Below are 72089 nucleotides of genomic sequence, written 5' to 3'. Positions count from 1 at the left end.
TAATTGGTGTCATTTAACACTAGTCCAACATAGTTCGACTCAGGACTATTAGAACGGTAGTGATTGGCTACCTCAAAAAGTGTATCAAGACTATGGTGGATTGACACTTGATTTATCACTTCCGTATACGGGAGAAATTATCTCACTTTGCAATTCGATAAATGGCAAAGATATTAAATCTGTGGCCACAGTAGGATTGAGTTGTTGTTCAATACAATTTATTATTCCAATCGTTGGTCCAATAATAGAATACAAAGAGATCAAGGATATCTAAGGTTGACACTTTTTATGTACCTCGGCCTTGATGAGACAATGAATGATGAAGGGATTTAATTGCAAGGTAACCATATCGTTGATAAATAGATATTTCGTTGAATCCGAATCTATCGGATGGTCATGATGTCTTGCTAGAGGTTAATCTTGGTTTGTGTTTAGTAAGACGATTGATTGAGTATCAATCGCATACTATTCACTATAAATATGATGAGGAGCCTTCGAGTTACATACATAGAAGACAGATTAAAGATAAATAAGTGAGAATGATATTTTCGTCTTTTAAGATGAAAAGATATTTCAGTAATCTCACAACGTAATTAAATTTGCTCAGGTCGTTGCCTATATTTAATTTCATATGAAAATTAAAATTAGTGAGATTGTGTGTGTATGTGTGTGTGTAAGTATATATTATTTAATGTTAATATTTAAAATAATGGATAATAATAATATTAATTAAATACTATAATTACCTTATTTGATTATAAGGTAATGCTATTTTAACAAAGGAATGATTTGATGGCTATTCATAATTAGATTAGGGTTATAATTAATTGCACTATTTAAGTGCAGTTAAAATTAAAAACATAAAATATAACTTTTAGTTGAAAAAGAAAGCCCTAGCAGCCCTCTCTCTCTCTCTCTCTCTCTCTCTCTCTCTCTCTCTAAGCCGTGTTCATCATTGTGGGGAGAAAAGAATTTTATGTAAAAATTGTGCACTTCTTATTCCTTAAAGCTAATTGATCTAACCAGCAAATAAATCAATTAGCAATTGTCATCCTATCTTCGTGTGGATACTGTTCGTGCATTCTTTCCCTAAAGTGAAAGCGAATCTGAAAAGCAATTGAAGGAGCTTCCAAATGCTGGTATGAAATTGTTATTGAAGTTTTAATATTTATTTCATGTTTAAACAATTGGTATAAGGATTTTGGGATTTTAGTTTGTGGCTTAAAAATAGTTTTAATTTCTGCTACGTTAAATCAATCCATAAACCTAAAAAACATTATTTTAGTATCCGCTTTGGATGAAATATGATATTGTTTTGAAATTTCTAATGAATTGTTATCATTTAGTTTGAATGGTATTCTATATGGAACTTCAAGATTACATGACTCCAAGATTACATGATGGCTAATATGTTCTTGATTTAAACAATAAGGAGATTCTCAACATGGAAACAAAGAAAGCTAACTATAGCGAACAAACCCAGACATACCTTTGGTATTGTAGGTTGGGTCATATCAATCAGGCTCGCATCACAAAACTCCACAATGATGCAGTCTTAGACCCTCTTGACTTCCAATTATTTGAGGTATGCGAGTCGTGCCTTTTAGGCAAAATGATCAAGTCGTCTTTCACATGACATGATGAAAAGGCTACATAACTGTTAGGCATCATCCATAGTGATGTATGTGATCCATTAACAGTTAAAACAAAAGATGGATATATATACTTTATCACATTTACTAATGATTTCAATAGATATGGTTATATCTATCTTATGAGACATAAATCTGAAACCTTTGATAAATTCAAAGAATTCAGAAATGAAGTACAAAATATGTTGAACAAGAGTATAAAAGTTCTTTGATCAGATCGAGAAGGTGAATACTTAAACTCTGGGTTCTATGAATACCTGAAAAAGTGCGGGATAGTATCACAACTTATACCTCCTTATACACCACAACATAATGGTGTGTCTGAAACATAAATAAGGTACATTACAAACTTAAATATTCAATACTAAGAGTTCTAAAAGCGGAAATACATAAATCCAAGTACAAAAACTGTATTAGAGTGCTCTAGAGTTTTACAAATCATGTACAAGCAACCAAATATCCAATCATTTAATGAGATATGCGAGCCGTCCTGCAAATATATACAATAATATCATATAATTCTCATTCAAACCAGCATGTAAATATGGATGCAATACTCATAACAATATAAAGTCGTTAAACATGTGAAAATATCCGTTTACAGCCCATAAAATACAAGTGCTGCATCCATGTTTCAATCTTTTCAGTTAACCTCCAAAATAACTCTCACAACTGACAGTTTCCCCCTTCTTACCCGAGAGCTCACTGTCGTGGCAGGAAAAAACTCTTGTCGCGACAGGAATGCCTCTGCCCAAAAAAGTACTTTCTTCTACCCTTCAACCCTTTACACCAAATACAAGCAATGTAGCGTATAAATTCAACATGCAAATAACCCAAAATTTAATTCTCGGCACAAACATTAAACATATACACAAAATCATACATGCGTGTCACCCATATACCAACACATAGCCAAAAACAATCAATAAACTTCATACCATCAACATGCATCTCGAATTTTATCCAAGAATCATGAAAATTTTCATTTCTAAAGCTGAATTGTAACCGGAAATTAAATACCCATGCATGCACATATAATCAATTTCATGGAAACAAAAATTTTAATGCAATTTATAGTACTATTCCACTGACAATTTCCTTTCCTTAGCTCAAATGCTCATTCCTTGCATTTTCTTCTCCTATTTGTTTCCAAATTTAGCAAAGGAATTAGAAAGCCCCAAGGAAAAGAAAAAGAAATGAATCGCAAGAGTTTAGAATACCATGTATGCATGAAAACTTACCTTTCTTCATCAAAAATCCCCAAATTTCTTCCTCTCCCTTCCTTACATTTCTCGGCCCTCTCCTCTCAATCTCTTTTAAATTTCGTTCTTCATCCAATTTTGCAACAAATGAGCTAAAGGTGCATATATATACTAGTCTGGAAAGTTTTACTTTAGTCCAAAGATCCATGGCACATTTTCATGCACACTCTAGGTCTCGGATTTTGCAATTCAGTCCGCCTGGCCTGACACAATACACATATAACAAAAGTTTGGAAAAGTTACAAATCACCCCCTGGAAAACTCTGCATGCACCCCTGGAAAAATTTGCATGCGTCCCTATTTGGCGAAATATTGGAAAAGTCCCTCATCTAATGATACTGTGCCTTGCCCCCTTAAAATATTCTCATCTTCTTGCATTCAAGTCCTGCCAAATTACTGTTGGCCTTTTCAGTTCTTATAAGCGCGCTTACCTAACACCCCCATCAAGTTTCATTGATTACAAATTACCCCCTAAAATCAAACAAATAATCAACTCCAAAATACATAGAAATACGGGGGTATTTCATAAGTCATATCCCCTCGCGCAAGGGTAAAAGGGATTTAACCGAGGTTAAAACAGGGTTCGTTGGCACCAATGGAAACAAGTTCTTTGGAAGAGCAAGTTTAGAAGGAGATAGAGGAGGAGGAGAGGGGATCTTAGGAGGGACTGAGCAGGTGGAGGGTGGAGAATTGGTAGTCAAAGGAGGGCCAGAGCTCACGGTGGCAACTATCTCATCAAAGAAGACAGCCGCCATGAGAGGGGAACAACAGCTTCGGAAACAAGATTTAAGGCTTCTGGCTGTCTAAATTTGACCTTATTATTATATATATCCATATCAGATTTTTGGCTTTGATAAAGATTTCCTATCTGTCGACAGGAGGGACCGAAAGCAATATAACATGCACGTTTCACGTAACCTCCCAGGCTCCCATTGCTAAAGATTTTTCTTTCGTAGACTAAGCATGCTGAAGAAATCAAACTATTTAGTAAGATTTTCTAGTTGATTATCTATTAGTTTTCTGATTCTGAAAAGAATTGTGTGCCCTGACTACGAATCTCTATATATGCTAATCTGAATTTTCAATTCGTGGATTAATTTGATTCATGCATGTCAGAAGATTTTCTGAATCAAAATCTTGTCTGTGCTAATCCATTATCCCATTATGTAGTTGTACCCTAAGAGAAAAAGCCAGCCAAATAAAATCAGTATACGAATTTTTATTATAATCTTTTGTGATCATATGTTAAGATCCATTATATTAGTTGTGGGTAGATTCTTGCATTAGGATTTAATGAACTCTTTTTATCAAATATTAGATATCAAATTTACCTTTCTCAAGATTAATAAAATTATTATACTAAACAATTACCTATAGTAAGCTATACACAGAGAGAGATGTGAATCTAAATTGGAAATTCAAATAATCATAGCAAAAAAAAAAAAAAAAATTCTCTTTAAATAAACAATTCTTTTATTTATTAAAGTAATATTCAACAAGGATAAGAACCAACAAATATTTAATTTTACAAGCATTAACCAAACATCTATAAAACATCACCACAATTAACAAATCAGCTTTCTATAAATTCTTATTTTACTTAGATTAATTAAATATTAACCTAGCTGGTGAGGAAGAACTGGAATGCTTTGTTCATTCCTGAAGAAATTATCAGGATCAACCTTAGTCTTGATCTTCACCAACCGCTCGAAATTTCCCTTAAAATACTTGATCCCATAAACCCTTCCTTCCAAGTAGCTCCTATTTCCATTGTGATTGACCCCCAAATCAATGTCTCTGTAATTCAGAAACGCCTGCCTCGGATTCTTGGACACAAATGGAGTCATGTGATTATAAAGCTCCCGAATCAAACCCAAATAAAAATTTGCTGCCTCACTCCCTGATTGATTCCAGTTCACTAAGTACTGCATCATCCATAAGTTTCCAGCTCTGTGCGGAAATGCCGTCGCCGATGCCGCAATCTCCGCCATTCGACCTCCGTAAGGATTGAATGTCAGCATTGTTGTCTCTAGTTCAATCATTTTCTTCCAGATTCCTTCCAGGCCATCTCTAGGAATCGGCTTTTTCACATAGTCCGACTTTCTCTTCAGGAAACTCAGCGCCGGCGTGCGGTTTAGTAAAATATTTGTTGAAGTTCCTGAATCAAAACCTCCCCAGAAAACTACGGATTCAATCCAGCTCGATTCAACACAGTCGGATTGAGTTAAACCCAGTTGAGGAAAGCTCTTGTTCATAATCGAGAGAAGTTTTTCAGAGCCACCGAGATAAAATCCCCAGAAGTTTCCCCTGACAGTCTTATTAACCACGTCTAATGTGAGTCGGACGAAGAGCTCTTCAGGAAGTATATACGCAACATGTTGCCAACGATCCACAATCTCGGTTAGATTTTGTTCGAGAGTTCTTCTCACCAGAAAAGAGTTAACTTTTTCCGGAACTTGAACAAGGTTGATTTTATAAGCAATAATGACTCCGAAACTGGCTCCTCCGCCTCCTCTGATAGCCCAAAACAAATCTTCCCCCATGGATTTTCTATCCAGAAGCCTCCCATTAGCATCAACAAGCCTTGCATCGATGATATTATCGACAGTGACCCCGTATTTTCTCATCATGTTCCCATATCCGCCACCGCTAATGTGCCCGCCAACACCAACTGTGGGACAAACCCCGGCTGGGAAGCCGTGAGTTTTACTTTTCTCTGCAATTTTATAATAAACTTCTCCAAGAATAGCCCCCGTCTGAACCCAGGCACTGTTGCTTTCGATGTCAACATCAACGGCGCGAAGATTAAACATGTCGAGGACGAAGAACGGGACTTCGGAGACATAAGATAAGCCCTCGTAGTCATGGCCGCCGCTTCTGATTTTCATCTGCAGGCCGTGTTCACGGGCACAATTGACGGCAACCTGGACGTGAGATTCATGCAATGCAGTGAGAATGAGGAAAGGTTTGGGAGTTGAAGTTGAGTTGAAGCGGAGATTCCGGATATAGGACTGCAATACAGACGAAAACGAGGCGTTTTGTGGAGTGAAAATGGCGGGGGAGATTGGATGAGAAGGCTGAGAATGGTTGAGAAGACAATGGAGGAAGTTTTCATGGACGGAATCTGAAGTTGCTCGCCATGAAAATAATGAAAAGAGAACGAGAATTATTGAAAGTAATGAAAGTTTTGAAGTATTTGTGAAATTTTCCATTTCTAGGTATTGTGTTTTGTGTTCATGGGTCGTTGTTGCTATTGTATATATAGAGTAATTTGATGGAGTAAGCCATCCATCTCCTCCCAATTTGACCAAGAAAATTCAAATATATGTGTGTGTGGAAAGAGACGTATTTTATTAGTCTTTGACATTTCTTCATTACAAAATGGTCAATATTATTATCGGTAAAAGGCATCGTTACCATTTAAAATTAATGAATAATGATATGATTATTGATTAGTACGGTTGACATAATACTCATGTGAGATTATAAATTTTCTCTAGTTTGATAACAAAATTCTTATATCAAAATGAATTCCTTACCTTGTTTTACTGGTATTATAAGACTGTTTAATACTATATTTTTAATGATATGTGCTATTATATATGTGTGTGTTAAATTTCTTTATTTTATGTAGTTCATTACCAAGATTCATGAATAATTGTTTACTATCCTTTGTTAATAACCTTTACTATGATAAATGAATTGAAAACTAACAACAATGTCTTTATTTTTTTGGACGTTTCACCAAGTTAACAAAATAAATCATGTTATTATATACTACCCTTCTAAATTTTAATACACATATTATTGTTTTATTTTTATATTTTAATGATATGAGGTGTACGAATCAGCTTACAGGTACCTCAACTAATCCTCCAGGACCTTGGTTTTAATAGTCGAATAAAAACTCTAGTAACTACCCCTATTAATAATCGAGGATAGACTCTAATTCAGTACTTCTTAAATAATACACCTAAGAGTCATTATCAAATCATTTGATCACCCAGAGGTAATTCATATTATTGATTTATTGTATGCCTCGTCACGTTGAGAAAGTGAGAAAAAAAAAAAAAAAATTGGTTAAGCAATTAATGATAAGAATAATTTGATAATAAATTAGTATAATGTCATGCTCACGTTTGCTTTGTCACGGCCACAAATAGGTTAAAATACTGCTGGAAGAAGATAAAGAAATAACGATTAATAATTAATTAATTAATTAAGTAGAGAATTATATATTAGTGCATGTGTAGCTTATTATTATTTTTATATTATTTCAATTATTTGAAGTCAATTCAATATTTTCATCTTTGAATCATACATTTTGATGGTTTAAAATAAAAACATATACTAATAGAAATATTTAATATGATAAAAAAAAATTATACTAATGAAATTATTTAAGTGGTAACGTACTTAAGTATCGTGTTTCTAATAAGAGTAAACGACTATTTCCCACCCAAGGTTTGCCTCAATGACACTTCCCTATCCAAAAAGTTTCAAAATAATATTTTTTCACCCAAAATTTCTATTCCAACTAATATCCGATGAATTTCGGCATCTTTGCAACCCTACAGCATCACCATTCTCTTTCCCGATCACTACTCACCAAAACGCTTCAAATATTGCTCTCTCCAACCTTGTCAATCACTGGTAATCGAGCGATTTGTGTAACGAGCAACTGCCCCTCCCAAATTAGATTCTGACCAATCTCAACCACCAAAATTCAACCTACCACCTCCAAAAGACTCATCAACATCCCCTTTTTAAAAGTCCCAATAGCCTAGACCAATTTTACTCTCTGTTGACTATCGAATCGAAAAGTGTAATCTAAATAGTAAACGAAATATAAACTTTAGGTGGAAAAATGATATTTTGCAATTTTTTAGGTGGGAAAATGTATTTAGTCAAACGTTGGGTGGGAAAGAGCCGTTTACTCTTCTAATAAACATATACATTACAAATTTATTCGTTGGCAATATATATGAAGTATCGTGTTTCTAACTTGTTCATATTATTATAACTATATGCTATTGAAAAATTAATTCGATTATTACACGTATCATCCATCCCCTATCATATATAGAAATTGATAGTTCCGTAGCCTATTTTAGAATTCCCAATCCATCAATCAAATTTGTAAGATTGAGTTTCGTGACAAACATATATCCACTGGAAATCATTGGCGTGGATTTTGTAAATTGAAGTACAAATATAACAAGCTATTAAATAGTTTAATTATTTTTAAAATATTACTGTATGCAAAAAGACTGAGCGAGCTGCTCATTGTCATACACATAGAAGGGGAAAAGAAATACAAATTGGAGTCTCATGTTCGAAATTTCAATTCATCTGCGATACGTTTTTGGAATTTTGGGAAATAACTGAAGACTTTAACTGATGTTGCAGATTGTGAAGCAAATACTGGCCTCATGTTTTCATGATTCAGCTTACACCCTTATAGATGGTCAATGTTTTATCCTTACCTAAATTCAAATATTAATTAGTTAGGTATCACCATCGGAAATTCAAGTTGTATTGATGCTATTTGTATCGACACAATACCATTTAGCTAGAATATCACCGATCTTACAAAGCTAAACAAAGTCGTAAGATTCAGAGAGTATTACTATGATGAGTATCGTCATCATACAAGTTTACAATACTTTTTTTTAGTTGTATATTTAACCCTTTTGAGTAAAAAGAAATATGGTGTTTGATCCTTCGTTTAAAATTTAAAATTAGTACATGTTACTCAAATCTTATTAATTTTTATACAAACTATAGATTATAATTTTGATATATATTAAAAAAAAAAAAAAATTAGGTGATGTAACCAAATGAAATGGTCAATGAATTGAAATTTAATTAGATAAGGTTTAAACAAATTTAATAAGACTGAAAATGTCATAGATTTTATCTATAAACTAAAGCTTTGACATTATTAATTATGTTAATTCAATCTCAGGTTGGTTTTTATTTGACCAACCCGGGTTTTGATTTGACTCTCATATTAATTAATTGATTAATAAAGCCACGTGCATGGTTAATTCAACTGTTCAACAAAGAAAAAGTAAACCATTTCGATCCACCGAAAATGAAAGGAAATCCTTATAAATAATTTAAACTCAACCCAATTACACACTTCAGTAAACCATAATATATATTAAAAATTAAGTTATTATTCTTAAATAATTAAATGTTTTCAACTTCTGTTGTGAATTTTTGACTAATTGCCAATAATACAATTCATAAATTACTGTGATTTCTGCTTCTTTATATATATCAGATTGCACCAACATGCACGTTATGTATCAAGCTTGCCGGACTCACCAAATCATATAATCATTGAAAAATTATTACAACAAAGCTGATATCCTCTTTTATATATCAAAGTCAGGCGGGATGGCTAATTGATTATAAATCGAGTCAATTCCAGAGCCTGGAGTGTGAGATCATGAATGACTACATAAACTAACCTTTGAAGTATTCGTATTTTATGCGTTCATAATACTTAATTTGTCTTCACCAATTTCCTAAGTTTTTCCAAGAATATTCTGGTCCTTCTGGATAACAAGTAACTAGGGGCGCAACCAGGATTCCAATATTGAAGGACGAAATATATTTTTATGTTCAACTAACAAAGCTNAATCTGAAATAATCTTAAATTGGAAGAGGGTTTTAATTTTTTTAAGGAAAAAAAAACATTGATTCTTTTTAAAAGAATCTTTGAACATAAACAAGAGTACAGAAATAAGGTTTTGATTAATAAAAAACTTATTCAAACATTTAATAATAATAATAATAATATGAGATGTAATTTCTTGGAAATTAATGAAATTAAAGGTGTTACATTTTAATTAATTAATTAATTATTATTACAATTTCAAATATGCTTTCAATTTTTTTTAAGAAAATATTTATATATTAAGGTTATCATTTAATTCACCAATTGAAAATATCTCATTTTTTAATTTTAATTTTTTTTGTCTTGTCATTCTATTATTTTCATAAATTGTCCCCACTTGTAAAGTTGTAATGTAAAAAATCCAAAAAGTAGATCTTTAATAAAACCCTTTAAAAATCTTGTCCCAAAAGGCTCCCCTAAAGAAGCTAAAATACAATGTATTTGATTAGAAACTTCCCATTGAAACTATTCCTTAAAACATAAACAACGACTTGAATCTTCCTTGAATTTTGGACTGATCATATTTGTTGATAAACGAGTTTAAAAAGAACCACGCCCAAAAATTAGCTCAGGAAAAAACCCAACTATATATATATATATATATTTCATAGGAGCTTATCCATGATAATGCGCGATAAATACAATTTGTAATATACTTTCTTATGCTTGACGGACATAACCAGAGTTTAAACCTATCCAAACAAACCAGATTTTGATACTATAATAAACGAGTTTGGGTATAACCCAGACTCACCCCCTAAAAACTAATTCAATAGAGGTGAGAGTCTAATCACATATATATATATATATATATATATATATATATACACAATTTGTAAATAATTTTTACTTCTATCTACAAGGTGCCTTTGATCTAGATAAAAGTAACCTTATCCTAATGCTACCCTATGTATGGACTTTGCTAATGATTTGAAGGTTGTTTGAACCACGATTTAATGATCTAAATGAAAAAGTAATGTTATATGATAAAATAACATATCCTCATAATCGAGAAAGTGTTACTTTATATAAACTTTAATCATAATATAATTTAAAGGTTATTCGAATAGGGCTTAAATGATTCAGATGAAAAGTAACATTATCTTGACAAAATAACATATTCTCATAATCAAGATAATATCATACTTTATACGCTCTGATCATAATTCAAAATCTGTTCGAATTATGATTCATACCTCAATAAATAACATACTCTCTAACTAAAATATCCTCCAAATTTGTGGAACCTACAGGTTCCCTACTATCTACACTAGAATATGAATATGAAATATTAAGGCTCAGTTTGGTTAGTTTTTGGGAATACTATTATTAGTATTCCCAAAAAAGTTAAACAGTAAAATGTCAAAAAACTCACAATATTATCAATATTATTCAACTTTTTTTAAACTCCTTAAATTTGTTAATTTAATTAAATACCCCTAAATATTTTTTTTTGAAATTATAAAAACACCCCTAAACCCACATTATACCAGATTTCGGTGGTAGGATGGCACACTACTGGCTGAATTTGGCCGGTAGTGCGCCGATCTAGCCTTTTTCGATAGATCCACGATGGATCTAACTGGAAAAGGTCAGATCTAAGGCCAAGGATATGGCCGTTGGCGTAACCAAACGTCAACGACGGTCAACATATGGTCCAGATCCACTGTGGATCTGGTCAGAAAAGGTCATATCGACCACGACCGATAAGATCCAGCCGGTCATGCGCCAATACGGTGACTCCGGCCACCCTCCAGCGGTGGTGGCCGGCTGTCCGTATTTGATGGGTGGGTTGAGGGTGTTTTTGTTAACTTTTAGTGTTTTATTATAGAGGTGTTTTGTAAAAAACCAAACATAAGGGATATTTTATTAATTTATAAATCCTACATCGTAATACCTATCAAATTCAACTTTTTTTAACTTTTTTCAATTTTTTTTTTTTTAAAAACGTAAAAATGTAAACCAAACGGAGCCTAAATATCAATGGGGTCTCAATTGCCTAGTATCCACTTATATGAAAGTTGCATAGGATTCAAATCTTTTAAGTTGAAATTGAGAATGACATATCCGACATCCAAATTTAATAGAATTTATGTACTTTGGAATATAATATATTTTGAATTTTGATTATTGTACTACGGTATTATGAACATTATACGCTATTTTGCATAGAAAATAAAGTTTATAAATGTAATATTATTCATTATAAAAGTATCAATAACACTACAACATGTCTTTTACAGGTCACATACAGTCGTGTAATAGAAAATAAAGATGACGTACAAGCTATTTAATGTGAGCCAAACACTTGACTTACATGCAAAAAAGAGATATTTTTAATGGGTTTGAGACCATAAGGCGCGACACAAACGGGGTCTCTAAGAATTAGAACTCGTAATAGGATTTGACTTCGAAATAAAGATCCTAATAGTATTAGGTTTCTCTTCATAACCTAGTATATAAAGACATTATTCTCTTGTATGAGTGATATATAAAATTATAGCAAATATATTTAGGATGTGTTTGATTTAGGGAATGTTGGATTACTTGAATCTTATATTATTTTAAAGATTACTAAGAATCTTTAGGAAAATGTGTTTGGTTAGTTAGAATAAATGGATGAGTATGTTATATTAATATATTTGGTTAGGAGGAATAAATTGGTAGATATGTTATTTAAATTACTAAATTACCCTCTTTTTTTAATATTAATATAATATTATTTTTATTATTAATTTTTGAATAATTTTTTTAAACCCCAATATCTCAGATTTAGCTAAAACACCCAGTTTATATAAAACTTTAATTTATAACAAAATCACCCCCATCACCCTGTCGCCTCTTGCTGCCACCGCAAACCACCACCAGAAGTCATCGAAAGTCGCCTGGAGTCACCGTGAGTAGCCCACCGTGACCGGGAGGCTCCGATATGGCCCTTTTTAACCATATTGATGGTGAAAACGGCCATATTAGGCTAGATTTGACTATTTTTTGCCATCAATATGACTAGAAACGGCCATATCGAAGCCTCCCAGTGAATCTCAATCATTTTTTGCGACTCCGGTGGCGGTTTGCGGTGGTTGGCTCGCTATCAACAGTGGTGGCTAGGTGGCGGTGGTGGTATGTAATTTGTTTTAAATATAAAGTCATTATTGTCCAAAAACTTAATTAAACAAGGGTAAAATTGTAATGGTAGTTTAATGTAAATTGATTCTAAAATAAGGGTATTATTGTCCAAAATTTTTATTAATAAGGGATAGAATTGTAATAAAAATAAGATTATCTTAGTAATTTTACAATACCTAAGAAAATGGAGATAATCAGATTACTTCTAATATTACCAACAGTAACTACTATTTGTATTAGAAGATTATCGGAATCTCATATTACTTGACAATCAAACGTGGTAATCAAAGTAATATAAAATGATATAACTCTACTAATCTGATATTATCTCTAACCAAACACCCCCTTATTGTAATGAGAGAGGTGATATAATATTGCAATAATATTAACTCTACTGGTTGTAGCTCAGATTTAGATAAACCAAAATAAATTGTGGGTGCTTATTTCTCTTTATTAGTTTTCTACTTGTGTGCGATTATTTGATTCAAATCGCTCTTTAGTTCTTTCAACTAATTGCTGCTATGTCGTTCAACTGTTGAACGTGCAAGAAGTTATTTAATGTGAACAAAGAAACCAGAATCACATACAGAAAAAAAATATGAGATCTTGCAATAAATGAGCATGCTTAATTTGGCAACTATATTGGCAAAAGTTATTTAATGCGAGGAAATGGAAAAGACGAAAACCAAGAATCTTGGGCCAAAAAGTTTTGGCTTTTTTGATCTAGTTGAGGAAGAGCTAGAAGAACATGAACCTTACAAATTCTTGCAAGTAACATCACACACTTGACCATGGGGGTATTTTCGTTAACATACATTAAGTTTAGCAAATACCCACTTGACTCACATGGTTTCTAAAAATGACACTTACATCCCTCAATTGTTGGAGGTTAGTGAGAAGTAACAATTTTGAGGATAAAATGGTAAAATCTCATATTTTATTAAAATTTATTACACTATTATATTTATTTTCAGAGTAATGCTAGCCTTATTTACTTCCCCTATTCACTTTTCTTATACATTTGTTAAAATGTTAGCCTTATCCACTTTTTCACTTTTTTTAACAAAGGTGAGTAAGAGAAGTGAGTAGGGGGAGTGAGTAAAGCTAGCATTATTCTTATTTTCATCACCTACTCCTATTAATGTATGGTAATTTTTAGTTAATAATTAATATAAAAAAATAATGGTTAAGAAAAAAAATACATTACACTTTAAACTCAAAGGGGGGCTTGGTACGAGCCGTGGCCCATACCAGATTCATGTTGTTTAAATTGGATGGGCCAGATGTCACTGAAATTTAATAATGAAAAAAAAAAAATATTTATTTGAATTATTAAGATTTATTGGAAAACTTCCTAATTATAAAGTTAGTATTTAAAATTCTGTATTCTCTATGATAAATTCATTAAAGTTTTAATTATTATTATATGATAAGGATAATCTTATTAACAAACAATTTGTTCATTTTAAAATTGGATTATATTTTAAAGATAATATTAAATTCAATTCATATTAGACTTTGGTGCATGTTCTTGCTGTCTTTCATGAAGTCAAATTTTGACATTGTAACCCAAATCAATAATCAATTCAAAAGTTATCATTGATCTAATAACATTTCATATCATATCAATACTACAATAAAATATAACAAATCTATGGCATCGTAATTATCAGGATGTAACATTGCCCTAATAACATAACATTTTCTGACGTTTATATTCTGTAATTTTTCAATTTCGTGTCTCGTCTAACAAACTATTTGTATTATATGTTATGTTACCAAAGATAACATTAACGAACATGAATTAGGTCCAAGGATGGATAATGAGACGTAATGATACCCCAACAACATAACATAACATATTTTTAAATGCATGCGTATCGAATAATTCTTTATCTGATGAATCACCCATCATTGAAGAATCTCAAAAATAAAAAACCATTCCACCATTGTTTCCGGGATCAAGGATGCCACTACTATTCATCATATTCTGCACAAATAAGTGGCGGGTATTTTCACCAAAATCTTGCCAAAGTCAGGATTTGAAATGCTGAAGAATTTGCTTGGAATGGGCACCAAATAGGTTTAAGGAGGAATGTTGAAGGTAGAGTTGAGCATTTGGGACTGGGTCCAAAACCCAGCCCAAAAACCTAGTCCTAGGATCGATTCTTGAGAGGATCGGTCCTAGCAAGCCTAGTCCCAAAACCGGACCAGGCCTAAGGAGGAGGGCCCAGTCCCTCCACTAGGCTCTCCTCCAAGGCTTGGGCCTAGGATCGATCCCAGGTCCACGCCCAAACCCTTTTGGTTTATTTTTTTTAGCCCTTGGATAATTAAATAAAACCCCCTATAAATTTTGAAATAAACATAAATTATAAGAGTTTTTTTTTTTCGTTTCCCCCACACAACTACACTATAAATATTCCCTAAATTTTTCATTTTTTCCACATCACTCAATCTCTCTACTCTCTACTTCAAATCTCCAATCAAATTCTTATTCAATTTATATTTATATTTATAATTTATTCACATTATAATTTATTTATTTATATTATTCAATTTTTTCTATTTTTCCATATTATCTCTTATTCATATTATTTTTTTTCATTTTAATTATTTATTATTTTATCATAAATTCATAACGGATTCCTGAAATGATGTATTCGGAGGATTATCTCCAAATGAGTTTTACGTTCCATCCACCGAAGAAATGGAAGGGTTCAATCCATTTCACTCTTTCCTCCAGAGGCAGCAACTGCAATTCAACAACCACATTCGGTCGAGACGAGGTGCAGCTAAACATAAGTGAGTTGTGACTCAATGGGCACAGGTATAGTCCAACCCCCCCGACCGTCAAAGAGAGTTGTGTCTGATGTATGGCGATACTTTACCAAATCAAAACGGCCAAAGACAAATGGAGATGGGGAAGAATTGTGTGGGATATGTAATTTATGTGGAACCATTATTGGCGCTAATAAGGGGACTTTGACGATGCGACGACACTTGGAGCAGAAGCACCCCCAAATAATACAGCTATTAGGTACATCTTCAACCAGATCAAGTAGACAAATTCAAACTCAACTTAATTTTAATCCACAATCCTCAAATATCTTAACATGGCAATACAATGCACATGTTGCACAAAAGGAAATAGCAAGATTCATAGTTGTTACGGACTCTCCCATTTGTTTATCTGAAAATCCTTATTTTATTCATATGATTAAAATTGCATTTTGTCCAGCATATACCCCGATTAGTAGAAGTACAAGTAGAAGAGATATACCAAAATTTTATAACAAAATAAATAATTAACTTAAAAACGAATTTCAAAATTTTAGGAATATATTTATTACACTTATATCAGACATATGGGCTTGTAGATCAAAAACAGATTTTTTAACTATCACAATACATTTCTTAGATCATAATTGAGGTTTATAACAAAAATTGATGGGTTTTAAACCATTATATGAAAAACATAGTGCTAACACTATTTATTTTACAATTCTTGAAGTTGTGCAAGAATATGTATTAGCTGATAGAGTTGTAGTGTTAACGCTTGATAATGCAGCTGCTAACACCGTGACAATCTCTTTATTTGAAAAGAGATTGGATCCGCGTGGTGAAGGAAATTTTTTTCACCAGAGATGTGCTTGCTACATCATCAATTTGATTGTTAAAGCAAGTTTAGATGCTATACATTCAAAAATGGAGAGGGTGCACTCGACTATTGGATTTATCATCAGTGGTAGCAATAAAAAATGGTATGAGTACATCAAATATTGTAGGAAAGAAGACCTACCGGTTCGACCTTTGAAGTTATGTACGGACATGTCTATCCGTTGGAACTCCACCAACTTGATGTTGGAAAAGACTTTGCCAATCGCAAGACAAATTATAGATTTCATCAATCGGAAGAACTATCTAGAGGAAGTTGTCAACTATGATGAATGGGCGGTTTGTGAACTTTTTTATTCATTTCTTAAAAATTTTTATGATTCCATTAATACATTAAGTGGTATTTATTATTCGACTACTAATTTAGCGTTAGATATTTTATTTCAAATTTCTAAAATTTTTGCTACATATAGATATAATAACGTTTTAATGGAAATTGTTTCAAAGATGGAAGAAAAATATGAGAAATATTGGTTAGATATTCCATTTTTATATGAATTAGGCATTGTTGTAGATCTTAAGTTTAAATTACGCGTAGTTAACTATATAGGGTGTGTTTGTCTGAGCTTATGAAAATTAGCTTATAAGCATTTGAAATTTTAAGTAATTACGTGTTTGATTAAAGTACTTATAAGTGACTGATAAATAGTTAACGTGTTTGGTAAAATGTGACTTATAAGTATATTTTATTATGAAATGACTAAAAAGGGTACTACATTAAACAAGGGTATACTATGGAATTTTAAAATTAAACAAGGATAATGTGGTAATATACTTGATCAAACTAGCTTATAAGCAAAATATTTATAAGAAAAAAAAAAAAAAAAAGTACCTCCCCCCCAACTTTTTTTTTTTTTGGCTTATAAGCTCAAAAAAGTTATAAACAAATATGTCAGCTTAATTTTAGAGCTTAAAAGTTAGTTTGACCAGCTTAAAAGCTTAGACAAACACCCCCATAATTACTGAGATAGGCCAGCATTTAGGACATGATTATACGTCTTATTTGATTGACTTTAAGCAAAAATTGGAAAGCCTTTTTTTCTTTATATCAGAACAGGTACAATGGAAGTGGAAGTGGAACGTCCAAGAGAGACGATCAGGACCCTGAAAAAGACCTCCATCAAGGATCAAGCAAGTTGACATATATGGAACATGGTAGAAGTAGCAGCTCCAGCTCGTACATACATGGACCAAATGAGTTGAATTGCTACTTACAAATGGATCTGTCCTACATGACGATGAAGGAGAAACGTGAGATGGATTTGCTTCAATGGTGGAACCAACATCAAAGTCGATTCCCTATTGTAGCCCAAATGGCACATGACATTTTATCTGTGTCGATTTCTATAATTGCATCCGAGTCAACATTTTCAACGAGTGACCAGATTGTTGAAGACAAAAGATATTCTTTAACCGATGAGATGATTGAAGTGATAACGTGTTTACAGGATTGAACTCATGTAGAGAGAAGACTACAACAACACCTGAAGATCCCGAACTACTTAAACTCTTTAGGAACACAGATTTTAATGATTTAAATATTGTTGACGATGAAGATTAATAATTTAATAAAAAAATTATTTAATTATTTATTTGTGAAGCGTGAATGTGTAATTGTATGAATATTGCATTTATGTTAAAATTAACTATTAATTAATTTATTATTTTTTAAAATTAATTAAACTTTTAAAAACTTACTAATCTACCCCTGAAAATTACTAAACCCCCCTACAAAATTTTAAAAAAGATAGAAGGAAAAATAAAATTTTGTAGGCCCATAGGACTGATCCTATGGGTCCTGAAAATGCTCATGGGCCTGGTGATACGTTTACAAGTCCTAAACCACTTGTAAACATGAGTGGATAAGGAATTATAAGTTCTAAAACACTTGCTAATTCGGTTGGATTGAAAAATTTCACTTCAAGTCGTAAAACAATTGGATTGTGGAATGTGGAATGCAATGGAGAAAATTCAGCCCAAGTAAGTTCCAAGGAAGGAGAGAGTCCAAACATTTCGGCCCAAATCATTCCAAGCCCAAGCTCAACAAAGGAAGTTCAAGCCCACCAAGAAGGAAGCCTTAGTCCATCAAGAAGGAAGCCCAAGTGTTGAGGTTGTCCAATCCGGCTCAAGTCTTATTCCAAAGGGGAGGATCCACATGAACCCTTATTAGATCCATTTGCAAGATTCTCAAGGCCCAAACTCTTACACCCTTATTAGTAGACTTAATTAGGATCATTGATCAAGTTTTGATATGATAAAATATGCTTATTTCAACTAATGGGGTGATTAAAGACATAGATCCTAGAATTAGTGAATCATGTCTCTTTGCCATTAAATAGCCATGACCTTGCTTTTGAATGAATGACTTGTAATATTAGTTAATTTTATTTCATTTTAATGAATTTGTCAATTACTTGTTTACCCTTGTATTTGCTTATATGAAGACAATTTTTTTTATTGTAACATTTAGCTTATGAAATATATTGAAATTTGGTTTATCCATTTGAGAGAACTTGTGTGTTCTTGAGTGTGTATTCTTTATTCAAGTCTTGGTAATGAGATTTAGTGGTGAATCAATTCAAGTTGGTAGAGCAATTCATTATACTTGAAATGTTTCTACTTGTCTTGGTCCGAAAATTGCAAGTAAGTGACTTGAACCCTAATATTTGTGTTGGCAGAATTTAGCTTGGATTTGTGTTGTGTTGGAATTGGATCACTTGAGACCGGTCCCAGGCCTATGAGATTTGGGACCCGTCCCAAATGGACCCAGGCCGGGGCCTGCTTGGGATCGGTCCTTGACTAGCTCTAGTTGAAGATTGAACCTATTTTGGTGAGTACAAATCTGGCCATGGTGGAAGAATGGAGGAGCTACAACATTGGAAGAAGAAGATATTGAAAATGTCGCAACAAGTCTATAGCAGCAAGAATAAAGCTTGCCGCGGTGTGCAAAGTGGACTCGGATCGTGGGAATTCCAAGAGCGATGTCGTTGCGGCATAGAAATAAGTCCGCCACGATGAGTATGCAATGTTGCTTCTAATGCTGCTGTCCATGGCTGCTTGATTGTTTTATTTTTGCTCCCAAATTCAAGAGAAACGGATAAGAGTCAAAGTTAAAAAAATCTAATATTACTGAAAGTCAATATCTTTATACAAAATTCCCTTTGTTTCTGCTTTCATTCTCATACGTCTAAATTTTAGTTATTTAATTAATTGGTACATTTGGCTTTGACATAAAAATCCGTCTGACCTTGCAGCATAACACTACAGATTACATTTAAGGTTAAAATTAAGCCATGCAACCATCAAAAAAAAATGAAAAATAGAAGCTGCTTTTCTCTTATTTTTCCCTCTCTATCCTATATATTCATTTATTTATTTATTTGCACTAAGATTTGTAAAAACATGCTTAAAAGACACTTCACTGGCCCATAATTTTTTTTTTTGGGAGGGGGTGGGAGGGATTGAAGTTAGTTTTGATGGAAAGAGTCAACATGAAAATACCACTGCTTCCAGCAAGTACTGCAGCATGAAATAAATTCTGGCCATCTGGGCCACTGGGCCACGAATAGCATCCTTCAGAAGGTTGGGTTCTTTTAATTTTTGATTTAAGGATTCCACAATTTCCGAAACCATTTCCACAGGACTTGACTCACAGCTAAAAAAAGAAGGCTCTCACCGATAGAAGTAACTAAAGTTGGCCATTCCCTGGTCTAATATCCAGAGGTACATAGCTACTTCCTTGTGGCCATTCCTTAAAGCCTCATGCACTGATGTGCTTTGGAAATTATTTCTCATTCTCAAAAACTCAAGAATCCCCTTCTCTCCCTCCTATATTTCTCTCAAATAATTAAAACTTAACGTGCCAATTGAATGAACTCCAGATGAGCAAATTAATTTCTCCTGTTGGGACTAGTACTTTTATAACATCAAAAACTCAAGAATCTGGCAATCTGGGCATGAAACGAGTTTTGGCCATCTGGGCTACTGGGCCACGAATAGCATGAAAATACCACTGCTTCCAGCCACTACTGCAACATGAAACGAATTCTGGCCATCTGGGCCACGAATAGCATCCTTCAGAAGGTTGGGTTCTTTTAATTTTTGATTTAAGGATTCCACAATTTCCGAGACCATTTCCACACGACTTGACTCAACAGCTAAAAAAAGAAGGCTCTCACCGATAGAAGTAACTAAAGTTAGCCATTCCCTGGTGTAAATGTAATATCCAGAGATACATAGCTACTTCCTTGTGGCCATTCCTTAAAGCCTCATGCACTGATGTGCTTTGGACATTATTTCTCATTCTCAAAAACTCAAGAATCCCCTTCTTCCCCTCCTATATTTCTCTCAAATAATTAAAACTTAACGTGCCAATTGAATGAACTCTAGATGAGCAAATTAATTTCTCCTGTTGAGACTAGTACTTTTATAACATCAATTTGATCAGCCCTTGCTACAACATGAAGCGGTGTATCGCCTTTCAAGTTCTTTTCACTTTTCAGGTAAGGATATCCACTGCGGTGGCGTGCCTCAAGAACGAACGTTTTGTGTCCTAATTTGGCTTTTAGATGGATCACGTTCTTCCCCACTTCCCCCTATGTGTCGTGTGTGAATAATCAACATTTGTAATGCTATTCAGAGTTTCAATTTTTTCCTCTATAGCTGCCTTGTATATAAGCATACTGGAGTCCATATTTTCTTCCAACAAGCCACAAGGGTTTATCTTTACTGATTACAAATTGCTTAGAGAAATTAAAAAACTCTCAAATTATAGTTCTCAACTGTGAATAATGTGATTAAGTTAGTTTAACACCAGTTTACAAATTCGGAAAGTCCAAAGTGCTTAACAATAATCACATTGAAGAATGCTAGTATTTGTGTCCTAACTTTCATTGACCAAATCTTATCAGTGTTGTTTTTGGAATTTGGAAGTGACAAATCAAACTTGCACAGCCCAAAAACGTCATGAACTACAGAGAGAAAACTAAACTCTATAGTTATTAATCTGAATGGCTCAATTACAATAAAACAATCCATCTCTTTTATAGTAAGAGGCCATAACTCTAATCCTAGTTGAAAACTAGTTCCTTATTCCACTCAAACTAAGAAAGAGAAAATACATAAACTCATAGTATTATTCCTAATTAAACTCAACATAAAAGGAAAGCAAATAAACTTAAACTTAAAACTCCTAAACTAAACTCTTAAACAGGAAATTAACATAAACTAAAACTCTTGCATCAATTTTCCATTTCTGCATTTTCTAACTAATTTGTACAGACTGTATGAAACAAAAAACGCAGCTCATGATGAAACAGAAATACAGCTCATGATATTCTAGAATCATCTTTATTGTGCTGAGATATTTTAGCCGAGCTGGAGCATTTGTCTGAGGTGGCTTGCTGTGATAAATCTAACACCCCCCCACAAGATGGAGAGTGTATGTCAATAACTCCCATCTTGCGCAATAAGGAATAGAACATTGGAGAGGAGAGGGCTTTTGTAAGGATATCGGCTAATTGACAAGAAGAAGGTGTGTAGACAGTTGAGATAACACCATCTTGAATTTTATCCCGAATTAGATGACAATCTAATTCGATATGCTTGGTCCTTTCATGGAAGACTGGGTTGGAGGCAATGTGGAGAGCAGACTTGCTGTCACAGTGAAGGATGGCAGGTTGAGGGTGAGAAACCATGAGATCAGCAAGTAAATACTTTAACCAGACAAGCTCACAAGAAGCAGCAGCCATAGACCGGTACTCTGCCTCAGCTGAACTGCGGGAGATGGTGGTTTGCTTCTTGCATTTCCACGAAATGAGTGATTGCCCGAGAAATACATAGTAGCCAGTTGTAGATCTTCTTGTATCCTGGCATGATGCCCAATCGGAATCATAATAAGATGTTAATTGACAAGCAGATGAGGCAGGAAATATTAATCCTTGACCAGGTGATTTCTTTACATAATGCAGCACCTTGTAAGCTGCTTCAAGATGTGGAACCCGAGGTGCACTCATGTATTGACTCAGCAGGTTGACAGAGAATGAAAGGTTAGGTCGGGTGATTGTTAAGTAGAGGAGTCTTCCAACGACCCTTCTGAATTCTGATGGATCATATAGTAATTTTCCTTCATCCTTGTTAAGTTTGAGACTCGGGTCCATGGGAATTGAACTAGGCTTGCAGCCAGTTAAACCAGCATCGTCAAGAATGTCCAAACAATATTTCCTTTGGCATAATTAAATGCCATTTGAGTTTCGGGCTACCTCCAAACCAAGAAAATACTTGAGTGTGTCGAGATCTTTGATCTTAAATTTGGATGCTAGAAAAGCTTTGAAAGCTGAAATGTCATGGTGATCATTGGAAGCTACAATGATATCGTCAACATACACAAGTAGTGCTAAAAAAGATGAACCACTTCCTTTAGTAAAGAGACTGTAATCAGCTTTTGATTGAGTAAATCCAAATTGTAACAAGGAGGATGAGAATTTGGCATACCATTGACGTGATGCCTGTTTGAGACCATACAAGCTTTTGTTTAATTTGCAAACCTTGTTCTGTCCTTGAACTGAATAACCAGGAGGGATTTTCATATACACTTCTTCGTCCAAATTGTCATGTAAAAATGCATTATGAACATCGAATTGATGGAGTTTCCACCCTTTGATGGCAGCCACGGCAAGTAAGGTTTTTACCGTTACAAGTTTGGCTACGGGTGAGAATGTCTCACGGTAATCAAGGCATTCTTCTTGGGTATATCCCTTGGCAACTAAACGTGCCTTGTGCCGCTCAATGGTTCCATCTAAATTGTATTTAATTTTGTAAACCCATTTTGAACCAATGGTCTTCTTCCTAATAGGCAGATTAGTAACATCCCAAGTCTTATTTAGTTCTAGAGCAGTAATCTCATTATCCATTGCATTACGCCAGTCTAAGCTTTTTACAGCTTGTGCATAAGTGGAGGGTTCAGTGTGATGAAGAATTGAAATGGCAAATGCAGCATGGTTAGGAGACAAGTTAGCATGAGGCAAGACAGAACGTAAAGGATAAAAAGGATTAGCAAGTGAATTACCTTTGATCTTGGAGCTTGAAAGGGAAGTAGTGGGTGCAATGACTTGTTGACAGGAGTAGTCCTGGAGATAAGCAGGGGATTTTTTTGGTCTGTTTGATCTGCGGGGAGGAGGTTGTGTTTGAAAAGGAATATCAGGTAGAGTAGGGGAAATGGGAGGATCTGTGGTAATATTCGAAGGGATGGAAGAAGTGGATTGTGTTGCTGTGTGTTTTGTGATAATATCTTGCTGTGATGGTGAATGTGATATGAGAGTATCATATTTAAATCTTTTAAATTATTGAAACATTTTTTTTTTTAATTTCAAACATTTATTTGTTTGTGGGATTAATGGAAGACAGCTATCAAGAAGGATCATCATATTTAAAGAAGGTGCAATCTGAAAAAAAGAAAGTCAACGAAAAAAATTGCACTCAAAAGGACAATAGCCAACCAAAGATTCAACCCTAATCCTAATCTTAGCACAAATCATATAGAGAAAACAAATTATGTACCGATGATCTTCAAAGATAAAATCTGGGTGCTCTTTGATATCAAAAGATGTTATCGCCCACGAAATTCATCACTTCCTCCCTTTGACCATAAAATTCAACGGTCAAAATCAAACTAATTAGGGAAGTAATATATAATATATATTACCCATGAGTCTTCTTGTAATTTTCTTAAACTCAAGGGAGGTAGAAATAATAAGCCGAGGAATTGAAAATTTTGTGGAAACCTCACGTTTCTATATTATTCCCAAATTACCCTTGAGCCCTATTGGGCCGACGCTAATGTTGTTTACTTGGACCTAACCACTTACTGGAATGATCATAAATTCACAATTACCCTTTTGGACATTTTTGCTAATGTTGTTTACCTCATTACTCCTACCACAAAAATGCCACCAAAACCTCAAAGTCATCATGTTGAAATTGAGGAATTACGAAACCAAATCAGAGAATTACAAGAACAACTTGTAAGACAAGGAATCACATGAGATCAAGAGGATGAAATCAGCAATAGCTCCAACAGTGAAGGTGAGGGCACCAATCCATTTAGGGAAGACTCTTTATCTCGAGATGAATCTCCTAGGTTTTGTCTGAGGGAAAAAAGACTTTACAAACATGATGATATGACCATATTATCCTTTTTTTTCCCTATGTGTTTTAGAATTATATCCACGAACTAATTTTTATACTTCATCTCAATTTCATAAAATTTATTGTACATAAAACAGCCTTTTTAATTTCTTGAAAGTTATATAGAATCAAAAATCAAATCGTAATAAAGTTTATGAAAAATGATACAACTCTAACTTAATTTGTCATTTTTTTATTGTTTAACTCTATTGTAAACTCTATTTATATCGATGTGGTAATCGCGCCAGCATAGAGAAAAGCTGTATTGAGCCAGCCTTTTCCTGGCACAGAAAAACATGCCAACAATAGGCTGACCAATCATTGTCAGGGACAATATCCCTTTATGCCAATCCACTCATTGGTGTATGTTAATTTCCTTGACATCAGTAGCTTTCAAAATCCAATGGTTTATAATTGAGGGAAAACCCAAAAGGAGGGGGGGGGGGGGGGGGGGGGGGGGGGGGGGGTGTGGGGCCGGGGCGGGGGAGGCGCGGCGCGGCCGAAGAAAGTAAAAAACAAATACAAAAACTGAGAGCTTTCATAAAACAGTAGTTTTCAGAAATCAGCTTAGGTTAGATAAGATAATAGGAAAGTTTTAATTAACCATGATAGAAAGAAAGAAAGTAACCTTCACAGAGATATCTTGTTATAAAGGAGCTACAGCTGGAACGACAGAGAACGATTCTAGGTAGATGGATCATCGAAAAAATAAGTAGACATTGTGATAGCAGAGAGATAGCTAAACAGAAAGAAGCTATTTCCATCGTTGAGATAATTGAGCTCACTTATCCTCTCCAGTCTCCACAGGCTCCTCCTTCTCTGTAGAGAATAAAAAGGAGCTGCATCTTGAACGACAGAGAACAATCCCAGGTAGATGGATCATCAACAAAATGAGTAGACGTTGTGATAGCAAATAGATAGTTGAACAGAAGCAAGCTGTTTCCATCGTTAAGATAATTGAGCTCACTCATCCTCTCTACAGGCTCCTTCTTCTTAGTAGAGAACATATTGAAAAGATGAGCAGCTACTGCTTTCTCTAAACTCAACTCAAAGATGTGAAGCATCATAATGTTGAGAAGGATACTCCCTTGGATAGTTGCCGATGTGAAAGATTCCACGCAAACCCATGGATTCGAAAAACACAAGAGCATTCCTATATGGTCTCTCAATTAATTCAAAATAAAACAAGCGCATTCTAGTAAGCCAGTCGCTGAATTATTGGATACACAAACCAATTAATTTCATTGGTTCGTGTTAAAATATCACATATTGAGAGTTTTTAATTTGTACACGGGAGGACTTAGTCAATGGATCATTTAATTAATTAATAATAGAAGTTATTGAACTACTGACTTTGGAAATTTCGTGTTAGCAATAATGCAATATGTTAATACATTTTTCTGGATCATTTAATTGACACTCCTAGTTTATATTTACATACAAAAGGGAATTTTTTGATATTTTACAACCAAAGTGAACTTGTCTGATATTTAACATATAAAAGGAGGCCTTGTGTACATTCTACATAAATGGTAAAATGGATGACTTGTGTGATAGTTTAGATCTACATGAGGACTTTTATGATATTGTATATTGAACGGACAACTTATATAATATTTTAGATGTTATCGTGGACTTCCAAAACATTATACTTATTGTTGTGGAAATATTTTATGGCATACGCTATTATGGGTGCATATGGTATTTAGCATATGATTTCGCGTTAATTCGATATTTTAACAAAATGTTTTTTTTTTTTTTTTTTGAGCCTTTCAAAAGAAATTTAACATCAATAATGCTACGGACACTGACACTTTGCACTGAAATGTTAAACCAAACGACGTGTTACCTGAGTTAAACAAGCCACGTAGCACGTTAAGAAATATTTTATGATTGAACGACCGTCCATTTTTATTGGATGACCGTTCATTTGAAATGGACTCCCGTCCATATTATATGGATGAGAGTCCATTTACTATGAACGGGAGTCAGGATGTCTGTTTATAGTTTAAATTAAAAAAAAAAAAAAATTGATAACAAAAATCATGAACACCCGTCCATATATTATGGACAGGCGTCCCTACTTAATGGACGGACGTCCTTATTAGTTGGATGCCCGTCCATTGTTTAAATTAAAAACAAAAGTAATGGACGAGCGTCCTCTTAGATGGACGCCCGTCCATTTCCTTATTTAATAGCACCTATTTCTTTACTTCATTTTTCATGGCACCTGGATTTTACTTTTTTTTTTCCATGACAGATGGTGGACTCCTTGACTCATTTGATGTATGCATGACACCTGTTGCTTTACTTTATTTTTTATTGCATATGCGAACCCCTTGACTGCATTGATGTATGCAGTTCAAGTGATGAACTTACTTAAGGCACTTATACTGAGAACATTGTGGGAAAGAGGAGATTCTGTTGTTGAGCAAAGTCCATATTTAATGGACGAAAATGGACGGCCGTCCACCAAAGAAGGATGCCCGTCCATTACTTTTGTTTTTTTTTTTAATTTAAACAATGGACAAGCGTCCATCTAATAGGGATGCCCGCCCATTAAGTAGGGACACCCGTCCATAATATATGGATAGGCGTCCATAATATATGGACGAGGGTCTATGATTTTTGTTATCAAATTTTTTTAATTTAAACTATGAATGGGCGTCCTTATAGGTAGACTCCCGTCCATTAAAAATAGATGACTGTCCATATTTGATGGACGGCCATCCATATTTTATGAACAACCGTTTATTCATAAAATGTTACTTAATGTGTTACGTGGCTCATCTGACTCAGGTGACACGTCGTTCGATTTAACATTTCGATGCAAAGTGTCGATGTTTGTAGCATTATTGTTAACATAATTGATTAATTTCTTATTGGCTCCAGGCGTAACTACAAATTACCAAATTCAAAGACAAACAATCAAGAACTATAAGCAGCTGAAAAATGATGAGAAAATATTATCGCACTTTTCATTCTCACATATTATCACCACCAATCTTCTCAATTCCCACCTACCTTAACCCCTTCTTGAAGCAATAGCCTGACCGCCCACTTCAGAGTTGCTTGCTGTTCAACTTCCCTTATTCAATCCCAGCTCACACAGCCACCCAGAGAGACAATCTCTAGCACCAATAAGAACAATAATAGGAGACACCGCGCAAAGAATTATAGTAATAATGATGATAATGGGGATTTTGTGATGGTAAATTTTTACAAGTTTGTGTTTGTTAAAGACATAGCTCTTAACACCATAACTCATCTCCTATGGTTTTATCTCTTAACACCATAGCTCAGATCAATGTGGTGCACCAACAAAGATTGGTAATATGACAATAATTAAACAATCAATCTAACCATCATAAGTCACAATCATTCTAGTGAACTAAAGTTTAGGATTACTTGATTTCAAACATGGTGGATTCACTTTCATTCCAACTTCCTTGGTTTATTTGTTTATTTACTTTTTATAGGAGGTGATATAAAAATTGGTTGTTCATATGTTCAAAATGGATATATAAAATTTCACATATCAAAGACAACCAAAAACACGGAATTTTTTTTTTTTTAATTTACCTAGAAATATCACAAAAGAATTTGTTTGATGTGAAATTGGTAGTTCACCATCATTATACATGACAAATATAGAGACTCTTGAAATCACTGTCAACAATTCAACAATTAAAATCATGTTTCTTATTACTAGTACATCCTAACAACCTGAAGTCCAAATATCTATAACAACTACCCAAAAGTACACACAAGAAAATGGTCAGAGTCAAACCTATATACCAAACCAAACTAATAGTTGTCCTCACAAGCAATCAAAATAGAGTTTAGTGTGCCTGTGGATAATGTCAATCAAACTTCAAATATTTCGTCAACTATATCAAGATAATATATATTGGTTTCATTGTAATTTTCTGCCAAATAAATAGCAATAAGAATTAAAAAACTGTATGATTACACAATTAGATTAAAAAATGAGATAGGGAAAACAATTTTTCAATAATCCATATGACATTATAATCCTAAAAAAATTATGTTCAAATTTTTTCATCTTTTTAGTCCTTTTTTCCTTTAATTAGTGAGATTTATCCTTCTACAAAGAAATTAGATTCATACATTGTTTAAATCACACATATAAGCAATGAGCTTCTCATATGAGGCAGAAGAAGGTTTGATATCTAGATTGGCATGCAAGTCTCTAAACTTTGAAACAATATCGTTAACCTTCAATTTACAACAGTATATGTAAAGAAAACATAAATGGAAAACATGTAAATTGATCAGTTTTTAAGGCAATACTACTTATGCATAAAACAAATTTTATGACATGGATTTATATGGACCCTGGCCCTGCACGCTCCTTGCACGCCGAGCACCTTGGCCCTGCACACTCGACGTGTAGGGAGGATTCTCCCTTGAGCTCCCTGTTAGAAGTTAATATCCTTTTTGCCAATATTTAGTGTTAATTCTTTTCCATCTTCATCAAATATATCAGGAGGTGCAGCTTCCCCCATTTCTATTGCTTTGCAGTTTGAGTCCAATTCAGCTTCAATAGTCTTCTTATTTGCATGACTCATTTCAGCTTCAATATTTACAAAATTATGCAAACTCATACCATAAAGGGTCTGCAAACTCATACCAAAGAGAACAAGATGAACGAGAACATCAATTGTCCTCTCATTCTGCCACGAAGAGAAAGCATAGAAAGGCGTGACTTGTTTCTCGATTTTTTCAAAAACAACCCTCGAATTTGGTGGCTGAGTCCAATAAAAAGAGGAAAACAAAGAGTGGGATTGATGGGGAAGAAGTGAATTTCGTTTCTGGAGATGGGATTTGTTCCGTCTTTGATAACTCAAAGAAGAAGAAAAGGATTAATGATAATATTCTTTGCAGTGATTGCTATGGAAAAAGGAGGAAAACAGAGTGACCCAGACGGCAGAGAACAACAGAGGTGACGGTGGTGAAGACTGAGTAATTTAAGTGATGCTCCAAGTCTTGATGACGTAGTATATTGGTGTTGCAATAAGAATGTGGCAGGAAGCATGAATTATTACATGTGGTTTCATTATCTAAAGAAGAAAGGATGATTTATTGTTTTGCCACATGTAGTTTCATATCTTTATTTTTGGTTGCGGATTATTTCCTTTTATGTGTGGGTAATTGTTAAAATGTTTAATTAAATACTAATTTGATGAGTTAAATCTTAGATGAAGAAAGTGAGACCCTTTAAATTGTTCAAAATAGTCAACAAAAACAAAGGCCGCTTACTTGGTTTAGATGTTGGAACCAAGTACATTGGGCCTGTAATTTCGAATGAGGCTAATGCGTCTGCAAATCCTCTATGGTATGAGTCTACATAATTTAGAAATGTAATTTAATATTTGTCTACCTAGTTATTCATATGTAGAAATTAATTACTTTTGTTTTATGTTCTTGTTGATTCTATGTTTGTGTTTCTGACTTATGATTTGGGTTATTTGTCAACGTTGTAGTGTTTTATATAGAAGTGATGGAATCAATGTGATTGCTCGACAATTTCAATATGTAGTAAAGTTTCCTCCCTACTTTATATTCTTAATTTTTTTTTTCTTTAACTAATTAAAACCAATTTGCTTAGTGTGGTTAGGGGTAAGCATGGGTAAAGGGTGCCAAAACTAGCCCTATTAGAGTCTGGTTTTGGTTTCAAAAAATTGGAACCGAGAGTTTCTGGGTCAGGTTTTGATTCCTGCACTACTGGAACTAGCAACCAAAATCAGAACCGAAACTGAAGTCCAAGTACCTGATTAGGAACCAGGGCTGAACTATAATTTTTTAAGCTATTATAGGTGTTTTGGAAATGTTTTGGGGGTGTATTTGTCATTTTTTAAAAAGTGGGCTGTAATGAAATTAACCTGGAACCTATGTTTTAGGTTTTGGTTCTAAGTTTCTAGTAGGGGTGTTCAAAAAAATGCAAAAACTGAACCCAACCGATAACCAAATTGGTAACCAAACCGAAAAAACAGTCTGATTACGATTCAAAAAATTCAAAAAACCGGATTTCTGGTTCGAAAAAAATTCAAAGCTAGTTTTTTTAACCAGTTTATAATATATATATATAATAAAAAAAAAATATATTAATATTATATGTTAATATATATTATTAATCTTTAATATGTATGAATGTTTAATTTTTATTTGGATATGTATTGTTTATGTTTACAATTTAATTTAGGAAAAAATTAAAAAAAATAAGTTTTATCCAATAAAAAAGGGGAAATTTGATTGAAAACTGGTTAACCCTTTTTTTAAAAGCGGTTAACCAATTTTTTGGTTAACTGAAAAACCGGTTTTCCCCCCAAACCCAAAGACCAGTTCTAGAATTTTCCTAAACTGAAAAACTGGTTCGGTTAAGAAAAGCGGTTAACCGGTTTGATTTACTGCTTGAACACCCTTAGTTTCTAGGAACCGGAATCGGTTGATTCCGATTCCTTCAAAAAACACAATGTATCTAAACTCGCTCACCCCTAAGTGTTGTATCTAGTGAAGATCATTGATTGGGTTTTGTCTTAAATTTTTTGAATGATACCCTTAGAAGCGCATTTGTAGGGGTTCCGTTATGATTATGTATAAAATTACTATGTTAGGTCTTCCGTTGATGTGAATCTTGTGTTTGTAGTGTTTGCATTGATTAGGCTATAAATTGGATTATGATAGATAATTTATCAAGTCAGCTTGTAATCTTTATTTATGCAGATTTCAAAACATAAAAGTGATGGGTTTTGTTGTTGGTGATCCAATATATAAGAAGAATGGCGTTACTTATACTGTGAGTTTTCATCATTACCATAATCTTTCCTTTAGTCCCTAATCGCATTAAATTATTTTTATTTGGTTAATCATTTAATCCAAATCTCATAGTTTATTTCTCAGCTTTCCGAGACAAGAATGCTTGACAATTTGAAGTATGCTTATTTCAATGAGAGGAATTCAACCAAAGTAAGTGCCCAATTGTACAACTTTTTTTTTATATATCAACATAGCTCCCTAGTAGTGTATGACTAGGGGTGTGCAAAAGAACTGGTCGGAATCAACCCTTATAGGGTCGATTCTGATTCTGAAAAATTAGAACCGATATTATGCGGTTCTAGTTCCAGTTCCACCATTACAGAAACCAAAACCGAGACCAGGGTATTCGGGTAGGAATTAGGACTGAATGATAATTTTTGGGGGTGTATTGTAATTTTTTAGGGGTGTATTCGTCATTTTTATGAATAGTAAGGATTAATAATTTTCTGGGTACCCAGAACCGAAACCTGTGTTACATGTTATGGTTCTAGGCTATCGGGAACTGGAACCAACCAATTCCATTTTTTATTCCGGTTCCACGGGATTTGGGCGGGTACTTGAACCCGCCTACCCCCAGGTATGACATTAATGGTTAGATGGTATCCGAATTGGAAAAAGTTAATGCTAAGTAGAAGCCAATTATTATTAAATGAGTTTAAATTTTTTTTAGATGTAATAGCTGCCAAAAACACAATTATGAATTAAGTTACAAGAAACTATTAAAGTCTAAGCTTAGCCATTCATTTTGCATTTTTTAAATGCCTATTTATGATATTGCCTTTGCCTTTAATAATTAATATGATTGAATCCTATATTCTTATTGTTCGCAGGAAGTGAGAAACATATTAAGGAAAACAAGCGCAAATTATCATAAATTGCCAGAGAATAAGACAAAGCCCATGTGTGACAATATTGCTGCCTTGTGATATTGACGGTAACTTTTTTCTTATCCCTCATATAGAGTGTTGGTCTTAGTATAGATAATACTTTGCATTTTGCAATAGAAAGTATTATAAGTTTTTTTTAAGTTCCAAACAAAATGATTGATTAACATTATCTGTATTAGGATCAAAGATTTGACAATTTATGATTTATAGTTTAATACAGTTAAGTCAATAGTTAAGAGAACTTCTATAACATATAATTTCATATATCAAGTAATTATAAAATTCTAAAAAAAAGTTTAGTTTCAACTTGCCTTGTAGGGGATATATGTAGAGTCCAACTTAATATTTTCTCTTTTCCTTTTTGTTGATTTATTATTACTTGCATTTCTCAGAGTTATCTAAAGTTCGTGAAGAAGTAGAGGAAGGAAGGAAGCTCTTTTATTTGTTTTAATAACACACTATAAAGTTCTTTTGAAGGGTTTGCTTATGGACTTCCAGACCTTTGACAACACATAGACAAAAGGTTGTTTTTTGTTAGCCTTAAGAACCAGTTGCCACTTATTGGCTCTATATCCCCTTCCCAAAAAGCATTTTTAGTGAATTGAAAAGAAAAATGTTATGATGAACATAGTGAGCTTTGCAGTTTGGTTAAGTATTTTAATTGCCCTCTCTATTATGTTTGTTTGTTCACTTGCGTATTTTACTACATCATGAAATCAATTGTTAAAACAGTAGATTATGGAAAAACATTGGCAGGATTACATTTATGAGCTCCAACTTTCTTTTAAGAAGTTTAAGTCGGTCGAATAGGCATGCGGCACTGGGCACACTTGCATCTTACAGAAATATTCATAGAGGAAGAAAGGGAATTTACGAGGAGTGAATGATAGATTACATGTACAAAGTAAGGGGTTATGTGGAGAGAAAGAAGAGTTAAAGCGAGTTATGGAGATGTTGGAGTTACATACTGCAGTTTGTAATGGGATCCTTGCTATACCTAGGGAGAATCGAAACTATTTAGAAGATATTCACGGCTTAATCAACTTGTGCAAGTCTGCAAGACCCCCTCGAATACTGGCCTGAATAGTCCTCTCTTTTGTTGGCATCACTTGTGTCATATTCTCTTATTTACAGCAAATGAGGTTGTCTATAGTTGTAGATCAACAGTAGCCACTTGTTTGAGTGTACTGTGAGAAAGTTTGATGAAGTAATGCTAATATTCACTATCTCGTAATGCTTAAAAGATTGGAATTCCCTGTAGTTTCATTGTATATATACTTAAATGGCAGTTTACACTAGTTAACCAAACCACCTGTGAATTCTAGGAGAGATGTGCTAACCCAAAATTCTTTTCTTTTTTCTTCTGATAAATATATACATGTTTCTCATCAACTGTTTAGCCAAATGATTACACAAATAGAAACAAAAATTACAATGAACTTTTGATACTATCAAGAAATTCCCAGTAATACTTTAATGTGATCAGTAGGTCTAACCCGCTCCCACTTCCCTATACAGAAAATTGCATATGCATCAGCTGCATACCTAGCCAATCAAAGGTGGTAGCAAAATATGAGTTTCCAACTAGATGAATTGAGATATCTAGAGCAAGATCAAGGCACAAATAAATTTTGGATCAAGTGAGAGAGAAGAGTTGCCAACTTACTTTCCAACACTGTGAAGCTCAGTTACATGCATCCACTCCTCCCCCAAATACTCTTGAGAGAAACGTTGTATCATCATTGCCCTCTTCTTTTGAAGACCTAGAGTTTGTATGATCTTTTCCATTTCCTTAGGTCAACCTCGGTTGCAGTCTTTGCATCAGGCCACTGAGTGAAAAGTTCTGACATGACTCTTCTAGCCTATAATAAGATCTTGTACTTCTTTAAAGATATTGACTACATTATGCAGGAGTCTATCCATATTTTGTTTGGAACTAAAAGAATATGTTCATATGGCAAATAAAAAGCATAAAAGTTCCTCTGGTTATAAAAGCTACTTATCGGTCAGAAGAAAAGTCTAACATAAGTAGCCCATATTGTTTAACCTACAGCCAAAAATGCAGAAATTAACTCAAAAAAAAAAAAAAAAAGAAGTAGCAAAACTGCCCCTTTTGACATACAGAACTGGCTGGAATTTCTTCCTTAGATAGTCAATGTGGAGAGCTACCCCATTCTTCTGCATCTATATAAAGTCATCAAATCCAAATTATTTCTTGAAGAATATATGATCTTGCTCATGATGATATAAAATTGATGCTAAAAACATAATTTTATGACCATGACTCAACCAGGGAGAAATACTTGAGATAGACATAAAATAACTTTCTTAACTTTTTTTGAAACTATCATATACCATAAATATTTTTTGATTCCTAGTAACTCTGGCCCAGCAAGAAAGAGTGGCCCTACACAGGTAGTAAAATTTATCCTTCTTCAATAGAAGTGTCCAACTGTATTAAGGAAAAAAAATATTTTCCTTAATACACTTAAGTGTGTAGAAGCCACAACAGAGATTCATTTCAAATGCAACAGATGTCTCAAAAAAGAGAGTAAACATTAGCAAACAAGCCTAATCCCCATACGTCAGGACCTTCATCATTGTCTCAACAATAATATGCAGGATAATTTAGGGAAAATGATGGATACAAATAATACAATTTATATTACAGTTAACTTCTGGGTTCATACAAAATACCTACCAGTATAGAGAATTTTCATTTCCTAAGCAGAGTAAAGAGAAACAGGAAACTTCTTTGAAACACTATAATTTCTAATATAAGTGCCAAGTTGACCAGACAAGCCACAAGAGTATAAATATAAACAGCTCACTAGCAAAGCAAAATTTCACCTCAATAAGAAACTAAACTAAACTAAGAACACGATATAAAAGAAACAATAACATTATACCTGCGTACCAGACATGCGGTTGAGAAGCATACAAATAACCAAGACCTTTCAAGGGTCATGATAATGATCTTCTTGTAAAAGGCCATGTTACGAACGCGGAGGCTTCCAAGTATTTTCCAAACTTTTTCTTTCATAAGCCTCATCAAGCTTCTGATAATCACAACAACCATTATCAGGTGTTACCACCTTTTTAAAGTAAGGCGAAACCTTTCTATTTTTAGCCTTCAATTTTGAAGCTTTACAGCCATTCATAAAGTAAGGTGAAACCTTTCTCACTTCTACTTGTTGAAGACTACTCTCTCTTGCTATTTTCAAACAACTCTTTTCAACTTCTTCTTCTTCTCCCAAGCTTCCATAAATTGGTGGCAAAGAATCTTCTAAATAAGCTTTATCCTCATCCTCATCCTCCTCCATGGTTTTAGTTTCACCGTTAATACAAATCCCCTAGTAAATGAACTGTGAAAGGAACAATCCCAAAATTGTTTCACAAATAGGAAGAACCCAACTTTCTTCTATATGCACCTTAATAACTTCCGTCGTTTGTAGAGTTTACCAACGCAAAGACGTAGACTTGGAATTATTCAGTTCACTATGATTCCGTTATATGAACCAAGTACTTCCTTATGCTCTAATATCTATATAACTTTTCATGCCCTGAAGATTTCTTATATCACTTGTACCCAACACCACCTCACAATTGCCCTTTTGTCATGGTTGCTGTTTAGCAACAATACAGGATGCAGCGAAAATACCCGAGCGACATGAGAAGTTAGGTGCTCCTCTCCTAACTCTCGGTTCGAATTTTCTAGAACTAAAACTAGACTCTAATAGGGCTAGTTTCGGGACCCTTTACCCATGCTCACCCCTAACCACACTAAACTAATTGGTATTAATTAGTTAAAGAAAAAAAAAATTAAGAATATAAAGTGAGGAGGAAACTTTACTAGATATTGAAATTGTTGAGCAATCGCATTGATTCCATCACTTCTATATAAAACACTACAACGTTGACAAATAACCCAAATCATTAGTCACAAATACAAACATAGAATCAATAACAAGAACATAAAACAAAACTAATTAATTTCTACATATGAACAACTAGGTAGACCAATATTAAATTACATTACTAAATTATGTAGACTCATCCCATAAGGGGTTTGCAGACGCATTAGCCTCATCCGAAATTGCAGGCCCAATGTACTCAGTTCCAACATCTAAACCAAGTAAGCGGCATTTGTTTTTGTTGACTATTTTGAACAATTTAAAAGGTCCCACTTTCTTCATCTAAGATTTAACTCATCAAATTAGTATTTAATTAAACATTTTAAGAATTACCCACATGTAAAAGTAAATAATCCGCAACCAAAAATAAAGATACGAAACTACACGTAGCAAAACAATAAATCATCCTTTCTTCTTTAGATAATGAAACCACATGTAATAATTCATGCTTCCTGCCACATTCTTATTGCAACACCAATATACTTGGGAACAATCCCAAAATTGTTTCACAAATAGGAGGAATCCAACTTTCTTCTATATGCACCTTAATAACTTCCGTCGTTTGTAGAGTTTACCAACACAAAGAAGCAGACTTATTATTTAGCTCTCTATGATTCCGTTATATGAACCAAGTACTTCCTTATGCTCTAATATCTACATAACTTTTCATGCCCTGAAGATTTCTTATATCACTTGTACCCAGCACCACCTCACAATTGTCCTTTTGTCATGGTTGCTGTTTAGCAACAATACAGGACGCAGCGAAAATACCGAGCAGCATGAGAAGTTAGGTGCTTCTCTCCTAACTATTTTCTATAATTGCTAAATGCTTGTCATTTTACATTACTAGCCAGAGCCAACCGGTAATGATTAACTATGTTTCACCTTCTAGCACAACTTTAAAATAAACCAAATTCATATGCTCTTTACGTACCTGAGGAGAGAGGAGATCAAGAGCATAGATGGAAGTTGAGTCGGTGAGTAGAGAGAAGCTGGCCTTTTCTACAGTGAAAAGAGAGGACTAGGAAATAAAATAGCGGTAGAGCACAAAAGAGAGGACTGGGAAATGAAATAGATTGGTTTCATTTTCATTTTCACTAGCCTTTTAAGCCTTTTGTAGACATATCTTCTACAAATCAACTTTTTTGTGATTGCATGCAACTCAGCCGTAATATTGCCTACTTATTTTTGGAAAATATTAAAAACACATCTAAACTGTAAGAAAGTCACCGGAGAGAACCAATCACTTTCTTATTGTTTTACAATGTCATAAAGCTAGTCCCAATCTCAGGCGAACTGAAGGCGAACGGCAGTCACCTCACCTCGAGCCATAGCCTTTACTCTTTCTAGAGTTGCAATATTGTGTTTGGCAAAATACAGTTTGCTGTGTTTTTGCCGGCTTGTCAGTTGTTTGTGGATGAGAAGAAGCAGTTACAAGAACAATAATTCTGGAAGTCTTGGAAACATGGTAGAGCTCGGATCGATTAACTGTTTAAATTGAATTTTTTTTTCCTTTTTGAATTCATAGGTATGTGTACATAAATGAAGGATAAAGTCGTGATATAATTTTTTGACACAAATTTGTACCCAAAAAATTGACTTTAAAAAATCTCTTTTTTTTTTTTCTAATGAGAAAAAAATATATACCATATAAATGTTTTTTTCTTCATGACAAAATTGTACCAAATATTTCCAACAATTTAGTTGTTCTGTTTAACATAAGACATGCAAAGCCAATGCAAGCCCACGGTGGGGTCCCCACCCTCCTATGATTTTCTAGAAAATCTCTAACTTATTACAGTTATGTCATCAATACTTCAAATAATTACGATTATCCACTCAAATAATTAAACTTGAAAAATAGCTTATTAAATAAAAATTTACCCAATCAAATAATTAAAGCCAAAAGCAAACTAAATGAAGCTTTGACTATAAATAAGGCCTATCATGTACAAATTTAATTACACAATTAATAATTAAGCCAAAAACAAATCAAATAAAATACTTATTATAAATAAATAAAATGCATTTTATACAAACTTAATAAATTAAGGTTTTGATATATGACAAATTATTTGTTAGCTTATGATATATAGTAGAAAAATTATAATAGTATTAGAAAAAAAATATTATCAATAAATATTAAAATTTTAATATTTATTAGTTGAAAAAATTTTAAGGTACACGATTTTTTTTAATGAATAATGCTCATTTGGGGACAGTTACAATCACCCTATAGTGCGTACCATTTGTGTGTTAGTTAACAACCTTAATTTTATCGGACCTAGACCATAGTATCACAACTAGACTTGGAAAACGGGCGGGTACGGGTTTACGAGTAGATTTTTCATACGAGTCGGTATATGCATGATTCGTATCCCACCCGTGCGGGTACGGGTCAACCTGCGGGTCACCCGCGGAAAATGACATTTTCTGTATAAATTTTTTTTCCAGATTTTTGTTATTTTTTCACTATTTTTTGTTATTCAAATTGCATATTTGAAGATGTAAATTGTATTGATTTAAAAACTTGATATAAAATTCATTTATTAAGCTTGAATAACTTGGTTAATTATATTAAATAAATGGATGATTAAATTTCACCAAACATCATTAATTCAATATTAATATTTTTCATATTTATATCAAACTTCACCATATAGAATTAGTAAACACTAAACACTAAACATACATAGTAATTACTAATTAGTAAACACTATACATATAGAATTAGTAAACACTAAACATACATAGTAATTACTAATTAGTATACACTAAGCATATAAAATTGTTCAGCATTCAACATACATACTAACATATATAGTAAACACTAAACAATTAAACATATAGAATTTTTTAACCAAACACACTAAACAAACAAAGTCTAGTACACATTGAGCCGTTAGAAGTCACCCTTGATTCTGTAATCTCCTTCTCTGCTGGCACTTGGCTTAATGGCACAATAAGCTGAGTATCATCAATTTCATCTTCTACAATTAACAAAATGTAAGTTAACTATCGTAATATATTAACAAACAAAAATATTAAAACATGTGAAATATAGTTAAAATGCTGGCTTTAACTTCATATCTAGAAATCCATGTCCTGGTGCATATCAAAGACTCTGCATTCTCCGATAAAAGTGAACTTCGATATTTGCTGAGCACTGTGCTACCAACATTGAAACTGGACTCCGAAGCAATTGTTGTTATTGGTATATTCATCACATCATGAGCCATCATGGAAAGTATCGGGTATCGATCACTATTTTTCTTCCAATGGTCCAGGATATCTAGATTTTAAAATTTGATGCGATCAAACCTTGCCTCTCCCAAATAAGTATCCAATTCGGACTTCTTAATAGCACTAAATCACTCTTGTAATAGTCAAATTCATGCACCATTTAAATATTTAAATTTAATAAAGCAAAATTACAAAATAAACAAAACCTTATTAATCACAAGAATATAAAAATATTTAGGGAGTATTGACTTACACAAATATCATCTCCAATGATATTAAGACTACTAGTCTATACCCAAGGATCGCCAAGAACCTCATTGCAACTTAGACCCTCATAAGCAGCAAAAAGCTTATACAACTTCTGCTTGACCAACTCTAACTTTCTTGATGCACCTATTGGGCTATCAAATTTTTTGTACAAAACTGAACAAACTCAAACTTGAAACGTGGGTCCAGAATATCATACCAGGTGCTGTTCTTGGCAGCCACTTCGTGCACTCTGTAAGCCGTGAAGTAATAATCGATGTTGGGTGATTCCGGATTAAACTCTTTGGCTGCTGTGAGAGACCTGATCGCCTTATCTATGTTGTTGAGTTTGAAAAACTCTTCCGCCACACAGCCGCTAATTTGAAAAGATAGCTAAGAATTCTGACTTTGAGAAATAAGGATTGTGATTGTGTTTGATAAAATGGAAGTGTTTGTTTTCGTGGTTTTTAGAGAGAACAAATGAGAGTACAATTGATGAAATTTCAAGTATGGTGTTCTGGGAGAGGAGGATCAATTGTAGAGACAACAAGTGAGAGTGTCCCTCATAAATTTAACTAATTGTTTTCTTGAAGTGTAAGTTTTACAAACTCCCTAATTGAATGGGAAAGGAAACAAGTAGTTGGTTTGCATTAGGAAATAAGTAGTTGTTTTGCAACTGAATTTGAAAGAACATCGCAAGTTTTACAATCTCTATTCTGGCATGTATTAATTACAGTCCTCTGTTTAATTCAGTGCAATCCTTCTTAGTTTAAATTCTTTTCAATTTAATCCTATTTACGGTATGAACCGTATACATGTATATATAACAGTCAATGCAACGAGTAAATTGGATAGTCTTTTTAAGAGTTGGAAATGATATTATCTTATTTATTGCATCCTACAAAATTGAATGAAACAAGCTATGATTCTTTGAAGTTCATTATCAAGATATGGAAAATCGTCAATAAGAAAAAGTTTGAAGATGATCAATAAGCGAGTTTGTTCTATACCGATGAAAAGTCTCTGTCGAATTCGAATGATGAGCTATATATGCAAGACCACAATCACGATTCACCATGTGAAATTCTTAAACCAACATTGAATTGAATCACAATTTTAAGGTGGAACAAAAAGTCTCAGTTGTATACAAGGCGTAACCAAAGTATACTTAGTGAGGTCACTTATTAAAAAATAGGTATATATTTTATAGTAATCAATAATTTTGATTCCATTAAAATTTTTGTTGACCCCACTAAAATAACCCATATTTTATTGGACCCCACTAAGATATTTTCATTTTTTATTGATCCTAGGATTTGAGAATACCCCTTTTTTTTCACGTTTTCTTTCTTCTTCAATTTCTTTACTCTTTTCTCGTACTTTCTTCTTCCTTTGGTTGGATTAATCAAGAAAAACTACTCTTTTAGAGGCCACAAGATAAGATGATGCTCATTTTTTGTTATTTTGTTTAAAAATCTCTTATTCTATCTTTCTTAATTGATAAAAGATCATGAGTCATGTTGTCCTAGTTTGTGTTTTATCATTTTATGTATGTAATTGACATAATTGTATGTTAAATGAGTTGGGTTTAGTTAAAGGCAATCAATTATGCAACGTTTTTAGAATATGAAAAATTATTGAGAACAATTATAGAATTGATAATTTGGTATGTATAACTTTTAAAATTAAATTTTTAGATCACATTATTTTATTTTATACTTATTACTTCAATATATATTTTATTGTAAACTTATCAACTTAGATCTTTTGACCCCACTGACTAGAAATCCTAGGTAAGCCGCTGGTTGTATATATATATATATATATATATATATATATATACACACACATATTTTTCTGCAACTCTTTTTGTTTGGTTGCCTGGAAAATAGAAAGAAAATTGATGGTTTTTATTTTGTTTTTTGTGTTTTTTGCATGACGCTTCATGGTTGACTTTCATTTGATTTTAAATTTACAGTCACCCTCAGTTTTGTTTTTATGGTGCTGTTGTTTGGTTTCTACGAAAACAGAAAGAAAATGTGGGATTCATCTTTTTAGTAGCAAGAAAACTTCTCTAGTAACATCTAATAGTACTAGGAGAGCAGAATCATAAGCTTATAACTTTATAAATACAAGGGTTAATTTATAACTAGGGGTGAGCGGTTTTGGATACCCTGTATTTTTCGGGAGAACTGGAACCTGAAATGCAGGTTCCGGTTCCTTACCCCGGTATACTATCAAAAATTAATTACCCCTTATTAGTTTAAAAAATGACAAAAATACCTTAAAAGTTTACAAATATACCCCTAACAAATTAAGAAAACCTATATTTAGTAGTTTTCAACTTTTAATTACTCATTCATTTGTGTCCAATGTGACTCATATATCCTCTAATCTCTAAACAACACTTGAATTCAATTAATTTGTCACAATTCACATAAAATTTCTTAATCAAAACCAAAACACAAATAGGTTCCAACCCGAGTACCCGCTTTATGTTCTTTTCCCCGATTTCGGTTCCGGTTCCAAAACCTATAGGAATCAAAATTAGAACCTATCAGCATAGTGTCGGTTCTAGGTAAGTTCCAGTTTCGATTCCAATTCTACCCGTAGATTCTTATTCTACCTGCTACCTGTGCTCACCTCTATATATAACAAAGGGAGTAAAACTTTTGCTAAAGTAATTATTAATGTTTCTACATCAAAATAGCTTAAACAAAATGGGCCACATTACTTTATGGGCTTATTACAGGCAGTGTCCCATACCATATTCCTGCCGATTAAATTGGATGGGTCAGATATGACCGAAATATAATAATGAAAAAATATTTATTTGAATTATTAAGATTTATTGGAAAACTTCTAAACCATAAAGTTAGTATATTTATTTTAAAATTGATTTATATTTTAAAGATAATATTAATTAAAGTCAATTCATATTAGACCGTAATGCATGTGCTTGTTGTCCTTCATGAAGTCAAATTTTGACAAATTCAACCACAAATTAACAACAAACACTAGATTAATGCATATGGATAGGATATTATTATACATTGTAACCCAAGTCAATAATTAATTCTAAAGTTGTTATCAATCTAATAAAATTTCTTATCATATCAATAATACAATAAAATATAACAAATCCATGGCCTCGAAATTATCATATGAACATAAATCAAAATTCAAAGCTGAATATCAAAACCTAATATTACCCTAAAAACATAATATGTTCTTATGTATACATCCAATAATTCTTCAATTTCGTGTCTCATATAACAAACCATTTGTATTATATGGATAATGGAAATAACATTAACGAACATGAATTAGATCCAAGGATGGATAATGAGACATAACGTTACCCCAACAGCATAACATAACATATTTTTGGGTGCATGCGGTGTCGGATAATTGTTTAACTGTATGCTTAACCTGATGAATCACCCACCATTGAAGAATCTCCAAAATCGAAAACCATTCCACCATTGTTACCGGCATCAAGAATGCCGCCACCATTCATCATATTCTGCACCAAATTCTGACCAACCTGTTGAGCCGCACCTTCAACAAACCCTTGAACCGCAGCATTCATCAAAGAATTCCCACTCAAACATGGCTGCTGCTGCTGAAACTGCTGATAATTATTACTCTGCATCTGCATGCCTCCCATGCTTTGACTATGCACAAACTGCTGCTGATTCATCACTCCATTATGATAATTTCCCCCTGGAAACGAAATAGAGTGCTGAATTTGATGAGTATTCGAAGCACAATCCAAATGCGCATCAAACTCACAGTTCCCACAATGGTACAGCCAATGATTCGCCCCAAACTTACTACAAATATCGCAAGAAAACCCTTTGGCTTGATATGGAGGAGAAAACGAGAGCGAGAGGCGGCAAGCGTGGGCGTGGTGGGTGACGTAGAGCGGTTTGGAGGCGCAAAGAATATGTAAATCGAAGTCACAGTTATTGCAGTGGTAGCTGAAGCCGTGGCCCTGGTGGCCGCACGCGTCACAGTTGAAGACGCCGCCGGAGTAGAGCGGTTTAGGGAGGAGGGAGAGAGGGTGGAGAGGGTGAGAGGGGTGGTTGATGAGCTGAGGCATCTGAGAACATGAAAGATGGAGGGAGAAGTTACAGGGTCTACAAGAGTACATCCAGCCGGAGGACTGACGGTTGCAGCCAGAACAAAACGGTGTCGTTGGTGTTAGGGTTTGGGTTAGCTGGAGCTGATGATGGTGGCTGAAGTGTTGAATGAAAGGGTCGTGGCTGAGTCTTCCCATTTTGATGAAGAAGAAGATTAGGGTTATTTCTTTTTGGTGATGAAGAAGAAGATAAATAGAAAGATGGATCGTTGACTTTAGAATGACGTGGCAGAGGCTGAGTCAATTGGTACACGGTTTCCAAATTTGGGCATTAAGCCTAGAGTAAGAGTAGTGGCCTTACCGAATCTTCAAATCAATGGAAATAAACTCGTTGACATTGGCAACACTAATGATTTTCTCATTGATGCGATGAAGTTTCTATTTTATCCATGCTTGATATGTGTATTTATATCCATTATAAAATGTATGTTCTTTAAACAAAGTATTCATGCCTAAACTCTCTGGAAATTAAGTAATTGACATTGGCAACACTAGATCTTTCTCTATAATTTTTAAGCATTTTTTTTTTTTGGTAATAGGAATGTCCGGGTTAACTTACACGCACCTCAATTAATCATCGAGATCCATTGAACATTCTATAAACCCAAAAAACAAAGAAGTCTCAATGTTATTGTGGTATATGGATCCAAAGTTTGAACCCAAAAACTTAAAGATGGGAGCAAACCTCTTTGACTGCTAAACTAACCCGTTAGGGTTAATTTTTAAGCATATTCTTTTCAAAGAAAGTTGATTGGACATTAGTTATATTATATAAAACCCTCTTTAACATTATTAAATCATTATGAAACATTCCCAAAATTAACATAACAAGCATATTGAAATTAAATTATCGAAAGGGTTAAAAGACATTGACCCCACTAAGGTATGATATAAAAAGACAAATTACCCTAATGTTTCTAAAATAACAGAAATTCTTTTATCGTTAATAAACTATGAGATGTTAAAATTTACTTAGTTATAAGTTAGAAAATATTACCAAATTGCTTTTTTACCGTTTATTTTAACATTTAAAACTTAGAGCAATGCTAGTTTTACAAAGGCACATATAAAGGGGACATACAAAGATAATCCTCACTCTTGATTTTCATGATTTCTCTCTCTCTCTCTCTTTCCGTTTTTTCTTTGTTTTTTTTCTAGATGATGTCACTTTGAAACCCTTTTTGTATAGGTTTTTATAAGGATAGCATTTTTCTAAAACTTAACAGTATAAGATTTATGTTATTTCAGAAACCTCATAATTTTTTTTTGTTATTTTATTATATTTCAAACAGATTAATGTCATATTGATGAAAAATACTTACAGTAAATAAAGTGGTACGGACTCGCACTTTTTATCAGCGTTTGTAGTCCAACGGTTAGGATAATTGCCTTCCAACCAATAGACCCGGGTTCGACTCCCGGCAAACGCAGAGCCCTAACCGTATCCATTTTTGAATTTAGATTTATTTGCATTTGGCATTTACGAACAAACTTGTACATAACGTTGTGAGGGGTTATTGAATTACAATACAGGCGAATCTTCTTTTATTTGTTTAGCATTTGATGGAGCTTTTAAGCTTAGAAATTGATAGGCATACTGCAATTCTTGTAGTGTACTATATCTTGACTTCAAAAAGACAATCCATTCCCACCCTCAAACTCCATTTCCTTCTTTAAGTTTTCAAAGTTTGTCACCTCCAACATCTCTTCAACAAATTTAAACACACATTTTTCCAACAAATAAAACCCGGCTTGGGGATCTTTTGGAATGCCTAGTAAACTAGCAAAAACTTCACAAACTTTTAGTTAATGACTTCTCAAAACAGAAAACTAGTTTCACTGACCCAATTTAGTTATAAATCAATGCGAGTACTACATGATTCAGCATGGCCATTTTTGCAGTTAAAAAAAAAAAAAAAGTGTTATATACACTCTCTGACTCCATGTCCAAATAAAAGTGGTCAAAAGTTTAAAATACACCATATAGAATCAATGGATTCATGCTAAAATCCCTCCAACATTAACTTTTATTTTACCCCTCCATGATGATGATAATTTTGATACACCACTTAAAGTTTTTTGTTAATCAACACATGCTTTCTAAGCGTCTTCCCTAAATAAATAAAAACCTACGTTTCAAACCCCCACCAAAACCCTAGAGCAAAAACTCAAAGTTAGGAGACCCTTTCAACCCAAGATTTGAGCACTCCATGATTACAAATACAATTTAACTCTATGAGTTAATATAACATTATCAAAACATTGACCAACAAAAGATGCAAAGAAATAACTCAGCAAACAAAATCCAACTATCCAACCTCTGAAAATCGGTTTCAATAAGGATAAATGGAGCAATATAGCAATGTTTCAATAATATCCATAACAAATTTTGAAACAAAACCATTAAAAGACTAGTAATTTGAAATCCAAAATTCTCTAATACAAAAAATTCCAGAAAAAAAAACTATCGTTTTCATACTGACAGTAGAAAGAACCAAAAACTCCGAAACATTACTATAACATGAAATGGATAGGTAATCATTCTTCTTCAAGAATTGTGCCCCTTTCACTGACATAGATACCGTCAAGGAATTTCCTAATATCCTTGTTCTTGACATGGCATTTCTGTTCAAAACAAAGATAAACAGTCAGAATAACAACTATTGTAACCACACATAAAATAATGAAGGACAGGGATAGAGAGGGAGATAACCTGATTAATCAAAGCACATGACCGAGACACAAGCTCAATGTCATTCCCATCCAATACGAGCTCATCCTTAACTTTTTCGGATCGCAAAATGCTTACACCCTCAAGCATATCCACTTTCCGAACCTGTTGTAACAACAAAACATAACCCAAATCAATCAAAAGAAATAAGGTTCTGTAAACTACTGCCCACCTAAAAGATTTTAGACAGCATAAATGTTGAATCCGGACAAAAGTGACACAATGCAAAATCAAAGTCGAATTCAATCACTACACATTTCAACCAAACACATACATTAGTCATAAGATTATCACTTAAACATGAAAATCCATTTGTCGACTTCATAATTGAATTTGTTCATGCCATGAGTAAAACAAAGTTTTTAACAGCAATCGGTCTAAAAACATACGCTTCAATGCACTAGACAAGGAAAGATTACAGTCTTTACAAAATTCTCAACACACACAAAAGTTTGAAAAAATGATAGAATACGGGCATAAAATTCAGCATAAAGCAATAACATAACAGTATTCAAGTTCCAACTTGTCCAGTAACCATTTAGCAGAAATATACTTACTACTATTTTACTCTCAAAAACAAACAGCAAGTGCTCTGTCATCCCCCTAACGTTACTACTCCAGCATTGTAATATTACTCTACTTCAAAACAAATAAATAAACGAAAGGAAGAACTGAAAAAAAGTACCTTCTTCTCTCCAAGAAAGTTACGGATCTCAATAGCCTTGTTTCCGTTCGTCATCGAAGCGTTAATAGGAAAGTAAGCGTCGACAAATCTCATCTTGTACCGGTAACCTTTGGTAACGCCGGTGATAAGATTCCCCACGTGGCTGAGCGCGGTACGAATGGAGGCGCTGGTCTTACGGGTGCCGAACCAAGCGTCGATCTTGAGCTTGCGCTTGCCGGTTTCCTCGTCGGTCATGAGATGGAAGTCGAGGTTGAGGTGCTTGAAGTTCTGAGCTTGCCTCGATGGCCCTCCACTTCGATAATCTTGGCATTGATTTTCATCTTCACCCCGTCTGGGATGTCCATCGTCTCTGAAGAAAGAATCGTCTTCATCTTCTTCTTCTAGCTGCGGCTGCGATGAGAAACCAGCTAGGGCACAGGGATGGTTCAGAGGCTGAGAAATGAAAACCCTAAAGTGTCTTTTTATATATAATATTATGTTTGTATTAATTTGGATTACCGGGCCTGATCATGGGCTTGCTCTTGGGCCATAATGAAAAAAATTAAAGCTAGATCGGCCCATGGTCCATAGCTATGGGCTATGACCCAACTAAATAATGAATAGTCCATAAATCCATATGTGGTTTGGGCTTTAAATTTAGATGTGTTGTGTAATTTCTTCCTTTTACGTGCTATACAAGCCTTTAGTTGCTACAGTTTTTAATTTACAAAAATATGTTACAAACTTTGATCGTGGAAAATATCTTAGAGGGCCTGCATTAAAGGGTTAATTTCCTCAATAACCCTGAATTTGACCCCCAAAAAAATAAAAAAAATAAAAAAAAAGATAAATTGAGTTTTTAGTTTCCTCTAATACTTACTTCTCTCCTAATATCAAATACTCATTAGTGATTACCTTAAATACACATTTCGTACCGTGTTGTGTTGATAAATAAGATAAAAAAGACGAGATTACCATCACTTTAACATGTTGATTTCATTGATTTACCCCATGTTAAAGTGAGGGTAATCTTATTAGAAATGGAAAATGAAGACTATCTCTGAATGATTTGGTGGTTTGATAAGACCTTATAAGTGTATTACTCAAGCGGTTTTGAGTTCGAATCCCTTTTCAGTTGCTAATAGGGGTAACTACCGAAGCTTTTAGTTGACCAATAGTTCTAGAGTCCCAAGGGATTTGTTGAAGTGCACGTAAACCGACCTGAACACCCTCGATCATCAAAAAAACAAAAGGAAAATGAAATGAAATACCGTTCTTCTAAATTATATGGGGGTTGAGTGAAACTAACCCCATACTAAAACTTATTGGTCATTTAACAAGTTTACTTTATTTGTAAACGAAAAAGAGTAGTTGTCAATTAAACTTCCAAATTGCAACAAAGCACATCCAATTGAATAAAAGAATTATGCATCATTGATTGCCCAAATTGGGTTTCATTTCCCAACTCAGTACAATTTCTCCGCGTGGGGCTCATTAATTCCAAAGTATTTAACTTTATATATTTTTTGAGCATTTTTAATTAATGAAACCCCTTTAAAAGAAAACCCACATGGCAAGAAAGGAATAGAGGGGACTTCAAATACTTCAGGCCATGCATGTATGCATATAGAGGTACATAGATTTAATGCTCCCCTGATACATGTTTTGGGACAAATGACAAAGAAAACCGTACCATTATGGTTAATAACATTGAACACCCCAACTAATCTCAAAAACTATAACAAGTATCCCAAGACTAGATGATCATTTGAAGAAACGGTACGAGATTTAAAGATTCTTAAAAAGAGTTTTTTTTGAAAAAAAACCTGTCATCAAATCTTTAGGCTACGAAAAACTTCGTGGGAATGTCTTGATATTTCATTTTGTTGACGTAGTGAGACGGTTCAATAAAACAATTTTATGTGGGTGTTAGTTTTGATTAAAGTGAAAAATTAATATATATACCACAATGCATGATATTATTTCATTGGACGACTTTATCACGTCAAAAAAAATGAGGCAATGAGACCTACTTATGTGAATATTTCTCATTAGGGTGTGGTTGATAGTTTCTAAAACTAATAGGATTGATCATTTAAAACCCAACTTATTTAAAAAAAATATAAATAATACCCCAAGACTCGACGACCATTTAAAGTAACTATACTATAAATATAACCTTTCAAAGATTCTCAAGACAAAACTTTTTCCAAACTATCATCGAATCTCGTCGAATCTTCGAGTGTAGAAAAACTTATATGAAATGGTCTTACAACTTGTTTTTGTTGACATATATCATTATGGTGGGTAAACTATTTCATTAGACAATCCCATCGCATCAACAAACTCATAAGGTGAGGTGGTTTCGTGTACGCATTTTCTTAGTGGGGTGTGATTGATAGTTTTCCAAACCCTATTAACATTTCAACCAAAGTCTATTTAATTTACTCATGTTTCAATAACTACCATCTTAATTGATCTCATCAAAGGGGGAGGGGGGGCTTCTGGCAAACAGAGACAATAATTAAAATTGCTGGAAACAGTGAAGCCATATATGAATGAACTCAATAATTAATCATAAAAATCATTGCAATAACTCCAACTTCCCACAATTTCAAATGGGTTTTTTCTAAATTCAATTTAGCCAAAAAATAAAAAAATAGAAACCCTAAAAACCTCTAGATGAACTCAAATAATCTTTAATGACTTCCACTTTACTTGCTAAACTTGAACTCTTTTTTCTTCAATCTTTCAGTCTCTTCCCTAACGTAGTCATAATATTAATAATAAAGTGGAAGTTGCTTCAAAAAGTGCCAATCCTGATAGTGTACTATATTGTTGCCTTGTCATTAATTATTAGGGCTGACAAGAGTTGATGAAACCCTAATTCTAATTCAATGTCAATTAATAATTCAACTGTTGAGTTATGATGACGTAGACCAATAATAGAAATTCTAGCTGGGGTTATTTGGATTCATATATAATTTTTATTTATTGCACTTCGCCATATGCACCAACACTATTTTACTTTTGACGAAGGTAACCCATTTGTGCTTTTACGTATAATGGGTTTAATTCTGAATCCTATAAGATTTGGAGAGTCCAATTTTGAACTCGGATTTACAAATGCATCTTAGAATCTCCACACCCCCCCCCCCCAAAAAAAAAAAAAAAAGAATTGTGTTTTGACCATTTAGATGAATGAAGAGTAATGCTACAGTTACCGAAAGATGCACACCGAATTCGTACACCAAATAATGTGACGTAATCCTGACCGTTGATTTATTATAAGTTAATATTAATCAATGGTTATGATTTTGCCATGTCAATCAATGCATAGATTCGGTTTGTAATTTTTGATAACTCTATCATTTTCCGATGAATGAAATGGATCTAACTTTAGTTCTATAAATATCATCTTAATGAACAAGTTTCACTTTACATCTCAAACCCATTAAAATTGTAGCATAATTTTAATAAATGAAATAGCCTATTTCTGTCAGAGTTGTAAGTTTTTTTTTTTTTGGTTGATTGAGGATGTTCAAACCAGTTTGTACACACTTCAATTAATCTTCTAAAGTTTTAAAGTTGATAAACCGGGTAATTCATCTACTAAGCTTATCACCCCGCCATTCATCTACTGTATCATTATCACATCATGCCTCTCCCATAACAAGGCAGCCTCGTGGCGATTCAACTCCGCAATATAGTTCTAATGATTCCGGCTACTTTAGAGGATCAACATCCCATAGCCAGGAACACTTCTATGATCCTAGTAGTGGAAGCATAAAGAGTAGCAAAGCTAGACACCAGAATGTGCGCCGCTCTAGGCCACTTGATTACAGTTCAAGCCATAGTAAAGTTAAGTTCGTCGAAAGCTCGACTTCTGGGAGCACAGGTCCCAGTCCTCTGCCAAGGTTTGCAGTATCATACAAGTAGATTTACGTATGTCATACAAGTAGAAAATGACGATGGGCACCAAAAAGAAATGAATGGTAAATTATCTACGTCTCATAGCAGTGATGGTTATTCGAATAGTATATGTAATTACACGAAGCTTGTTCATACAAATTTCGCAAAAATGTATGTAGATTTACTGCACGACTTCCTCTTTGTAACAGTTTTGTTAAAGTAAGTTAATACCCTATGTCATCTTGTGTTTAGGCTATTCATCTGAAGTGTGCCATGTTATGTAACGGAAATAAAAACTCTAACGCTAGCTTATTGAATATAATAATAACAAGTAGTAAAGCATAAATAAATTGCCAAAATTAAATGCAAAAATAAAGAATACCAGGAATTAACGAGGTTCGGTATTAAAACCTACGTCCTCGGGCGCTGCAAAAGAAAACTCCACTATCTCCAAACAATATTACAAACTTTTGGGCAATACAACAAATACCCAAAACAAAGGGGAGATACAACAAAACTTGCAAACTAAAGGGTCCTTAAAGAAAGAACCCTAAACAAAAGAAGTATAATGGAATTACAACTTGGGATACAAATAACAATGATTTAGGTCCTTATATATAGGCCCCAAAAGTTTCCCACTTTTCATTCCCAAGCAATGTGGGACAAACTAACATTTTGGCCTATTACATATAAGTCCCTAAACCTTTTTCCATTATCACTTCTACCCCCATGTGATTTGCTAAATGAGCCATTTTTCCAACAAATCTCCACCTTGGCGAATTAGCAAACCTTCAAAGTTTTGTATTCTTCTGTCAAATTTTGCAACACCTTCAAAAGCACCAAAAGACACAGTCAAGCTCGCAGGATGTTGATCAAGTTCAAACAATAAATGAACTTGACCCTTGTCACTACTGAAGTCAACATGTCTGTAGGATTATCTTCTGTGCCAATCTTCTGGAGAATCATTTTCCCATTTTCAATATAATCCCACACAAAAACTAAACCAATATCTATAGTACATAAAATATACTGTAGAAACCATTTCACAACTTGCAAATGTCCTTTACCAGGATCATGCATATGCCTGCTCACCATACTAACTGCTTGTGAAATATCAGGCCTTGTGTACCCATGGCCCATCATACATTGATCAAATCGCTTGTACCACTGTCTTGGTGACTGCTTCAAACTATATAGCGATTTCTTCAATCTGCAAACCCAATTTTTCTTTCCAGCAACCCTATAATCATCTGGCTGAGTCTTGTAGATTTCCTCTTCCAAACTACCATGTGAAAACGCGATTTTCACATCCAATTGAACTAGTTCAAAATCAAACTGTGCCACCAAGGTTAGCAAAATTAGAATGGAAGAATACTTTACCACAGGAGAAAACACTTCACTGTAATCAAATCCTTCCATTTGAGCGTATCCCTTTACTACCAACCTAACGTTGTGCCGAACATCTTCTCTATTAGGAAATTCCTTCTTCTTTGCATACACCCATTTGCACCCAATCGCCTTCTTATGTAGGGATCGCATTTCATCATTCATGGCTTGTTTCCATGATTCACAATTTGAACTCCTAACTACTTCTTTATAAGTAGTAGGAATATCATCACCTACGATTGGAAGTGCATAAGCCACCATATTAGCGAAACGAGCAGGCTTGCGAATTTCTCGTCTTGGCCTATTGTATGCAATCGATTCCTATTGCTGAGGAGATTCTTGGGGTAAAATCTCCTTTTCATCTATAATATCCACATTAGTCACCTCAGAATCACTTTTTGTCTCGTGGACACTATCTGGTTCAACTATTGTTTCAAACTCCACTTGCTGCCAAGTATGCTCCACACACATATGCCACAGCTTGAGCATTTCTGAATCTGCATCCTCCTGTACGACTGCAGCTGTCATTCCAATAACTATACTACCATTATAGTAATACAAGTTGTTTCTCCTTGTGCCTTTCATTACCACAAGAGCGCCTGAAGAAACTTTTAGAATTCTATCTCGCATATTCACTGTGAAGCCTTTAGATTCCAAGGCTCCCAAAGAGATGAGATTCTTTTTCAACTTCAGTACATACCGAACATCTGTCAGAGTTCTAGTCAAGCCATCATGATTCTTCAACCGAATTGAACCTATCCCAGTTGTTTTACAAGCATCATCATTGCCCATATAAACAACTCCATCACGTTCTTCAAAATTAAAGAACCAGTCCTGGTGAGGACACATATGATAGGTACTACCTGAATCCATAATCCACTCATTTGATCCAGAGGTGGATGGTAGGCTAACTAGACATAAATCTGACTCATCTTCTTCATGCTCAATAACGCATGCATCAGAAGCAGCTTTGCCCTCTTTCTTTTTCAACTTCGGACAATCTTTCTTCCAATACCCATTCTCACGACAAAAGGCACATTGATCCCTATTGAGTTTTCCCTTCGAACGAGATCTTCCTCTTCTCTCATTCATGTATTTGTTTTCCAGCGCCTTCCATAACTTATTGGCAGAAGTCTCTTTCATGAATGGATATTTCTGCTCTCTACAAAGACATGAGCGAATCATCCCACACGCTTTTACATTCAACCTCACCCAGTCTTTCTCATAGACATCTTCTGGTTTTTCCTCCTTTAGAACGATATCTAGATCCTGCTGATACAAGCTATCCATTACCTCACTCTGCCACAAGCCAAAATTATTTTGGCCATCAAATTTTTCAACATCAATTTTTGCATTTGAAACCGTTATCATCTTTATTGGCACGGATGGTAGTGCCGCGAACGGTGATGCCTCAGATGATGAATCCTCGGACAATGATGCCATTTATGCCTTACTCAATTGGCTTGGTAAACAAAGTTCCCAATAACCAAGCTCCACAAATTATTATATTCAATAGCTAACCAACAAATCAACAATAGCCCTAGGTAGTAGTAAGTGCTGAAATGATTAAATACGCACCGGAAAAATTCCCAGGAAACAATGGAGGGGTCACAAATGGTCCCACTTAAAATCCAGTCTCCTTAGACTTTTATCGTCTTTTTGACAGAATTTTCCTATACATGCATATAACCATACAAATAGCTACTCACTGTCCTAAACCTAGGCTCTGATACCACTTGTTATGTAACGGAAACAAAAACTCTAACGCTAGCTTATTGAATATAATAATAACAAGTAGTAAAGCATAAATAAATTGTCAAAATTAAATGCAAAAATAAAGAATACCAGGAATTAACGAGGTTCGGTATCACTCCCTCCTAGGTGGTAGGCATTTTGGCAACTCGAATGGCATGACGTCCTTGTATTCTTCAAGGACTTTGGATATTTCCCCCGGCACCGACTCCATGGTGTCCACACCTCCCTCGTCTTCAAATCATGCACCATGGCGAGAAAGGTCTCTTCCTTTCGCTTAAGTCCCTTCTCAATTTGCATTGCGGAGAGTTGGTTGCTTGGTGCGGCTTTGCTCACGGTTGGAACCATGCACGGGACTCACTCTAGGATGCACATAGAGTTGTATCGCGATAAGGGCACCGCATTGAATTGCCTGAGAAACTCCATGCCAAGAACAAGGTTAAAATCACCTAAAGGTGCAACAGAAAATGATACCTTGCCGCTCCATGTGCCAAGATGTAGCTCAACGTTCCGAGCCACGCCGCCAAGTGGTTTAGCTTTAGCATTCACCGTCTTGAGCCATCCGTCTGATTTCTCCGCCTTGAGGCCTAATCGTCTTGCCTCGCTATCTTTGATGAAGTTATAGGAAGCACCCGTGTCCAACAAGGCTTGAACTTTCTTCCCGTTGATGGTGGCTTCAACATGCATGAGGGACTTGTCTTGAACTTTTGGTTGTGCGGGCTTTACCTTCAAGGCATTGAGGAGTTGGAAGCATCCTATGTTGGCCGTCTCGGATGCGAATGTCTCAGGTTGTTTCTCTTCGAACATGGCATTGAAGGCCTTGCGCTTAGGGCAGTCACGGATCCAATGGTCCCCATCACAAAGATAGCAATTCTCACGACGCTTGTACTCCTTCTTGCCATCCTTCCGCCATTCTTTCTTGTGAGGCGGCTTATCTCCCTTTTCTCGATAGGATGATTTGTCTCCCTTTCCTCCCCCACCTTTGCCGTGATCAGACTTGCCATCCTTCTTCGGCTTGGATGTCTCTCCCTTGCGGAACTCAACAAGGGTGTCAGCTTCGGTAAGGGCTGAGGAGATGTTGGCTACTTGACGCCTTTGGAGCTCCTATTGTGCCCAGGGTTAGAGCCCCTCCATAAAATTAAATAGCAAATCTTCCGAATTCATGTTATCAACTTGAAGCATAAGCTTAGAGAACTCATCCACATACTTGGAAATCGGCCCTTTGTGCTTAAGCTCCCGCATTTTCTTCGGTGCTTCATATGCCACGTTGCTCGGATAAAATTGCTTTTTGATCTCACACTTGAGCAACTCCCAAGTGTTAATGATGCATGTACCTTGCATAATCTCGACATGCTTTCGTTGCCACCACGCGATTGCATGGTCCTCAAGATACCCGGTTGCAATGTTCACCCTCTCTTGCTCACTTTGGACATTAATAGCTTCGAAGTACCTCTCCATGGACCATAGAAAGCTCTCTAGCTCTTGGGCATCCCACTTTCCCCCATACTTCCGCGATCTTGGAACTTCGACCCTTGCGGGAGGTGCGGCATTGGTGACGACCCCGTTTGTCACCGCCCTCTTGCAAAATGCCCAATCGCCCTTGCTTTCCTTTAGACCCGATCGAAGCTCTTCCACTTGAGCTTGTAATGTCCTGAGAGAGTCTAATACAACCGCTTGGAACTCCTCAAGAGCTTGGTGCTTGTCGATAACATGTTGGCGAAACTCTCCCATGGTTTTGACCATGCCTTCAACATCGTCCATTTTTTTATCGAGGACGTCGAGGTGTTCCTTCACTTCAGCAACATTCACCTCGTTGCGCATTACTCGTGCTTCCATTGAGGCTAGCACGTCCACGGACTTGTCCTTCCCTCCTCGAGAGTTCTTCTTGGAGGGGTTGGGGTTAGGAATGGCCTCCCTCCCCCTTTGCTCTTCATGGCAAACTTCGGATGACATCTTGAACCAAGAATCTTCCCGCTTTGATACCAAGTGTCACGACCCGATTGTTTTCCTTTCAGACTCGTGCGGCCTTAGGTGCTAATCTCCCGATGATTGCCCTAAGTCAGCCTTGCTTGCTCACGCTCCTAGCCCTGCAAGTAAGAAAACACTCACACAAACTCACAAGAGATGCTAGAAGAGAATTCTTTACTAATTGAGAGAACTTTACAATTCTTGGATGGTTTGGCCAAATGAAGGCCTCCCCCTTTTATAGTAGTTGGAGTATACAATGGACGGTCTAGATCTCTCGAGATCAACGGTGGAGATTAGCTAACTCCAAACTACCACCTACCAACTACTATCTACCAACTACCACATTAATTACAATATTCTAGCATATACAAGAGTATTCCGGAAGCTTCTAGATTGTCCGGGTGACGCATACTAAGTGTTTGATGAAATGCTTGAGAGGCATCACAATATTCATGGCGATCTTTGCACAACATATTGTGTCAAAACTTTGATGCTTGCGGGTATCAAGGATTATCATTTCATACTAATGGCCATTAAGATTGTATTCGTAGGCGGCAATTGTTTGCTTCGTTAATATCATGGGTTAAGGGCAAGAGTATTTCCAGAAACATTTTCACATATAACAAATTATCAGCATATTAATATCCATTAACTAAAAAATTAAATATGGCCCTCATAATCTATCTTAATACTATCCATGAGTTCTTTAACTTTGTTAGGATCATTAGCTCTTGTACGCATATTTATTTGTTTGTAATAAAATTATGAGTGATGCTATTGGCCCTCATAATCTATCTTAATAAACCGCATCTTTAAATTTACTCCACTAAAAGTTTCAAACATATTTAAATACCTAAATAAACCCTGTTTATTTACAAAATAACCATTATATTTATAATTTATTTTACAATTAATAATCCCACTTTGTGGGCTTTCCTATGGGCCGAATTTGGGCCACAAAATAAGTAAAGGGCCCCATGTAGATACTCCCATATTTGTCTCAAAAGCTTGAATAGGCCCATCGTACCAAAGTATAGAGGCAAAGAAGGAGGCTATGAAGAGTTTGAAGAATAATTAATTAATAAAGGCAACCACGTCAGCCAGGGGAGAGAAGCTAACAAGGGTTTCCTCGAATTATATAAGAAAAAATATTTTGATTATCTCTACAATATGTTGTCATTCATATATTGAGTCAATGAATTTTTTTGTTTTTCTTGATCTAGCGGCAATATGATTATGGTTTTGAGATTATTATTTATGTGTTGGAAGAATTTTATTTGACTTAAATATATGGATGATGTACCATATCGAATATGTAGTACACTTTTTCATTAAATAAATATCTTGATGAAATAAAAGTTTATCCATCATTCCAATATTTACCCAAAAAAATTTCTGTGTAAATCTCTCTAAATTTCCTTGTCACTTTCACATCAGCCAAACACATTTCTCGAAAAAAAGCCAGAAAAATTAGTAAAGCTAATCTCTCTAAAAGTAAACAATAATATGATATCAACAACCCTCAGAGTGTCCACGCCCAAAGGCTTTCTACAAATTCAGAATTGTTCGCGTGTTATGATTGCACGCTGAGATCTCTGATCTCTTGATCTTAGATGGAGCTCTACGCCCATCTCAGATCGAGCTCCTTATGATCTCAGATGGAGCTCTGCGCTCATCTCAGATCGAGCTCGTTATCCTCTCAGGTCGAGCTCGTTATGATCTCTCAGATTGAACTCGTTATGCTCTCTGATCGAGCTCGTCATGCTCTTAGGTCGGGCTTGTTATGACCTTTCAGGTCGAACTCGTTATGCTCAGGTAGAGCTCCTTATGACCTTTCAGGTTGAGCTCGTTATGCTCAGGTAGAGCTCATTATGACCTTTCAGGTCGAGCTCATTATGCTCTGAGGTTAAGCTCGTTATGCTTAGGAAGAGCTCGTTATGACCTCTCAGGTCGAGCTCGTATCCTCAAGTAAAGCTTGTTATGCTCTGAGTTCGAGCTCGTTATACTCAAGTAGAGCTCGTTATGACCTTTCAGGTCAAGCTCGTTATGACCTTTCAGGTCAAGCTCATTATGCTCTAAGGTCAAGCTCATTATGATCAGGTAAGGCTTGTTATGACCTCTCAGGTCGTTATGCTCAGGTAGAGCTCGTCATGACCTCTTAGGTCAAGCTCGTCCAAAATCAAGCGTCAACAATTTGTTTTATTAATTCATAATGGCAAGTTGATTTGGGTTATCAAGATGAGCTTGTTTTATCTATTTTGGGGAGAGATGCGAAGTGTAAAATGTATTTGTTAAATATATATGACAAAGACACGTGAATTAGATAAGGTTAGGGGGTGATGATTTAATTAGATTATTTATATAATTTGACTGAAATTTTTCAATATTTAATAACACATAGAAAATAGGTGAAAGTAATTTAATGAAATATTTATTTAATTAATCTTCTACTTTGATCATTGATGACTCTAAATTTCAAACTTGTAGCTTCTCCAGATCTCAAAGTGGGGTTTAGTTCCTACACTCTTCAGAGATGAGGTGAGCTTCACATATAACTCTTATAGTGTCAGTGTCAGTGTTGCGCTGCTTTTGCATTTGGGGAATTTTTTTGGGCAGAGTTGGAAAGAAAATAAAATTTGAAATTGAAATAAAATTAATTTAATTTAATGTGATATCAACAAACTTTAAAGTGCCGCCTAGAGCCAATACCCTTGTGATTTCTAGAGTTACTTACGTGATATCAACAAATATTAATTTAATTTAGAATTGTTTTATTGAGTTTATATTAATTTAAGGATTTTTTCTTTGATGTGGTTACTTAATTTAGTGGATGATAATTTCTCTGAAGATATTATAGTGGATGATAATTTTTCTGCATTGTCAAACTGCATGACTCTTTGAAATCCAACTCTTCTTTGAAAACTTTATCCTTTTCATTGGCTGCGAGCGAGAGGATAGGTGACAAAATGCATTATTTTATATATTTATCGGCTTGTTTTTCAGGCTTGAAGGTTGAAAAAGAATTGGAAAAAAAAAAAAAAAAAGTTATAGGCTTTTTTTTTTTTTTCAAATGAGCTTTGCATAAAATGGCTGAAGCTTTCTGCTGATGTATCAATGTCTTTCTTAAATATCTTCCATCAGTCGGTCTATCATTATAATATATTAAGGTTTGAAACCATAAATATGCACCGACATAATCTCTCAGAAATAACAGGGCACCTAATTGTTGATCGATCACATCAATTATTCAAGATTTATATGCTAAATTATTTCTCTAGGTTATCATAGGAAGGACCACTAATGACACTGACAATTACATAAAATTAACCTTCTGGGCATCATAAACACATAAAATAAGAAAAAAAATAATAATTAACTTCTCAATATTTGTTCAAAGTGCCCCCATGATTTGAATTAATTAAGTAGATTAACAGTTAAAATCAAGTAATACAGCTTGTCATCAATCACAACCCATAAGACCGGAGGGGGATGGACCTGATATTTAATGATAAAGCAAAGTTAGCTGTTCTCACATAGGGGTAGACAATAGGGTACAGTTAGGTTTTTCAGTTGAATTAAACCATACTGCACAAGAAAAATTTATAAAAAAACTTGTACCGTATCACTATCATATCGTATCAGTTTAACTTTAACGACTTATTAACCAAACCAAAAAAAATGGTACCTTTTTTTAATAGACTTTTTATATTTCTTAAGAGGTTTTAGGTGTTTTATGGGTTTTTTTTTTCATCTCTACCCTCATATATCAAAAGAATGAATGCAGTCAAATCTCACTACGAGGTTTTGTTATAGCACATTGTTGTTGAAATACATTGATGAAACAATTTTTTTTTTGGTCTATTTATTTATTTTAGTAGAAAAGAATAGCCGTTGAAGCAAGTGGATCTGGCGTGAACAGAAATTATGTGGGAGTTAGATTGTGTAACCTGTTATGTTCATTGTTTTGTAGCCTCTATGACAAGACGAAGGAGAAAACAAAACACTATGATTCTGCCACGTGTTTCAATTTCTTCACATGATGCTGCCTCGTCTGTAACAATCCTTTACATAAAGCCTTTTTGGGTTACCAACCTCATTATTCTTTTGTTAACTGTTAATTAGGGTGATTAATTAATTTATAAAAATGTAAACTAATTACATAATTATTAGTTACTTGAAAAAATGAGCTCATCAATATCAATGATCAGAGATTCGGTCGGAGCCGGATCGGCTCAAGGATCCATGTAAGATATGCCACCATTAATGGTGTGCTTCTTTGGTTTGTTGGATTCTGGGCCAATCAATTCAAGGGATGAAGATCAAACGGCTGGGGATACATATAGGATGTTGAACACTTGAACCACAAAGTAAAAATGGATACAATCCCGATAAGGAAGGTGGACCCCAAGTTAAGTCAGACTATCGACAATCATAACTCTTGTAAAAACTTTTTCTTTTCTGATACCATCACAACTTGTGGTAGCGTTGGGAATCTTTAACTGCAATTGCGAAGAAAGTAATAACGCATAGAAGGTAGGTGAAAATAGGTGAAACTAATTTAATGAAATATTTATTTAATTAATCTTTTACACTCTAAATCTCAAACTTGCAGCTTCTCTAGATACAGAATATCAATATCATGCCATTTTTGGACCTGCGCTATCTTTGCACCATTTTTCCTTCTTCTCTTAGGGTAATGCAATTTTCGACCTCTACGCCCAGGCACGCTTTTTCCTTCTTCTCTCAAGGTAAACTCTCTATATATTATCATTCATATTTTGTTTTTGTTACGAACAATCAAATATTTGTTAGTTGTTCTCTGCAACTGATATGAATTCTTACAACCACAATTCATATACCACCCTAAATCAACCAATTCTAACTCCACCTAGGCTAGGGTTTCTTCCACCACCTTAAGACCATTCGGCTAACACTCTCCATACACACACACAACCATTAAGACAACTTAGAACAACTCTTTATATCAAACTCCAATCAACACAAAGGCACTCATGCTCATATACACCACAAACGAACTCATACACACCATGCAAAACAAAATCCGGAAAAGAGTTAAATTGAAGCTATAGGAAAACAACTTACAAAAGAGATGACCAAGGAATCAATCAAGCTTAAAGGAAACTCCACCAGCTTGATAGACACTCCACCACCAAGTTTGGCCGAACATGGGTAAAGGAAACAAGAGAAAAACAATTCTCAAGGTAAAATACTATTCACTTCAATATTCCTTACAAAAATGATCAAGTGGCCTTTAAATAGGCTTTACAAAAATTAAGGGATTTACCCTAGCAAATATTACATGATGGAAACATTAAAATATTACATGAAAATTAATAAACAAAAAGTCTCCACCACACAAGTCAAAAGCAAGCCATACCCATTTAATGTCAAGGACAACCTTTCCCTAATTTAAGGACCTATGTCCTTAATAATAATTTTAGGGATTTTCCTCCAAAATTTGAATCAAATGACATCCAAAACTTGGGCTTGGGCCAATGTAATTGTTCCCACTTGTTGGTCACGTTTGGACCACAAAATAGGGCTTGAGCTATGCCTTGGAACCTTAAGACCTCTTGGACAATTTGTGAGCTTCCTTGAGTGTTTGGGTTGTTTGGGCCGAATATGTTCTTCATGTTGTCCTTGAGTCTTCATTGAAATCCCTAACATTTGTGATGAGCATGTGGCTTGGATTCTCATCATCCTCCCCGGGTTGAGAAGGATTTGTCCTCAAATCCGAAAGTATGTCATCTTCTAAGTATGGAGACAAGTCCCAATGTTGAAAGTAGCCGAAACATTGCCAAATTCAGAGGGTAAATCAATTTATATGCATCATCCAACTTCTTAAGGACTTCAAAGGGACCATCGGCCTAGGTGCCAACTTGCTTTTTCCTCTGGAAGGAAATCTCTCCTTTCCAAATGAACCCATACAAGATCACCCGGTTGGAAAATGGTGGGTTTCCTATGTTTGTGGCTTTCTTTCTATAGGCTCATTAGATTTGCTATTTGGGCCCTAATTGTTTCATGTAGCTTCTTCATGGACTTGGCCTTCTCCTTAGCATCAAGGCTCAATTGGATATCAAGGGGTAGGATACTAAGTTCTATGGGAGTGATAGGTGTAAGGCCTAAAAGAACTTCAAAAGGAGAGTGGTTAGTGGTAGCACTAGGGGACCTATTATAGCCAAATTCGGCATGGGCTAACTTGTTGTCCCAATCTCTCAAACTCTTGCTCACCAAGGTTTAAGGATGGTTCCTAGGGTTCTATTGGTGACTTCAGTTTGACCATCAGTTTGGTGGGGTGATGGAAGTGCTAAACAAAAGTTGGTACCCAATCTACTTCACAAAGACCTCCAAAAATGGCTAAGAAATTTTGTATCCCTATCCGACACTATGCTCTTGGGAGACCATGCAACCTCACAATTTCTTTGAAGAATAATTCAGCCACATGTGATGCATCATTGGTTTTGTTGCATGCAATGAAATGTGCCATCTTAGAGAATCTCAACAACAACCATTGTGGAATCTTTACCTTTTGGGTTCTCGGCAATGCCACAATGAAGTCCATACTCAAGTCTCCCCATGGTTGGTTAGGAATGGGCAATGGAGTGTACATCCCTGGCTTGAAATGGCTCTTAGCTCTATGACATACCCCACACCTTGCCCATATGGATTGGACCTCCTAATCATCTTAGGCAAAAGAAATGATCCTTAAGAATCTCAAGGTTGTGGTAACCCCAAAATGACCGCAAGCCCCCCTCCATGCACTTCTTATAAGCAAGTTTTAAAAACCGACCCGGGACAAAACCGGCAAGAGGATCGGGTCCCGGGGTCGACCGGTTTAACCGATGAACCAACTGGTTCAACTGGTTAACAGTAACTTGATGACGTCAGCATGATGACATCATCAAAGTAGTGTTCACCGAATACGTTCCTTTCCCAAATTTTACTCCAAAGTCCAAATCATAAACTCCAAAATAAAAAATCCATAGCAAAACATCATCAAACATCATTATATCAATAATACAAATCAAAATAACAAAATGAATGAAGAAAAATAACATAATAGTTGTTTCAAGTTTCCAACTTTCAAGTCAACGACTCAACATTTCAACATTCTAACAAAAATTGATCTTCACCAAATGGTCTTCAATCAATCAATCCATCATTCCATCCTCAATTAAAATTGACAATTCACACACCACCTGATGGATGATCGTCATCATTATTAACACCTGCGACATTATCTACAAAAAATTCTAGTAAAAAAGAAAAACCATAAGTTAAATCTTCCCATTTAAACTAATTGAATATAAACTAGTTAAATCTTAGAAAGCAAGCAAAATGCAGTGCACAAGGTGAAGCCTACAATGTACATTTTTTATTATTCATAAAGTTTATGTGTTGCTTTCATCAAAAGTAGGTTAGACTTTAAAACTTCAGCTAGTAATAAGTAGCCAAGAGCCTTTGTTTACAAGATAGAACGTAGTTGTGGCTTAAACCCTTTTTTCTGCAACTAATTTTCCAAACTTCTACACTCAAATGGAGCTCAAAAAATACAAGTGAATTGCGCAACACTACTTCCTTATTGAATTTTCATAAATGTAGTAAAGCTTTATTTGCTTAACACAATAAATTTATACCTATGAAAGTTCATTTTTATCTTTCTTTTTCACAAGATTTCCATTATTCCAACCAAACCCAACTCAGTTTAAGTCATGTCCATCTTCCTCAACTGCTTTCTTTCCAATTAAAAAAGCATAAACTCTATAAAGTATAAACATTGTAGTAAAAAACTAAAAATGAAAAACAATAATAAGTTAATAGTGTTACAGTAAAAAGAATGATAAACATAGTTGGAAACTTAGAACAGAGACGAAATCAATACCTGGTGTTGGTGAAGACTGAAGACGAGCTGTCGTTGAACACTGAACAGAGTAGAGACGAAATCAATGTGGAGCTCGATTGTGACGGACGAACACTTAAACACTGAACAGAGCAGAACTATAGAAGAGAAGAAGAGATCGTGACTATCCACAGTTCGTCAGTTCCTGAGCAAGAAGAAGATGACAACGATGGTGCAGTTTCCAGATCGACGATGACGGAAGAAACGAGCAGATCGGTTGTGAAGAGAGGAGTGAGAACAGATCGCGAAATGGTGAAGGGGAGACGACGAGATTGCACGGTGAACTGGTGACGATGAAGGCTATTCACGGTGAAGTTAGTGAACTGGTGAAGGGGAGTTCGTGGATGATGAAAAATTGAAAATGCAAAATGGTTCAGAGGAGTTCAGACGAAAGAGGAAAGTAGCGTGAAATGGGGGGAAATGTTGATACTATTTAAGTGTGTACTGTGTAGTTAAACTTAATATAATTTATTAAATTTAATATTTTTATTTTTTAAATTTTGTATAAATATATTTGATTTTGCTTGACCCGGTTTGTTGTAAAGTTACCAGTTGGACCGATTGGTGCTACAGTACCCCAGTCCAACCACAGGTCAAACTGGACAAAGTGATTTTGACGGTTATATGGCTCACCCGGCCCGGCTGACTGGCCGAGTCTCGGTTTAACCGGTTCAACCGGCCGGGTTTTAAAACATTGCTTATAAGTAATTCTTTAAAACTCCCTTGAGGTACACATAACCGGTTTCCCTTAAACAAAAATCCTTCTTGAACCACATAATCGTCAAAGCTCCCCCTCGAACACTTAGCCATAATTTCGGTCATTTGTTCATCTTCTTTGTAATGCTCCCTCATCATACTAAACCCAAGTACTTTTGCATCCAAAATAGAAAGGATGGAGTACCTCCTTGATAATGCATCCGCAACTACATTAGTACTTCCTTGCTTGTACTTGGATACAAATGAAAAGGATTGAAGGAACTCAACCCATTCGGCATGCCTTGAGTTCAACTTATGTTGCCCATTGATAAACTTGAGAGCTTGGTGATCCAAATACGCCTCAAATAATGACTCTAATGATCTAAGGCTCTAATAATGGCATAGAACTCTTTATCATAAGTGTTATATCTCTTCCTAAAATCATTGAGTTTCTCACTAAAATATGCTAATGGCCTTTTATCTTGAGTAAAGACTGCCCCTATCCCAACTCCACTAACCTTAGAAAAATCGGGTAAAGCTAGAACAGGTGCTTCACAAAGCTTCTTTTTAATCACTTCAAATGCATCTTTTGCCTCTCTTGTCCACTCAAAACTCCCTTTTTTTAAACGCTCAGTGATTGGTGACATTAGAGTACTAAAGTTGGGCACAAATCTCCTATAAAATGAGACTAAACCATGAAAGCTTCTTACTTCACTAATGGTCTTAGGTTCTGGCCAACTTCTAATTGCTTCAACCTTTGATTGATCAACCATAATTCCCTCTCCCGAAACCACATAGCCTAAGAAGACTACCCTCTCCATAAAAAACTCACATTTCTCCATCTTAGCATATAATTTTTGTTTTCTCAACACTTCAAACACTTGCCTAAGATGGTTTTTATGCTCATCTTCACTATGAATATACTAATATGTCATCAAATAAACAACAACAAATCTGCCCAAAAAAGGTTTAAGTACTCATTCATCAACCTCATGAAGGTGCTTGGTGCATTGAAGAGGCCGAAAGGCATGACCATCCACTCAAAAAGCCCTCACTTGGTTTTGAAGGTTGTTTTCCACTCATCCCCTTCTCTCATTCGGATTTGATGGTACCCACTTCGCAAGTCTATCTTGGGAAGATGCAAGAGCATGCAACTCATCGCATGTCATCAAGCCTCGTATGGGATACCTATACTTGATGGTAAGTTATTGATAGCCCTACTACCACACCATCTGAAAACTCCCATCTTTTTCAGTACCAGAGGGCTGGAACGAACAAGGACTCATGCTCTCCCTCACATACCCTTGACTAATTAGCTCATCCACTTGCCTTTGCAACTCCTTAGACTCTCCCGGATTGCATCTATAGGCTGGTTTGTTTGGTAAAGGTGCCCCGCGTAGCAAATCAATAGGATGTTCTATTTCCCTTAAAGGTGGCAGCCCGAGTGGTAAAAAACAATCATTAGAACATCTCATACTCATGTAATAAAGGTTGGACTAGGGGATGGGGTGACTTGCTCAACTTCTCTTCTCTCGCAATAACAAGGCTAGGATGTTTTGTTTGGTGATGGCCTTTTCTATCTAGTGCCATTGAGGATAGGTTCTTTTGTGAGGTTTCGGTTTTGGTTGGTGTAGGTGTGGAAAGTGTTGATGGGGTGCAAAGGGCTTAAGGTGATGGTTTTCTTGTTGAACCTAAAGTGTAAGTGTTCTTCTCCCATCTGTGACAACTTCCCTATCATATTGCCAAGGCTTACCTAGCAACAAATTACAAGATCCATTGGTATTACATCAACACACACTTCATCCACATTCTCTACTTATGGAAAATGGACTACTACTTGTTTGGTAACATAGGTGCTCCCATGGCTCAACCATTGCAATTGTAAGGGTGGCTACGTTTTGGGTAGGAAGCTTCAATTTTTCAACAAGGTGGTGGAAGCTACATTGGTACAACCCACTATCAACATAAACTGAACATACCTTCCCTTGATGGTGCAACAGGTTTGGAACAAATTTCCCCTTTGTTCTTCGGTAGAGTCAACTTGTGCATGCAAACCCTTTTCAAAATCAATGCATCACCAACATCAGCTTCTTCAACAATCTCCTCACCACTCTTGGATTCTTCCTCTTCACTTCTTCTCTGGACAGCCTCTTCGATCTCTTGTATCTCTTTGAGGGACATTACCCTCTGTGTAGGACAATTGGCTGGAAGTGTCCATAGCCATGACACTTAAAACATTTCTTGTCCTTCAAATCCCCGCGAGTGCCTCCTTAGCCACAAATTTTGGTTTCTCCTTAGGTGTTCATTCACTCTTCCTTGCCCTTGTCTTTGTTGTTTTTTTGACATAAGGTTTGGAATAAGATGGGGATCCTTTGTAGGAGTTGCTGCCCTTGAAATACGGTTTGGTACTGAAGTTTCAGACTTTGGAGTTGCTTCTCAACCTTGTTTGCTAGCTTGCATACATCCCCAAGGAATGATAAGGTTGCAATTCCACTTTGTGAGCTATTTCTCTTTGTAATCCTCCAAAAACGAGTGATGGTTTGCTCCTTTTCCTCCGAAATATCACTTCTCATTATAAAGGCCCTCAAACTCCTACTTATATACCCTTTACTTTCCTATCCCTGCTTAAGATTATACAAGTCATATAGAGATCTTGCTTGTAATTGTCGGGCAAGAACCTCTTTTCAACATTCTTTTCCATTTATCCATGACCTTACTGAGTCTTCCCCTCTCTTCTCTTTTTTTTATTAGTGTTTTCCCCACCACAAGGAAGCATATCCCTTAAACTTCAGAATAGCTACCTTACATTTCTTCTCATCCATACCCTAAACTCAAACACTCTCAATTCACTCAGCCAATCTAGGAAAGCATTAGGGTCTAGGCTACCCTTAAATTCAGGCAAGTCTATTTGATACCCATCGTCATCAATTCTTCTCCTCCTAGGAGCCTCGGATCCACTAGAGGATGCACTACTATCTTTTAAATCTTCCATATACAGTGGAGTCTGAATTATGGTTCTTTGCGGTAATGCGGTCGACCTCCCGTTTGGGCAGTTGTAGGGATTCCGCAAAGGTGGGTTTTGGTTGGGATAGATTAGCAATGTCCTTAGACATGCTAACCATCAACTCCATCATACCGAACATATTCTTCTTAACATCATCAGTTCTTCTTGTATTTTCAGGTTGGCACACTCCCATGGGGGTTGGGTGAAGTTGGGAGGAAGTGCTCTTGTTTGCCATGGAATGGGGTGAAATTTAGCTACTGTGAACAGTAACTTCGGATACCAATGTCACTGTAGAATAGTGGGAAATGTTATTTAAGGTGTGAAGGATGAGAGTGAAATTTATACAAATTGGTTTTAAGAAAATGGTATTCTGTTAAGTTTTGTGAAGTTAATGTCTATATATTCAAAACACTCCAGTGCCAAGACTGGAGAAACGATTTGGCAGAACTTTGGGAGGAGATGGCAATGGCCTTGGATCTTTCAAATCCGAGGTACTCTGGTCTTTCTAATTTTATATATCATTTACCTATTCATTTCTGTTAAATCCAACAAAACATTTTTTTCGGTCATATTCTTTTTCGCTCTTTTTTGAGGATGTGGTTGAAAAACCAACTCACGTAAAAAAACCGTGTCAGCATATTTTTTCTTAAAAGATGACATCGACTATTATGTCTAGTATGTGGCTATATAGACCTCTATCTCTGTCCTCGCCTTGTCCTCAGGACGGAGAGTTTCTTGGTCCTCGTCCCCATCCTCGTCTTCACAAGGCGGACCGGAGGGGGGATGGACCTGATATTTAATGATAAGCAAAGTTAGCTGTCCTAACATAAGGGTAGACAAGGGTACAATTAGGTTTTTCAGTTGAATTAAACCATACTGCACAAGAAAAATTTATAAAAAAACTTGCACCGTATCACTTCATATCTATCAGTTTAACTTTAACGACTTATTAACCAAACCAAAAAAAATGGTACCTTTTTTTAATAGACTTTTTATATTTCTTAAGAGGTTTTAGGTGTTTTATGGGTTTTTTTTTTTCATCTCTACCCTCATATATCAAAAGAATGAATGCAGTCAAATCTCACTACGAGGTTTTGTTATAGCACATTGTTGTTGAAATACATTGATGAAACAATTTTTTTTTTGGTCTATTTATTTATTTTAGTAGAAAAGAATAGCCGTTGAAGCAAGTGGATTTGGCGTGAACAGAAATTATGTGGGAGTTAGATTGTGTAACCTGTTATGTTCATTGTTTTGTAGTCTCTCTGACAAGACGAAGGAGAAAACAAAACACTATGATTCTACCACGTGTTTCAATTTCTTCACATGATGCTGCCTCGTCTGTAACAATCCTCTGCATAGAGTCTTTTTGGGTTACCAACCTCATTATTCTTTTGTTAACTGTTAATTAGAGTAATTAATTAATTTATAAAAATGTAAACTAATTACATAATTATCAGTTACTTGAAAAAATGAGCTCATCAATATCAGTGATCAGAGATCCGATTGGAGCCGGATCGGCTCAAGGATCCATGTAAGATATGCCACCATTAAATGGTGTGCTTCTTTGGTTTGTTGGATTCTGGGCCAATCAATTCAAGGGATGAAGATCAAACGGCTGGGGATACATATAGGATATTGAACACTTGAACTACAAAGTAAAAATGGATCCAATCCCGATAAGGAAGGTGGCCCCAAGTCAAGTCAGACTATCGACAATTATAACTCTTGTAAAAACTTTTTCTTTTTTGATACCATTACAACTTGTGGTAGCGTTGGGAATCTTTAACTGCAATTGCGAAGAAAGTAATAACGCATAGAATGTAGGTGAAAGTAGGTGAAACTAATTTAATGAAATATTTATTTAATTAATCGTTTACACTCTAAATCTCAAACTTGCAGCTTCTCCAGATACAGAATATCAATATCATGCCATTTTTGGACCTGCGCTATCTTTACACCATTTTTCCTTCTTCTCTCAAGGTAATGCAATTTTCGACCTCTACACCCAAGCACGCTTTTTCCTTCTTCTCTCAAGGTAAACTCTCTATATATTATCGTTTATATTTTGTTTTTGTTATGAACAATCAAATATTTGTTAGTTGTTCTCTACAACTCTTCATTTCTTAAGTTTTTGTGAAGTTAAAATGTCTAATGATTCAAAACACTCCAGTGCCAAGACTGGAGAAGACGATTTGGCAGAACTTTGGGAGGAGATGGCAATGGCCTTGGAATCTTTCAAATCTGAGGTACTCTGGTCTTTCTAATTTTATATATCATTTGTCTATTCATTTCTGTTAAATCCAACAAAACATTTTTTTCGGTCATATTTTTTTTCGCTCTTTTTTGTAGGATGTGGTTGAAAAGCCAACTCACGTAGAAAAAGAATCGTGTCAACATATTTTTATCTTAAAAGATGACATCAGCTATGTATGTCTAGTATGTGGCTATATAGACCAATCAATCAACACCACCATTAAGGTCCAAAAGGTAAGTAATCAAACAAAAAATTCAAATGTGGTTTAAAAATTATATGACTTAATTGATTTTATTTGATTTGCAGGCTTTTGGACGCAAAGAAGGGAGAAGAGAAGAGAGAAAGTAGAGAAGAAAATGTGATGAGCTAGGACATGCATGCAACGTAGACAGTAGACGGAGTCCATGCAGGAATGGACTGGGTCATGGGCTCATGGCAGTCTACTTGCAAAAGGAAATGCTGTTTACTCATCCATAGTTTCCCTTCATTTTCGGTCATTTTATTTCAGTTTGTTATTGCGCTGTCGTTATGCTTCGTTTTACGTGTTTGAGTTCCAGTTGCTAGTTTCCCTTCATTTTTTGTTTGTTTGTACGTGGTTTGCTTATTTAAGCAGCCAAAGTTATCAATGAAAGGAGGCAGAAAAATAAGTAATATTTGCTGGGACGTATCATTTCCACATGGGTTAAACATAATTTTAGTCACTTATCCTGCAATTAGCTTTGTCTTTATTCAAGGGGAGGAATGGCTAGAACAAAATTAATTAGAGAACATGAATCGATTTAGTAAATTATAAGTATGTAATTATAAGTATCTGGTCCTCGGTTACCAAAAAATAAAGAAAAATAATAAATAATAAAATAACAAAAAAAATTAATATCTAGCTTTAAACATTGAGAGTCTAATAACATATCATCGATGTGCAATTAATTAGATAAATTATATTTTTTTTCTATCATCATTCTTAAAGTAGTATTACACAATAATTATATATTTGATTAATTTCAACATTGTTGTTTAAGACTATGATATTGTACAACATGTTGCCGCGGTCGGGCTCAACCAGGGAAAGAACCAAAAATTTATTTGGGAAGGGTTGATTTAAAAAAAAAAAAAAAAAAAAAAAAACTTAATAAACATTACAAAAAATAACAAATAGAGTGGCTTCGTTTGGTTGGATTTTGGGAATATTCTTTTAGTGTTCCCAAAAAAGTTAAACAGTAAAATACCCAAAAACTCACAATATATTCAACTTATTTAACATTTTTAAACTCCTAAATTTGTTAATTCAATTAAATACCTCTAATATTTTTATGTTTTTGTTACGGCGACTCCGGCCACCCTCCGGCAGGTGGTGGCGGTGTCCGTATTTGAGGGTGGATTGGGGGTATTTTTGTTAACTTTTAATGTTTTATTATAAGGGGTGTTTTGTAAAAAAAAAATAAATATAAGAGATATTTATACTTTGTAAATCCTACATCGTAATACCCGCCCAATTCAACTTTTTTTTAACTTTTTTCAAAAAACTTTTCCAAAAACACACAAATTGTGAACCAAACGGAGCCAGTATCTTTTTAAAATGTTGCGGAAGGTGAAATTATTTGTAGAAAGTAATGAAAAAGTTACATTCAAAGCAAACAATATTAACATAATGGAAACTGAATGAGATTTGTACTATTATTAACATCAAACATGAAATTTTTTACGTTACATTTAAAAGAAAAGGTTTGATTCTAAAAACTAGAAATTTGAAACTTAAAAATACTTAACTTGAAACTTTTACAAATTATTAACACATAATTTAATTATTATAATAAAATTATTTCTTCATCTAAAAAATTAAAGTTAAAATTATTTTCATTGTAATTTTCTGCCAAATAAATAGCAATAAGATTCAAAAATGTAGATTACACAATTAGATTAAAAAATGAGAAAGGGAA

At 34.8% G+C, this 72089-nt stretch overlaps 2 protein-coding genes, 1 non-coding gene and 1 pseudogene across 3 annotated transcripts; 1 reads left to right on the top strand and 3 right to left on the bottom strand.

Moving 5' to 3' along the window:
* Nucleotides 1–4369: 4369 nt before the first annotated feature.
* LOC116122163 (berberine bridge enzyme-like 8) lies at nt 4370–6162 on the bottom strand. The gene has a single exon (XM_031408068.1). It carries the CDS (start codon nt 6124–6126, stop codon nt 4531–4533), a length of 1596 nt encoding a protein of 531 aa, XP_031263928.1. The 5' UTR covers nt 6127–6162; the 3' UTR covers nt 4370–4530.
* Nucleotides 6163–43144: 36982 nt separating this feature from the next.
* Nucleotides 43145–44008, bottom strand: LOC116122179. Its single transcript, XM_031408084.1, has one exon. The coding sequence runs from the start codon at nt 43997–43999 to the stop codon at nt 43145–43147; it is 855 nt and encodes a 284-aa protein (XP_031263944.1). The 5' UTR covers nt 44000–44008.
* A 1211-nt stretch (nt 44009–45219) lies between these two features.
* TRNAG-UCC lies at nt 45220–45291 on the top strand. Its single transcript has one exon. It is a non-coding gene; the product is annotated as a tRNA-Gly (tRNA).
* A 1031-nt stretch (nt 45292–46322) lies between these two features.
* Nucleotides 46323–47648, bottom strand: LOC116122148 (annotated as a pseudogene).
* Nucleotides 47649–72089: the final 24441 nt, after the last annotated feature.

Source organism: Pistacia vera, unplaced genomic scaffold (genome assembly GCF_008641045.1).
Source record: "Pistacia vera cultivar Batoury unplaced genomic scaffold, PisVer_v2 Contig132, whole genome shotgun sequence".
Lineage (NCBI taxonomy): Eukaryota > Viridiplantae > Streptophyta > Magnoliopsida > Sapindales > Anacardiaceae > Pistacia > Pistacia vera.
The sequence above is the reverse complement of the archived record's forward strand: the minus strand, read 5'-3'. Positions and strand labels throughout refer to the sequence as shown.

Coding starts and splice junctions, on each gene's coding strand:
- LOC116122163 (XM_031408068.1), bottom strand. CDS start 6,126: ATGGAAAATTTCACAAATACTTCAAAACTTTCATTACTTTCAATAATT.
- LOC116122179 (XM_031408084.1), bottom strand. CDS start 43,999: ATGGGAAGACTCAGCCACGACCCTTTCATTCAACACTTCAGCCACCAT.